The sequence below is a fragment of the Diorhabda sublineata genome, chromosome 3, assembly GCF_026230105.1.
Source record: "Diorhabda sublineata isolate icDioSubl1.1 chromosome 3, icDioSubl1.1, whole genome shotgun sequence".
Taxonomy (NCBI): Eukaryota; Metazoa; Arthropoda; class Insecta; order Coleoptera; family Chrysomelidae; genus Diorhabda; species Diorhabda sublineata.
Window position 1 is genome coordinate 987011 of NC_079476.1, and position 72089 is coordinate 1059099.

A 72089-nucleotide genomic window follows, 5' to 3' on the forward strand; every position below is an offset into this window, starting at 1 on the left:
AAGTAAAATTCAAAATCAGTGATCAATCTGCTTCAAATTATGCTACAAACTTATCTCTTGGGAAAACAAAAAATACAGTATACAAGTATGAAATGATAATCATTTTCCACTATTATGAATCATACGAGCACGAAAATAACATCCCATGCGAGTTATACATTATAATTTTTCCACGGTTTTGATAAATTATACCTAAATTATGTAACAAATAACATTTTTTCATCATTCTTTCGTTTAATTTACAATCTGTCCGCAATATAGCAATAAGTGAATATTGAGATGAATGGAATAGACCCAGTTTTCCTATTGAGCTATAGTTACAAGGCAACTACTTAAGTACTAGCGAAGTTTTTACAGGCTAAAAGAATAGAACTTTTGATAAAATGTCTATAAGCGAAAGGCATGAGATTTAAAGTTCAAAAATTTAAACATTAAATTCTCTACTTTAGAAACTATTAAGTCTACATCTTACTACTAGGTTTTTAGCAAATCTGTTTTCATGCCTTTCTAAGTCTAGATTTTTATTTTTCAACCGAATTAACATTCAAATTACCAGCGATTAGCTTTATTAGGCACAAACCAAGAAGCATCGTTGATTACTCAAAGAGTTTTTGCTTGAAACCATCGATAATTTCTATATTCGAGTTTGATTCCCAGCCCCAGAGTTGCATGACCAGATTGGTTTGAGAATAACTTTGTTCTAGTAGAGTTTATGCAGCTGGAGGCTAAGTTGTTTCCTTCTAGAGTAGTCTTCGATACAAGGAAAGTCCAAGGTATTTTACGTTTTCTCGTTGCCGTTCAGACTCGCGAGTGGGAAATTTCTTCTTCTATTTGTAAATGTTATATATACCGATTTTGTATCATTGACTTTTATTCCTTACAATTTTAACCATACTTTTAGACTAATCGGGTTTGATTGTGAAAGTTGGGATGATGTTTGAGAATCTTATCAGAATATAAAACAGCAGTAGGCAAGTCCAAAGTGTCTAGTATGTGAAAAAGAGGACCCGGTGCATTTCCTTGTGGAACTTTAGCTTTTTATGGGATGGAATTTCGAGTGTTCATGCTGGTATTTAACAAGGAATTGGCAGGCGATTAAATAGGATTTAAGGATGAGGAAAAGGTTAAAGGCAAAGAGCATCTCAATCTTATACAACAGTCCAATGAGCCAGACTTTGTCAAAAGCCTGGCTCACATACAAGAATACAGCAGAGCTGTAGACATCGCATTATTTTGTTAATGATCCGTGTACCTGTCCAATAATGACGTGTTCCTCTTGAAAACCACTTTTCATTGGATCGGAGAGTGCCCAAGCCTTGAAATTGAATTATAAATAGCTGTTATCAACTGGGGTATCAACAAAGCACACTGGGGTAATTCGATGACGACTTTGGCGTTAATCAAGTCATAATCTGGTGATTTCTTGGGACTGAGATCTTTGATTTCTTCCAGGACTTAGTTTCTAGATATTTTTGCTAGTGGTACGGAAGACCGATTGATTGTTTTAGTTCTTTTCCATGATCATCTGTTGTTGAAGAATTTGATTGGAAGATCTCTTCCAGGTGGCCAGTAAAAGCATTCGCTTTCATGTCCAGTTATCCCGTGGCTTTCTGAAAAGCAGATGAGGTGGACCGAATTGAAAATAACTCAATTCATTATTTTTCAATAGAAAATAAACAAATATTAAAACGCGTATACACTTATCATGTTAATTTTATATTCAGAAAGGTGAATCCAGGTGAATTTATTTTTTTATTGCAACTTTGATTATGATAAATTACTAAAAATATCAGCCAGGTAAAATCTAGGGCGTAAACAAATGAGATTAAGGTCCTCTGGTTTTTCCCTTGTACGCTTTTGGTTGTTTCGCTTACACAAATAAATTAAGGACAGAAGGGGGAGCTCAGTTATACCCGTTAAAGATCTGACTCGAGTCAAGATGGAAATAGATACAAACTACATAACGTGGATAAGAAAGAGTGTAGGTATTCGAACATGTTTTTTAAAAAAATATGAATCATAATTGAGAATGTCGTCGTGAGTTTTGAAATACTAATAGTCTCAGTTTTGCACCCTAGTACTCATAGAAGATGATGTGATTGATAATTCAAAACGATCCAAAGATAAGCTTTGAAAATACTAGTCAATGAAAAAATATTTTTATGTGTTAAAGTTCAAAAGAAAAAACTAAAAGTATTAAGTTTATTGATTCTATTATGAAACAATTCATTAAAAAAAGGTTGATACTTCCATTTTTATTTTGTATCATCAAATATGTTGCTATTTTTCATACTGAAGTGAAAGGGAAATGCTCATGTCTGACAGTTACTCAAAAATCCCAACAAAAAGTTCAACTTATAATGTTATCCAATGCCAATGACTTCTATTATTGATTATAACATTTTTTCTACGACCAAACCATATTATTGTGATGCGAATATCATTGAAGAGTTGTTTCCTTTTTTGTATCGTGAAACGTAGAGGTATATCCAATCTGTTTCATTTGAAAACAAAATTATTCTCCATCGCTATGAGCTTCGAGCCGGAAAGAAACAAAAGGAGCCCACATCAGTTGTCAAGTTGAGTCGATGCTCAGTTTTTTTTGTTTCGTTTTGACATAATGCTTCGTCGGCAGTTTCCAAATCAATTTTAGAATGAAAGATCTGTGAAAATGACATTGTTCGCTGATAAAATTTCTCAATTTCACACAATAAATTTAACGAAAATAGTTCATTTCATGAATTGATATTGAAAATAATTTGAACTTCAATTCATGTCATCCCATGTCACGAAAAAGATCAGCAATAATAAATTTGGCCGATGGATCTATCCAACTATCAGATCCTGAATTTAGATGATTAGCTATTCAAAAAGCAAAAACTGCATTAAAAGAAAACAATTATACGGAAAAAATGATAAATAACATATTCAAGAGAAGAATAAACAGATACTACAATAAATTCAATAGCAATACAGAAACGAAACATCAAAACATAAAACATTTTTCCTTATCATATGTACAAGGAATTTTCCAACAACTATCGAATTATTGCAATAGATATATCAAGGATAAAGTACTGCATGACATCAAGGCACTAGATTTATTCTCCATAGGTTACGATTCTGTTCTATCAGTTTCTAGAAAAATAGAATCTACGTCACGATCTGGTTCTGTTGAATTAGAAAATGAAGGAAATAAACGGAAATCGAGGTCACGTTTTGGATCCCCAGAAGCTAGAGCTGAATCTGCTAAAGTAGCCTCAAGATCTAGATCCCGTTCTGGATCTGCCAAAGTGGTTTCAAGAACTAGATCAGGTTCAGGATCATGGAAGTCTAGATAGCGTTCTAGGTCAGCCAAAGCTGCATCTAGATATAGATCACGTTCGAGTTCTAGAAAATCTCATTCAGGTTCGATACGGTCGAGATCACATTCTGGATCAGCCAAAGCTGCATCAAGTTCCAGATCTCGTTCAGGTTCAAGGAAATCGGTTTCAATCTTTCCTCTTGACAAATTCATTTCTCGACATCTTTTCAGTAGGCCCCAACCATAGGATTAGGCTTCTATATATCTAGTTATTGATGAGTATTAATACAAATCCTTCAGTCGTTAGCTTCTCTTCTACAATGTCTCTTAAGATTTTTCTATTTCTTTATTATTTGCTTCCTCCACGAGATCCTTATTTTCTATTTTCTCCCCAATATCTTCTTCATGTCCTTATTCTTCCTGTTGTCCATTCAATACTTTTTCAAAGTATTGAGCCAATCCTTCAGCTTTTTCATGTGGATCTATTAACAATTATCCCTAATATAGGACCTCTTAGTAAAAACTTCTTGATTTTCTGTTTCCAAAGTGTTTTTCAATATTTTGGATATTCAAAGCTGAAATTTCAATTTTATGTTTATCTTCTTTATGTTTTACGTATTGTTCTTGTTAGTCATGATTGTGTTCCATCCCTAGGTCATATTTTTCTTGTTGATCTTCCAGTTTTCTTCCGCCTCCCCCTTCACATTAAACTTGGATTGATGGAAAACTTTGCGAAGGCTATGGACGAAGAGGATGATGGATTCAAATACCTTAGAGGAGTCTTTCCCCAGTTGAGTGATGCCAAATTAACGGAAGGTATTTTTATTGGGCCACAAATAAGAAAATTGCTGGACGATGGCAATTCTGCGAAAAAGTTCACCAAACAGGAACTTTGAGCATGGAAGGTATTTGTTATTGTAGTGTGGGGATTTTTGGGCAACAATATGGACCCAAACTACCAACAGTTAGTTGATCAACTTCTATACGCCTACAAATCCCTTGGTGCTCGAATGCCATTGAAAATTCATTTCCTCCATTCTAATCTAGAATTTTTTCCCAACAACTTAGAAGCTCTCAGTGATGAGCCAAGATATTGGAACAATAAAAATTCGGACTATGGGGTTCGGCCATGTGGGTTTTTAAAAAAAGAAAGTACAACCCCTAATAAAGGGAGGAAGTAGAGCTATTTGATATTTAAAGTGATTTTTTTGTGTTTAATAGATGTGGGGCATATTTATCAGATGTTAACTATAAATATTGTCAATATATATTATTTAAAAAATCTGAAATTATTTTTTTGAAGAATATTAAATATTTTATCAATTAATATGGTTCTATGAATGTATTCTATTCATTTTTATGTTGCTACGAAATGTTTTTTTTTGTCGACCATTGTAATTTACGCAAGAATCAGTGTACAGACTGTTGCTTTTAAGATCTGCTGCATTAAGAGAGAAAATAGTTGTCTTTAAACGCAATTTTCAAATAATCATATATTCTATTTTTGAAATATTCATGAATAACAGTCATGCTCCTGAATTAATCTCGGAAAAGTTGATTTTTCCATTTTGATTTGAAATATGGAAGAGTTTTGTGTAATGTAAACCAAACATTAATGTTAATTATGAGATAATAATTCACGATGACAACGCATTCCCAGCTTTACAACTAGTTTCGTCCAATACACAATACGAATAAGTGGTTGCAAACAATCCAATCTAGCCGCAGTTAACTTTATTGCACAATATTAAAACTAGAAAACCGCAAACCCGGAACATATGCCATAAGAGTAATTTTATCTGTGCAAGGCATGAATCATATCAAATGCGAAATAATTTGGCTTTAATTAAGTGATATACGAGAATATAACATTGTTCATGATGTAATAAATATCGTATGAAAAATTTAGTTGTCGTTAAAGTGAGAATTTGATGATATTAATTAATGGGACGTGTCTTTATTCAACCCAATACGGATTTTTGAAACGATAATAATGATAGGGTTAATGATTAACTATCGAAACCGGCTATTCACGTAGAGGGTATAACTTTTTAGAATTAAATCAGGAAGCTTAATTACTAATATCACTAAACTTTATTTCAACGCAAATATTAATCGTTAATTTTATATCTTTTGTTAACATAAAAAAAGCTGTGAGCAGCAGAGCTCCATCACGAAAGTCGAATTTTTCGTCGAATGAAGAATTTAACTAATACACAAACAAATCTTTCCACAAAATGAATTTCTTGGAAATGATATAAATTCTCAATCTTATTTCTTTATATGGAAAATTTGCTATTCCTCAATAACTTTTCATTTCACAAGTTAACTCTCCCTCTCTCGAATGAAAATTCATCATTTCAATAGACCCGGTGGTCTCGAACCCTCTTGTTCAATTCCAATTGACAACAAAGAAAAAATTGTCATAATGACAAGAAATTTCGAAAATGGGAAGTAAAAAAAATCAACCTAGCAACGATCATACTCGTATTATTTATTCATTAAATAGGAGGCGGTCCAGTTCAACAATTACAACGATCAAAATGATTTCGGGCGTTTTGTGCTAGAAAAACTTTGAACTTGAGAAAGACAATTCTTCAACATCACCCCTACTTGCATGCGAAGTTAGAACCCTCTAGTTAAACTTTTTCTGGTCAAAAAATAAGAAAATATAACAAAAATGACCATAAAATGGAGAGGGGTGGAGATGGAAAGTTTCGACCTTAGACAGGAAATCATCTCGCAACTAATTGATCCTACATGTGAAATTTCATTTTTCAGTGGCTTTTCGTTTGACCTGCAGAGGTGAGTAAAGGTCAAAAACCACTTTTTTTGTACTGCGACCCCTCGAAATATTCATTTATTTTCAACCAAACTCTAATAACATCAATCCGGCGCCAAAAAAGCCATTTATGCTAATTTTGAACCAAATCGGACCCATAGCTCGAGAGACGAAAATAAGAAGGTGTTCAGGAGGTCTCAAAACATGGGAAAAATGGTCGAATTTTTCGAAGAAATAATGGTAACGAAAATGGTAACTAAGATTAATCTTCGTTTGCAGGAAATTCAGTTGAAACTTTTTTCGGAAAATATTATGAGTTGATTCCAATTCTGTAACCCATGAAAATACGAGACAAAAGATGTCTTCGTCTTCAGGATAGGTAAAGAACGAAAATTTGATAATAAATTTTCGCGGCTCTTTCTATACACAACATGAAAGGCGGCAGAAAAACAAAAATATAAACACATTTTTGACGATTTTTCCTAAACTACATTGGCAACATCGTGATGAAATTTCATACAAATATGTTTCGAAAGATTCATATTGATATTTTCATGATTAAATTTGTCAATCAAAATTCACAACTTAAAGATATTTTTAGTAAAACTCATTACTAATTACTATGTTGCATTTTAGGAATATTTTGATTTGAAAATTGTAAATAAAAAGTAATGATGAATTATTCCCATCAATTATATCTAAATTTCATATATGCCCGTCATGGAAAAATGTTATTTATTGATAGTTATGACGTTAAACAATAATCAGAAGTGAAATACACCGACAATTATCTAAGGCTACTGTTCAGAAAACTCTAGTTCAGCTGTTACGCTCATAGTATTAGGTCCTTCTTGATCGATCTTAGAAATTGACGAGATCAAAATTGGAGACTCGTTTTGAACAGAAATGTTCTTGCCACTTTGAATCTCTTCATTAATTCTACTTTCCTAGTGAACGTTTCCAATGCGCGATTCTCTAGCTCTACTTTTAGTTCCGTCACTTTCAGATCACCAAGTCTCTTAACCATGTTTAAATCAATATTTATCTACATCTAACACCAATGGAAAGTTTTTCTTATTTATTTAAACACTTTTTAGACGGTTGGGTGAATTTATACACAAGAAGTAGCTTACTTACATAATTTATTCATACTTACACTGAATACACTAAACTATTCACTAAATTATACACCAACATTTTGACTAAATTCATTTTTCGATTTACTTGTCTATCCCGATATGTTCGGGATGTTATGAGATTATTTACTTACTACTAAGACCGTGAAAGACTTGTTTATATACACTTTAATGATATCGAGGATATTCGCAATCTTAGAAAAAGATTGTATGAAAACGGTTACAACATACTATGAATCAAATATAGAAGCAACATAAGGAAATTGTTGTCATACATAAAAACATATTATAAATGAGAATTGTACCGGGCGCTGGTATAATTTCGAAATTTAATATTTCGAAAATGTTCTTCAAAGGAGAAAACAACTACTTTCCTGGCTAATGCCTCGACGAATATTGAATTACATCTTATTGAATATCGTGATGTCAATCGGCCTTTTTTTCGATATTAACATCTCTAATATAGATACAAGGATCATTATATTATTATGTTGTTATATTCTAATGGTACGTGTGGTTTTATTGGGTCGAAATGAAAGTTTATTGATTTATTGTGGCTCACAGTTTACCTTACTGTTGTTAACCTTCTCGTTTATCCACCATCACAAACAATTAAATTCTGTTCTATATTTCAGTTGTCCTAGCAGAACATACAGAGAATTATTTATTCAAAACAGCTTGAAACATAAATAATTCAATCACCATAATTTTTTTTTTTTTAAATTACCTGACAATTTTGAAACTAGTTTTATATTCTTCGGTGATGAAATTCGAAAATAACAATAATTGTAATGCCTTGTTTCCTTACTATTCGTGTCTTCGGCACTAATACTATAATATACAGGGTGTCCCACGACAAGTTAAAACTATCTGTATATGGCAAAATACTCTTAGTAAAATCATAAAAGTTTCTACGTTTAGGTTTACGAATATGATCTATCCAACTAAACGATTTTCAAAGATGGCCGATTTCCGGTTCTACCGGAAGCTCGCTACAAATTTTCATTTTAAAACAAACACCCCATATAATAATACATTTTTGAAATAAACATGAACTTTTGGTATACTTTTGTATGGTATACTATTTTCCGAAAAATTCATACTTTTTGAGACCCTTATAAATTATTTTTTTACAAAGATGCCCTCAAAGATATGAAAATGGTTTGTGTTCGGTTACTTTTAGCAAGCTCAGACATATTTGAATCTATGTTGAAATGTTTTTAATTTTATACAGGATGTGTACAAAAAATGTTCAAAATTTAACTTCATAAATATCACCCGATCAAAATAAAATTTTTTTTAGGTATAGGATAATATACATGAATTTACCTTATTTTCTACCTCTGGATGCATTGAAATAGAAAAAAATGGGTGGTTCTATTTAGAGAAATTAAGAAATTTGATTTATGAAGTTAAACTTTGCACACTTTTCATACACACCCTGTATAAAATGAAAAATTTTCGACAGATTCACATACTTTTGACGTTGATGAAAGCAACCGAGCAGAAACAATTTTCATATCTTCAAGGGTGTCTTCGTAAAAAAATAATTAATGAGGGTCTGGAAGGGTCAAATTTACAAAAAAATTAATATGTCAAAAAGTATGCATTTTTTTAAAAAAGTTCTTTGACAAAATTATACTAAAATAAATTCCACGTTATACATTCAAAAAATAAAGTGTTTCATTTAAAATCACAAAGTTGACTTCTGGTAGAACCCCCCATGCTTAAAAATATTTCAGTTGAAAAGATCGTATCCGAAAACCCAAACGTAGATATTTTTATGGTTTTTGCCATATGCAGATAGTTTTAACTCGTCGTGGGACACACTGTATACAATATACTGTTCTTATTGCCAAAAAATTCAGTTTACATGCTTTCCAATGGCATTATCTGAACTCCAATATAATTCAAATCGTATTTGAGTACCTATTGATAGCAGAAATTGTATTATAGAATAATAATATTCAGATTTACTTCGCGTTATTCAATTGAAATGAATCGGTTGAATATCAAAATGAAAAAATATTTCCATTAATGAATATCAAGATCTCTTCAACATGTAACCTCTCAAATCAACTTGTGAATTCACTGATGGAATTTAATGAAAAAAAAAAAAGAATTTATGTGTTTCAATTTTTTATTCGGCTACGTTAACGAGACAGCAGTTTAACAACGAAATGTAATTTGACAATTAGCCAGCGGCTATCAAAATGGAATAGAGGGAGGGTACTTTTTATATTTTAAATTTTACACCGTGTTCCGAGGCTTGATGCAAAAAATTCAGGAGTAGGTAGACGACATGAAAATAATTATGTGACATAAAAAAATCTCCAATACGACCTCTCGTTTCTGGGTATAGGCCTTTGAAGCTGCGAAATATTTATAAAAGTATTATTAAGATTTATACATTCAAACGTTATGAATTTTCAACGGATGATTTCGTATATCCATGTTGTTTATCTAAAATCCAGAGGGACTCATTCCCAATAATTAACAAACCAAAAGTTCTACAAAGACAACCTCTACAATAGAAGGATAGCAAAAATGGAATTCCGTTTGTACTCGATAGGAGGTAAGCAGATTTCTACTGTACATGCCAAAAACCATTCGCTATAAAGAGACATTCTGAAAAAAATTATCATAAATTGTCATTATTCATAGAAAATACTCGCTGGAGATGCTACGTCGTATTCAATTAAAAATTGCAAGCGACTTAATTTGTTATTGAATCACATATGGTAGAAATCCTTTAAACATTCGCAGAGAATTGTAATTCATGCATGATGGAGCTCATGGTTTCATTTTCAAAATGATGTGAAAAAATTATCTTAAATACATTTTTGCTAATAGGTGGATTGGTCGAGAAAGGGGGTCCATTTCCATAGGAATTAAATACAATGGACTCATTTTTTTGAGGATATCTTAGGTTAGATTAGGCTAACCAACTGAATTTTTCTGCATTTAAGTTTTTTTCCTTATGTTAGTTACACGATGATCGACCGTATGCAGTTCAATTAGAAATGTTTTAATACCTTGTGTAAGTAAGTTCTGGGTTAGTCGTATGAGAAAATTTCTTCATGTCGCAGCATTATTTTTCACGTCATCTATCCACCGAATTTTTTAGTATCAAGTTCCAAAACACTCTGTATTATGCAGATTAATAATCATATTTATTGAAATCAGCTAACTTAACTGAAATATTAATATAATATAATCAATTTAATCGTTCATTGTACTACATTCGCTGCTTTAACATAAGAAACTCTTTTTGTTACTTCATATTCGGTTTATCTAGTTTTGCAATAAAACTATGGGGGTCCTCTAAATATAAATTACATACAATTTGCATAATTTCCTACAAGTTATTTGTAGTAATTAAATTCTCACTAGATGGTGTCAAGTTTGAAGATATCGAAACTTTCATTAGAATTCCCAATATGAACGAGCTTTTGATAAGCAATTTTACAATTTTCAGTTCCGGTCTACTTTATAATATTCATAAATATTTTATTAACTTTGGAAAGTTTTAAAACATTCCCATGGAAATTATGGTAACCAAAACATTATTTTGACTAACCAATCACTTGGAAATGCATTTTACTTTCATGTAAAGAACGTTTCTCGGCCTGTGCCATCAGATTATAACTGAGAAGTTATTTTGAGGATGAAATGGTGATGGAAGTCCTAGTTACTTTTCTGGTAACTTCTAATTGACGTTATTTATTAGTGACAATTACTGTGGCCCTTAATTGGATGTTAATGTATTTTTATAACCACTTAATGAATTAAAATTACTTTGAAATTTAAACATCACTGTTTTTGCATTCATATTTTATAACTTCGATCAAGTTTTGATCACTTCATTTACATTAACTGACGCGCGTTTCGATGTCCAAGTTAGTCTTCCGAGACTGTCACTGATGATGATAACTTGGTTATCGAAACGCGCATCACACAGTGTAATTATGAGTATTGGTGTGGTGGTAAATAGTGTATTCGGTATAGTTATTTATGTATCAAGGTATTCAAGATGTCATATACTTTGTCACGTGGCCGGGGATCACTACTAACAAGACGAGTACATGAAAATGGTACATACTTTTGAGGCTTGTTTTTTCCATTAAATTCAATTAATTTCCTTTTGGCTACAACAATGAAATGAAACAGTGATAATTCTCAATCAGAATGCACAATTAAGTGATATGTGTTTGCGAATTTATTAACTGATTAAGCTTGAATTTCTGGGTATTCATACTGATATTCCCTCTTTGATGACAATAAATTTGTTATTGACACGCGTGTTGTTGTAGTTGTAGCAGTGAACAGTGTGTTCAATATTAGCTTTTAACATTTCAAATGGTCTAGGAGATTAATTCCTCGAACAGTAATTCTGTTTGTACTATGACCAGAATTATTCTGTTTGAAAATATAGAATCATCAGAATTTTGCAATAATGTGAGAAGTAAATTAAGTTCTTTTGGTGTCATTCTCCAATCATTCAATCGGTAAATATTATATCATAGTTTCGTTTTTCCTTGCAGTAGATAGTGTTCTATTTAAATGTATAAAATTTGATTATCTTCCTGCTTGATATTAAACCAGAACAATAAATTCAAGTGTGTTCGCGACTAAAACAGATTGAACTTTACCTTTGAACGAGTACGAGAACTTTTGAAACGGTAGATCTCTCAGCCCTCTTCAAATGTGTAGGTATCAATTTTTTCCTGTCTCAACTTTACAAATTATATAAAAAAAATATTGTTAATGGTTAACGAAGCTGTTTTGAAGACTGGATAAGATCTAAAATGAATGAATCTCCATTAGTTATCAGTCTGTTTCTATATTTAAAGTTACTTTTGGTATTTTGTTAATCAAAACCCGATTTCAAGTATATTTTTGGGTGAATTGTACAACTATCATCACTTAGAGATCCAAATTGATACTGTTGTGTCAATTGGATCCAGCCCTAGCTCGTGGAAAACGATATCAGTTTGCGCAGTGCAATACGGCGGATCGGAGAGTGAACTAACTGCTTTTATAACTTTATTCTTTGTTGATTGACATTTTTAGGTTTCAGTGAGTATTATAGGTCCGTGGTTTAGAGCGCAAATACGAACTCAATTCCATGCGACCGTAGAGGTAACATCAACAGAATCAAATGATTCCAGCAATGCTTTACTGTCTATTTGCAATAATAAGTGGTTTCAGTTAATGAAATTTTTCAAAATGGAAAGCTGTATAAATGAGAAGACAAGTTATATGACCACTTTTTTTTATCACAGTTCTGTAGACAAAGATTACAAAAATGCTTGTAGTTTCTACCTGAAAAAACATTTATTAGCACACATTGTATGAATTCTCTGTTCATAAATCGAGCAAATTAATGATTTATCTTGAATGTATGTTTACGCAAGCTGCAATTTCAAAATTCGCCACGATTCTTTCCAAAGTGTTCTGAAATGAGAACAGGATATTACATAACAGCGTCGTGAAAATTTTAAGCGTATATTTCAGGATAATATATGACGGACCGGAATTGGTTGTATAAATTATGGAGAAACATGTTCCAAAGAGTCTGATGTTTTCATCGAGCGAGTTCGAGGCTGGTTGGAGTTTTACGTGGGAAAGATCGTACATCATGCGGGGATTCATGAGGCGATATTGAATTTGGCTTTATTTGGAAGCTTTCTTTTTCAATTGGTGGTAGAAAAATAATTTTGAATATACAATGATATAAAATGTTGATGGATCCATTTAACTGAGTTTGAAAATTGATTACAACATTCTTATGGAGGACAAGGAGGTAATTGATTTATATTGATAGTAACCTTGACCAGTTGATCGTGTTTATAGTGAGTCTGGTCGAAAATTTTTATCTCGCGTCAAGATGTTATCCTTTTTTGAGGAATAATTTGGTTAAAGTTGTTTTTATATCTTCTATTGGCTATTTCAAGTTTTGAAAGTCTCAGCAAAATAAAGTCATAGAGTGTTGGAAAGGATATGATGTAATTTTTGGCACAATCCGACAATATAATATATTTGTTTCCTCCAACATCGAACTTCCTGAATCTGTGAGCAAATCTTTTTTGTTGAGTAGTAGGCAGACATTGTCGTGGTGGAGGACTAGTCGTCTTCTGCGATTGGTTTCCCTCCTTTTCTTTGAACGCTTCTGGCAATCAAATGATAGTATATCATTCGGAATGAACCATTTTACGTTGCTCTAATGAAATCATGGTTAAATGTTCAGTTATTTCGAGAAACAAACAAATTGCTTTCAAATTGCTTCGTACTCAAACAACTTTTGTCGGATTTGGTATCTAACGCGATCAAATGTTTTCGACAGCTAAATGTTCATGAAATATTGAATGTATTCGAGTGGAAATTATACCCAAGTGACCTCAATATCACAGTGTGCAATATCAGTTTACGCACATCATCGATGTTTTCTGGCACAACAGCCGATCTTGGACTACTTTGGCGAAGTTCATTCTGTAGTTAAGTGCGACCATGATTGAATTCGAAGAAACAGAGGAAAATGTGGGTTCAAAATGATACTCAATCACCAACGGTCGAAGTGAGTTCATCGGCAATCTGTTGTTGGTGATATCCTAGTCGAAATCAAAGAAATTCCTCGCGCCAAAATATGAGAATGAAGGTTTTAAGTATATGTAAACATCTCAAATAGGACTGTTCTGAGCACTTTCTTTATTAAAAATACTAAGCTTTATGATGGCAGTGTCAAATTTGACATATTCACATCAGTATTGCAATATTTCAAAACTTAAGTAGCAGTTTTCGTATTAGAATACTGATAGTCATATTTTTTCTGAAAACTCTTATAAAATTTAAGTTTTCCATCTTCGTTGATTATATATTCAATTCTCTGAAGATGTGGTGATCATTTGGAATTTGATAAATGTTAATGTTACAAATAATTGATGCAATTGGAAACTCACTTTGCCAGAAATAGTATTATTAGAAAAAGGAAATATATTTAAAACTTGATAATCTCTGTTAATGGAGGTTTGCTGGTAAATTGAGAATTTGAGTCAAACAGAATAAAAGACTAATTTTGACAGATCAAAACAATGGGCAATGTAGCAGTAAATATCAGCTTTTAACATTTCAAATGGTCTAGGAGATTAATTCCTCGAACAGTAATTCTGTTTGTACTATGACCAGAATTATTCTGTTTGAAAATATAGAATCATCAAAATTTTGCAATAATGTGAGAAGTAAAATTAGTTCTTCTGGTGTCATTCTCCAATCATTCAATCGATAAATATTATATCATAGTTTCGTTTTTCAGTCCAGTAGCTTTAGCTTTGAACGAGTACGAAATCTTTTGAAACGGAATAATCTGGTAGATCTCTCAGCTCTCTTCCAATGTGTAGGTATCAATTTCTTCCTGTCTCAAGTTTTCAAATTATATAAAAAAAATATTGTTAATGGTTAACGAAGCTGTTTTGAAGACTGGATAAGATCTTAGACGAATAAATCTTCATTCGTTATCAGTCTGTTTTTATATTCAAAGTTAATTTTGGTTTGCTAGTAAATTTAGACATTGAGTCAAATAAGTTGAAAAAAATAGAAGACTAATTTTGACAGATTAAACCGATGGGCAATGAGAAAGATTTTGAGAACTGAGAACTTCACTATTCGTAAAATATTTTTCAATTTAAAAAAATATGGAATATAATGAGTATTGGACACAAATTTTTGAGTTGACTGCGAGGTTCCAATACACCCATTGTATAGCTTGGATGTTAAACCATCTGCCAATGATTTGTTGATTATTTTACAAAACTTTTTTGATGTAAAAAATGTTCTCAATAGAAGAGATGTGGAAAGTCATGACGATTAATTTTTTTTTACCAAACCACAGAAGTTTTCCTCATCCCATTTCCAAAATTAATACCATTCATGGAAGAAAATGGTATATGGTATACTTAAATATCATCATTTGTGTCTTTTTGTTTTGTGACTTCATTAATTATGTTTACAAATGTTATTCCATTCATAAAACTATTATAATTTAAATATATGTCTTAATATAGAGGGAGGTTTGGTATATTGGACTTTTCACCATCGAAAAATAGTCAAGTAGTTAATTGATTTCATAATTGGCAACACCAAACGACTATCAACTAACTTCGGGTAGCGTGGCTAGTTCTAATAAACGAAAAATGAAATTAATTGTTTTTTAGAAAAAGTAAGCTGTACATATTAATATTCTCAATTGAAATTCGTTATTTATTCACAATTAACTTGGATAGATTATGTTCTTGTTAAATTTTTTTTTAACAATTTGCTGAAATGAACCACAAATTTCGTTTCTATAACTGGAACCCAACAACCCTAGTCATTGTCTGAATTTTTTCAAAATTTCGACTATCTTTCGCGTCAAAGTAAAATTTTCTATCGTTGTTGTTTGTAGTAGAAGATATATTTTTTTCTTAAAAATGTTTAGTTTTATTACCAACCGCGTGATCAATTAGTTCTACTAGTTGGTTAAATTGAAACAAATATCTGATCTCATTAAATGATAATTATCCTAAATGCTGCTAGAATTATGTTGATTTTCATCAATTATAATGTGGAGCCGATTAATATAGTTCCATTTAATACACATATTGTCTGCATATTTTCAAAGAAGCTTTTCAAAAATGGTTCAAAATAACAGACTTTCCTCTATATGTCCCAATAGAATTCTCCCATTGGAGCCGTCATTAATTCCTAAGCTGGAATCCAACCAATCGCGTGAAGGACAGCTCGGGATTTTATATAAACTTTTCAGAGTAAAAGCTCTGAGATCAGTTGCTTTCTTAGAGCGCTTCGAGAAGGTCGCAAGTACGGATTCAAGGACTGCTGTATAATCGGTCACTGTTTTATTTTAGAAAACACACCGGTAAACGCAGGGTCGCCTACTGCGATTAAAAATTCTCGCTGACAAAGAAACTCGTATTATTAGTGTATACCATTGCAAAAAATGCCCCTTTCGGGGCTTTGTTGCTCTACCTACCTGCCCTTTTCGGGGCTTTTTTTATAATGAAATAAACCCTTTCGGGGGCAAGTGTTTCAAGAACCAACGTGAGTCCTAGGATCAGCCAGTTTCAGGTGAATATTATTTTCATTTTTATAAAACACTAACAGGCAATCAAAAGGGTCAGGAATTCTTTAACCGGGGAGGAAACTCCCTCCGGCAGTGAGTCCGCTGTCGGCTTTGATAGCCAACTCTTGTTAGGTACTAACAAAGGATTTCAATTTTCGAAATCCTTATTTCTTATCCTCACTTGATCTGACTCTATCGATCTTTTCATTCCACCCATTTCACTTTTGAAAATGCCCCGAGTACCCCGTTCCCTCATTCAAACTCGAAGTAAACCTGTTTCCACCATCGATGAATTCCCACCACTCCCTACCAACCCCAATTCTCCTTCTGAGGAGGAAACCTTTGCAGAATTGGTCGCAGAATACTCGCGGTACAGTCCAAATCAAATCGCCCAAATGCGCGATTTCATTAATTATAAACTGAAATCACTCGAGAATAATAGAAGCCCCTCACCATCACCATCTGCAGATTCCTATGCATCTAGGGTCTCGCAGAAATCGTCCAACTCTAAATCCCAGCGGGTTGATTGTACCCAACAAGGCGCGATCCCCAAAACCAATATTCCCCCTCTAAGTTCCAAGTCAATCTCAGTACTTCAAAAGCCAAAAAAAAAATAGTCAAAATACCACTAAACCCCAAGCACCCACTCGAACCCAGAGCCCCAGAACCCACCAACAACCCCAGACCCCCAAAACCCACCAACAATCCCAGTCCCCCCGAATCCACCAACAATCCCAGACCCCCAGAACCCACCAACAACCTCAATCTCGCACCTCCACTCAAGGTCCTCCAATTCAAACACTCAATCTGAGAACCCTCCCAACAAAATATACCTCACAGAGAGAGCTGTACAATCTCCTCAACACGCAAGAGCTGTTGAGGGGACAAATGAGCTTTCTCAAAGCTAACCCCAATGGAACCGCCCTCCTCAAAATTCCTTCCACGTTTCATCACGAAACGTTGGCAAGGAAAATTCGTTACGCCATAGGCGACGAGAAAATCGTCGTAATCCCGATAAACCCTCCCCAAAGAGCCCAAAAACCCCTCACCACTAAAACCAAAAAAACCACCTTTTCTCTGGTCTGCAAGAATGTAGACCAATCTTACACCGAAGAAGAGTTCCTGGAGATCCTCTCTATCCTGAAATTCCCTGTCCTTAAAACTTGGAGCATTATAGCTCCTATAGATCCACGAATAAACCCACATCCATGTTCCGAATTATTACAGATTCCGAAACCGCCTACCATCACGCCCTAACCAAGGGTATAAACTTCCACGGGCTTCCGCACTACTGCGAAGCCTCAAATTCAAACACCATACCCGCAGTCCCCAAATACTGCAACCGTTGCTCATCTACCGGCCACTCCGCAGACACCGGCAATGCCAAACCTATTTGTCCAACCTGTGGTGCTTCTGGTCACAAGCCAGAAAAATGCCCAAAAGCTAACTCCCCTACCTGTAAAAATTGCGGCGGACCTCACCCCGCCTTCCACCCCCGCTGTCCGAAAAGGATTGAAACTCCGAAAGCCCCCCAGGATACAGCCCCAGTCACCCTAGAAAAACCTCAAACCCCTTACGACCTGTCTACTGACACTAAAATCCTAATCGAAATCCTGGCAACAACAATAATGAACGCCATCCCTACTTCTCGGGCGCTAGTAGCCGAAACGCTACAACGCCTCATTCCCCCTTTTTACGGTTATAATTGTACCGTAACCAGCGGCGTGGGTAACCGCATTTATTTCGCTTTCACCCAAAAACCAAACACGTCCCACTGAAAAAGTGTAGGTTTAGCCCTAGCAACGCCATTTATGTCAATACTGACATAACCCCCATTCCAAGCCGCCTAAATGACCTCCAAGCCCCTTCTAATTGATTCGATCCATAGAATCAAGAATTCCGTTGCGAAAGGGACCCTCCTCATCCTTCCTCAATTTCCTCAATAATAGCTCCCATATCAATCAGATAAATTCCTACCCCCAACACCCACCCTCATTTTCATCCATCGTCGGAGTTGCAGGTTTTCTGCGGTTTCCCTGCAACCTGGAGAACCGATTCTCCAGACAAATGTCCGACGATAGGGAATAATACAGCCGCAGCTGTACCCGCCCACCCCCAATTAGATTAAGAAAAAACAAAAAATAAATAAAAAAAAATATATAAAAAAAACCCCCCAAAAAAATATAAAAAAGAAAAAAAAAACTTGAACATGGCAAAAAAATGTAACTGCACCGCTAGAAGCAGCCGAGCAAACACTTCCCAACTAAATATCCCCACACCCAGCCCTGCAGAGGAAAAAATTCCTATATCAGGGCCTAATGCAAATCATAACCAAATTACCAAAAAAAAAAAAAACCTTCCTTCCTAATTTTGCACAACGAATCTCTCTCTCTTTTTAGCTCTGAGATTCTTAAAATAAATAAAAAAATGTGCGGATGAGAAGAAACGCAGAGAAAAGATGAGGTGAAACGTGTCGAGAAAGGAAGCTATTGATGAGAGGTTGTGTAAAAAATAACTCTTTACATCTCATAACTAACTTCATTTCCTTGTTGTTTTATGTGTTATCAAACAATCCACTTTTCACTCGTTCGCACCATTTATCAGAAATAATGTTCCTATATTTGAATTAAATAATACATTTTCGCGAAAAGTTTTAACGTTAAGAAAACATTAATATTTCTAATGCCCATAGAGTTGTCACAAAACAAATCTAATATAAAATTTATTGCCGTGTTAAAGAAAAGTTGGAAAAACAAATTACATTAGGCCATTCCAAGAATCCGAAATAAGGAAGAGAAAATGAGATGAACATATCTGTTAGAATAGGACGGGGCATATTTGGGGCAAATTACTGTGAGATAATCTCAATGTTTCGGATCACATGAAAAGTTTTTTGACTAATAAGATTTTAGAAGTTTAATAATGAAAAAACACTTGTGTGTCATAAAGTTAACCCACACCGTGAGCGTTCGTTAAAGAAACAATAGATTAAAATAAGAAAATGATAAACACTGAATTCAAACAAAACTGTTTTCACTATTTATAAATACATTGAGGATGAAGTCAATCATAATTACTAAACTTTTGGATAAAAATAATTGTTCAGAGGATGATATTGAAGTGTCATATAAAAATCTAGATTTAGATTCGGAGGTTTATCATATATGCGATGGAGAACTACAAGAAAAGCCATTGCAGGAATTGAAAAAATTGGGAGAACTGCTGCATGAAAGATGTCGAGCATTTATGAATGAGCGAGTTAAAGAAAATACAGATTCAAATAGTCTAGAAGAACCCAAAGGCCGCAGTTTAGAGGTCCATCATCTAAACTAGGAGGTGTCTCAGTTAATGCTAAAACTATGATGGAATGTGAAGAAGCGCTGGAACCGCTCGAACTAATTCCATCAAATCCAGATAAAAGTTTAAGGTGGACATTTGAAGAAAAAACCAAATCTGCCCATTTTGATGTTGAGTGTATGTAAGAAAACACAAAATTGTTAAAAGGTATTTATTAGTTTGGCCTCGGATCATGGGAGCGGATTAAGTTGGATCCTTTTCTAGGAATTGGAGATAAAATATTTCTTAACAGTGAAAAAAAAAACCTCAAGCAAAACGTCTTTAATTTAGAGCTGAGTATTTATTGAAAATTATGAAGAAACAGCTAGATTTGAAGAAGGGTGTACAAAGACCAAAAAGACAAAGGAAAAAGGAAACGAAGTTTCTTACTAAAGAATTAATAGAAGGTGGAGAAAGTTCTAGTGATGGCTGTTCAGTACCTTCAGTTGCTCCAATAAATATCACCAACATCTCCAATGATAAAAAGGTGAAGAGAGAATTTTGTTTATGTGTAAGCCACCACGTGTGCAATGAAAACACGTCCAAATCATTCTCCATTTTTTTTGCTTTCCATTGTTTTCATTAAGATTGATTCTACACAGTTGTGCTTAGCTATCAACAACGGGTTTATCATGGTGTAATCCACTTCATGCTGTGGATTATAAATCTAGTAAAGATTCAACAACAGAAAATGGCCACAAAAAATTATAGTTCAACCAAAAAAACACGTTTTTAGCGATGATAAAACTAAAAAGAAAAAATAATTCTTGGTATAATAATAAATTTCCTGATAAGAAAATGTCATTATGATAAAAAGTTGGGGTGCTTTGTATGACATTTATAAACTAAATTTACAAACAAAAAATCACGTTATTAGCCGTTTTCCCAGTCACATACAGCGCTCAGAATGGTCTAAATTTAGATCTGAATGTTGATTTTCATGGTTTTTTACTGGTTTAATTTTGAAAAACCGACGTTTTTTTAAAGACAAGATTGATTAAGCTTTTTTAAAATATAGTTTTTTCCACTTTTGAATATAACTAACTTTAAAAATCTGATTCTCTAGCTGCAACCAAGTGCGCCCAATAGTTTTATTTTTCTTACCCTAATGCGAATGATATAAGTCCTGGCAAACTTTAATCGCAGAGTATGAAAAGATATTATTCCATTATCCTTATTCCTTGATATAATATTTACATCTGGTCGCTCAAAAAAGTGCAAAGTCGAAACCAAAAAAAAAAACAGTTAAAAACGTATTAAAAGTTGGAGACGAATTTTTAAAATATTAACCTAATGGTGATTTAAATTAATCATATGATCGAACCTGATACTGGTTGCTTCTTAACGTATAAGATAATTATTACTTGAGTTTAGAGATATGGCAACGATGTGAAAACATCGATGCTCTGCCTAAACTGATATTATAGGATCGTTATGTGACATAAAATGAGATTTAGAAATACTTCGACAGAAATTCCACTCGTATACATTCAATACTGCATGAACTGCATGAATTTGGCTGTCAAAAAAATTTGTTCGCATTGGGTGTAATTTGACAATCGCTTGTGATAAAGAAAGCTTTTGTTTGTGTTTCCAAATGTACTTGATTTTAGGTCTCTTCTGTTTTAAAAGATAGATAAAAATTGACGTTTCAACTAATTTTAAGTCTTAATCAAAATATACCAAAAACATACACCTTTCGTTATCAACTAACTGAATCTACTTGGTAATTGAGTGAAAATAGGGTATTTGCACCGTTTGAGAAGAAAATACTTCTGGATAGTTTACATACAACTGTTATTATGATTTTTTTCTAATTCTTTGATGAATATTATCAGAAATTCAAAAATTTTTCAGGTAGTTTCAACATTTCAGTTATTCTCCCGGTTATTCTAAAATTAGCATTATTATTAAACTTTAATTAATCTGAAAAATGGTATATAAATCGCGTTTTATTTCTTGATGTAAAAAGACCACGACTAAGACACTTGATAGAGTTTTTATGAAATTGGAATATACAACAAAAATGATTTTAAAGTGTTTTGTCTTGACGATCCTGCGCGATGTAATTTTTTCAGTTGCCAGGATCATTTCAATGTAAGTAAGATTCAAATTTGAAGTGTTTTAACAATTTTTATCATGATTATGTAATAATATAAAAACTTAACCTATAAAAAGTTTATGCATTTCATTCTCACATGAAAAAAAAATGTTCTATTTATACGTAACTAATAAATAAAGCCTGTATTATAATAAAACAGCACACGCTAAGTTGCCGGGAACGATAACCTCGTGATCATCAAGCAGACAACTCCTCAATGTTTTCATTAAACCTATGATAAAAATTTGGATTTTTGCAATTTTCAATTAAATATTTAGATATTATTTTTTCACTTTCAACGAAAGTACCCACTTAAGTAGTAATAGATGATGTTCAATAGATCGTGAATACATTTCAGAAGTCACAAAATTCATTCAAATTCACATATGAAAACAAACTGAATGTTTCTAGAAAAATCTATTAGTACTTAGCTTGGACACAGTTAACTGAAAAAAATTCCGATGGAATTGATGTTTTTATTGTTACTCGAAATAACATAGTGTGTTGACTAGTTCAGAGTATCAGATCTTCCGCAGAATCAATGAATAAAAACATAAATTTTCAACTATTCTGTCAACAAACAAGTTAATACGGATACGTTAAACATAAAATTCAACGGGATATTTGAACCTTGTTGGTATAGCGTTGTATATCTTCGATATTAGTTTGGATCGGTCTATAAAACGATATGAAAACTCATCCAATATTCGAACGACGTGGTCTTGAAAAGCAAACAAGGTTCATGAAATTAATCGCTGGTATATGACTTGGAGGAATAATTTGGTAAAGAGAAAATCGTTTTCACAACATCGTGTGTATATATAATTTATAGATGTTTGTACATATTGGCCCCTCACTAACAGAAGCATTATAAAAATAATTGAAAGTATAAAAATATTTTTCATGAACAATGGGATGTAAATTGATTTGATTATTGAAATTCATAAGAAATATGAATATATATTAAAAAACTACCATATATGTATATGTTTATATAGATTTGGGGTCTCTTATACATTGAGACCCAAAGGATCTCTTCGTGCTGCGATACTGATTCACCAATCCAACTGTATTTGAAAAATCTTGAATGTGGAAAGGTTTCTATTACCAGAAATCTTCCTCTTCTTTTTAAGCGCTTCCAGGTGTAGTGCTCTGGAGTTCCTTAGACTGTATTATTGTTGTACGATGCAACATCTCGAGGCATGTCCCATAGTTGGTTATTATCAAGGAACGCGTCGTCTATGATGATTCCCTGATCATTCTAAGTGATGTTTCCTCTGCCACGCTTTCTAGTACTACATGAAAAAGTGGAAGATCTAGAATAACTCTTAGTACAGCTGTTGAGCAAGATTTTTTGGCCCCAGCTACACATAAACAAGCTAGTCTTTGTGTCTTTGAAAGATTATTCTTCGTGGTATTCAGACTGGTTCTAGTAGCCCCAACTCCTATCCCATATATGATATGATTATCTTATAGCGATAACTGGTAGCATTTTTTAACCCTCAGAAGAGCTTTGAGGTAGGCTTTTATCAGGTAATATCAATTTTTGAGCTAAAACAATGAATTTAATCAGTGGAAAATCAAGGTATATAAGTGAAATCAATAAAACTTATAGTATATATTATTTGTCAGATGTAAAACGCTTAATATAAAGTTTTTTGTGTATATTTTGTCAAAAAATCGATTGGAAAGTGAATTTTAACTATCTTTAGTTGTCTTTGTAAAAGTTACGGATTGTTAACCATTGGGCACGAGCCGCTCCTGGTCTTCATATAGTAGTTTAGAATTATCTATGCAGTTAAATACTCTACGTGGTTATACGAAATCATTAATTGAAAATTCTTTATTTATAATCAAAGTTAAATTGTTCTGATTTGGCAAATCGAAGGCCAGAAACGAGGGGTCGTATTAGAAAATTTTTCCCATATCACACCATTATTTTCAAGTCATCTTTTTACTCCTGAATTCTCGGAACACCCTGCATACCGTCCCCTCAAACCCGCTATAAATTACATATCCCTAAATAATTCTTGACACATCGACATAAATCCATTGAAGTTTAAACGTACCGTAGAAATTCGGCAACTTTCCAAGCCAGAAGTGGCTTCACCTAAAGCAATCATGCTAGACAATGAATGCGAGTTAGTGAACTACAAGCTGGCAGACAATAGGAAATGGAGCAAATAAGCAAACGGAGATCGAGAAATTTCGTTTCTACTACAGACGCGTCTTAAGCTATGGCAAACAAAGCGGCAAAAACAGTCTCAACCGTACACGAAATAGGAGGGGTAATTATTTAATTATTACAATTCGCTAACTTGACTTGCTCTCAATGTTTTTGTCTTCCTCAGAAACCGCATAATGGTCCGATTAGTATTTCTTACTTGGGTCCCTCTTTATTGGGTAGCGATCGTTCGCATTCAAGTACAAAACGCAAATAACGATTTTGTTTATATATTGTACAATTGTCTCCAAGGTTTATTTATTTAGATATATCGCTATATTTCTGGATACAAATTATTCTATGGATAAATTATGTCCATAGTCATGTGTCTAAACGATACTTCATACTGATGATAATGATACTTCATCTGAAACTTTTACTTCAGGGAAAGAAAAGCAATTGGATGGTAAGGAGGAAAATATTAACAAGGAAGATATATGAAGTTTAACAAGCAATCCTAGAATAAGTAGAAAATAAGAAAGATTTCATAAAACAACCGTGAGTAATGAGGAATTACATGAAATTAGCAAATTTTTTTTCTTTCGAATGGAGTTTAAATTGTGGAAATAGAAATAAGTCTAAAGGATTGAGATCTGGTGAATATGGTGGTCAATTTTCATCTATTACCAGGAACTATATGCTATCTCAATGTTTTCATGATTGATTGAATTCGAAAGTTTTATCAGAAACCCTCAATTTCATGGACATTACTTGATTTTCATCAACATGTACCACCATGGGATCAAAATCTTTCAGTATCCTATTTAAACGAAAATTCTTAATTCATCTTTTATTTTTTTATATCGTTGTTTTTAGATCGAAACCAATACACTAAACCAAACAACGATTGCAGTAGTTAGTTCATTCGCACAATGTTGTCTCATCAATTTTTCAGTGTGTTTATTACAATTTGTTATTTGTATGTATTCAATTTCGTTTGATGGTATGAGGATGTTTCAAGTTGAAAATGTTATGGATTCTACATTCCTCAAAACAAATTTATAATCTAGATTTACCTAGAAAAAAAGGTAGAAATTTCGACTTTTATGATGAGTAATCAAATAATTTTAGGCCAGGAACCAGCGGTAAAAAAACGTGAAATTTTGCTAATAAACGTCGATTTTTGTGAAAATATGGATTCAAGATCTATTTGCCCCCTTATATTTACCCCCCATTCAAAATCTACTCTGTGCCGAAAGGTGCACATCATTTTTTAGGAGAAAAACTACCCCTTATCGTGAAAAATTTGAAAATCTTCGATTTTGGCACATATTTTCGGTAAAATACAGGTGAAACGAATTATTCGTTGATTGTTAACTTTCTCAAACAAGTTTATGATTAATCGGACTCATGCCACCCCTCCAAAAATCATCTTCTACGGGCAGTAATATTGAAAGTCTTTTTCATCTCAATTTCCATGAAAATTTGCATTCAAAACCCACTTAATTTCTTTTACGAAGTCTTCCCTGTACCGAACAGGGCTTTTTTATTTTGTGGAGTGTGAACTACCCTTTATTGCAAAAAAAATTCAAAATATCAGATCTTAAGCATATTTCGGCTAGAATGAAGTTTAAACGTATTATTCGTAAATCTGTTGACACTCTAAAACAAGTTTATGATTAATCAGATTCATTCGACCCCTCAAAATCATCCCCTAATCATATGAAAAGTTCAAAAATAAAGACAACGATAATTTTTCTTCAATTTCTCATTTCTTAGACCCTTTGAGATGTTCATGCTTCTAAATATTCTTGATTTTAGATCTCTTCTGTTTTTGAATTAGTTTATCCAAAAATCGCTCAATTTGCAAACTGGCAAAATTTTTGAAAAATAATTTTGTAAGGGATTTGAAGTACTTCAACGTCATATCTATTAAAACTCCTGGTTTTGAAAAGAGTACAAGGGGGTTGCATTTGGTACGCGGATGCATTTTGAGAGTTTATTTGAGAAAAATTACGGAAATACTGTGTTCAATTTAATCAATTACTTTATCTAAAATAAGCATTGAGAATCGGTCAAATGACATGAATCATATCAATAATGCATGAATAAAATTATTTTCAAGTGGATTACGATTAATTTTGATTAGAGTGGTAATGGCGAGGGTATAAAGAAAAAGAAAAAAGAAGAAACCTTATTTTTGTTACAAATCAGTCAACTGTTATACAAAATACTGTGTTCATTTTAAGGGTTTAAAGTTTTTTCCAAAAAATTTTATAATTTCAAGCTATTTGGGGTTAAAAGTGTTCAATTACGGGGTTCCTCAAGAATAGCCATCTTTCAACAAGTTATTGAATCTACAGAGATCCTTAAACAACGATTTTTTCAATTATTCTCATTTTTGTTCTTATTGATTTTGCTGATAAAATAAAAACTAGTAAAATCTATCCAAACTAACCATAGTGTTAGTTTTTAGTTGAAATAGTTCAATTGAAGATTTCACAAATAAAACAAAGTTATGTTAGTATTTACAAACGAAGCGGAACTGATATTCTAAGCTAGATTCGTATTGGTTCTCAGCAAATTAAAAAAACTCATGTGGATATTACACATTCTAGTTTCCGAAAATTAGGAACTAAAGGTAATTGAAATATAATTCAAAGGAGACAACCAAGCACCTCTTCAGTTAAGAATCTTGCTTTGTATGAATCCAAAAATAACCCTCAACCTGCAATATTGCAATATTCCTGAGGTACTTATCAAATGACTTTAAGGAGAAGGAAAAGCTTCTAGATCTTTTGACTCTGGAAGATACTAATCGTAGCTGGGGAATTGAATAAGTTCCCGATTGCGAGGTACTGCTTATCAATAAGATACTGACGGAGTACCTTTTATGACATGTGAAACACGAAGCTTTATCAGGGTTTTAATTGTTTTATATAATTTCCTGATTTCTTTCCTATGAATTATATTTATCACAGGGGTATTTAACAAAGAAAAATTTCAAATATCATGAAGTGATATATATATATTGTTTAACATTTGTCCACTACATTTGACCAGGTACTTAAACACACTGGTAGGTCAAGTCGACTTTAATAACAATCTTAACATTGATTGGTTAAATGATTATCGATATGCAGCGGTCTTAGAAATCTTTCCAACTGCTGAATCCAATAGAAAAGTTATACTTGACGACCCACAGTGGTTATTAGATTTGTTTGTCTTCATGGATATTGTTCTATATATACAAAAATTGGAAAGTAAAAAGGAAAATGATTCTTGTGTCGTTCAACGTATGCCGAGAAGATCTGGATCATTTCAAATGTGTGAATAAAACAGAATTTTGTATAATGTCAAACTTCGTTGACAGATTTCGATGATTCTTGTGATATTAACTGATTAACAATTCTAGATTTCTGCTAATCTTTTCACTAAATTTTATAGTTTTATATTGAATAATATTATTTATATCACATATCAAATAACTGACGACAAGTATTTACAAACAGAAAAGGAAGCCGCTAGACATCCACTAGGAATCCATTTACAACTTTTTCCATTAACGGAAGAAGTAATTTAGAAATCCAACAAAACTTTATCAATGTGTTTCTCTCTCAACTCTTGAACGTTATGTTACATATCATAAGAAAAAAGTTGAAAAACCGTAAATAGTCGGCTTTTATTGAGATTACTTCTAAAAGCAATTTCGACCGGTCCAAAAGAGATTGTGAAACGAAAGTTCTAACTAATAATTAGATGTTGTTAAAACCGCAATATCTGCAGTTATTTCGATCATATTTGTTATATTACACAAAATAACAATTTAACATAACATTATGTGATTTTATCTCATAATCAAAAGTCCTCGAACGAGCAGTGAAAACCCAGAATAATAATCTTCTTCCCGTGCATCAGTTAGGGTTTGATATGCTGGCTCTAGATCTTCTTTATGCAAAGCTAAAATATCTGGGATATGAAGTGAATTTTTTGAGTCCTTCTTAAAAGGAAGGAGGCAGAGAGTTAGCACGTGATCAGATTGCTGATGACACTCAGATTCAACACTACTTCGATTCTTCAGATCCATATGCAACAGCTACACACTTAAATAGAGATATTTTAAGCATCCTTGAATAGTCCATTGAACAAAATCTAAAACTACATGCAAATAAGACTTCAGTTTTGCTGTTTTCTTCTCAGAGATGTAGAGAAAATTTAAAATTGGAGCAGGTCAGTGAGACATTTGTAATAAAACAATCTGCCAAGAGCTTAGGACTATTTCTTGATGAAGGATTTGAGGCTTAAATTAAATTCGGAGATAGTTTTCCAGGAATGCTATGCTAAGATAAAACTCTTGTATTTTAAGATGAGGAAATGTTGTTTACCATTCTTGTTGTGACATGGCATAGAAAGACTATGGAGATTTATGTTTAAGCTAAGAAAGTATGATCATATTTCTGCCAAAATTAATTGGTTGAAAATGTCGAATGTTGCGAACCTCCATTTTATATGTCTTCTTAAGAAAGACATTCGACACCTGTTTATTTAAAAAAAAAATAGTTTTTCGTGTAAAAATACATGATGTACATGTGAGATATGAAAATCTGTTAACTATACCTTGAATTACGTAGTACAAATTCATCTAAATCTAAGTACAGAGCAATTTTGTTCAATAAACTAATAACTAACTTTATTTTTCTTGGGTTTTTGTAATTATTCAATAAATTTATAGTTAAGATTATATGAAGTTCCTTTGCATAGATAAACTAGCCAAACTATTTCACCAATTGGTGGGTTATGTTTAACTGGAGGAAAAGGGATAAAGCGGATCTCCTCGGACACAAACATCATTACAGGCATGGTAATTGAGGTACCTACCTGTATTTGAGGGATAACTGACATTAGGGACTTAGATCTAAGGGTAGCAGATAAAGCTGCTAAACAGAGTTAAGAACAACTTTGAAGATACAATTGTTTTGATAAGAGGAAACTTTGGATACAAACAGCTGAGCACATTGTGCTAAGTGCAGTAAAAATTTTGGTAATAGCACTATAGTGAGAAGCCATGTCTTATAATCATTATTTCAATTTCCAAATACTGTTTCAGGACTATTTTGTTTATTACGTTTGACAGCGGCTCAGAACTGGAGGCAGAAGTTTGGACCATCCAATACGATGATATCTGACGCTTCGAAATGTTTGTTTTTTCTGGAAATTGTCGATGGAATTTTTTACATCCTTTACCGTGTTACATACCTATTGCGTAAGGATTGTCATCATTGCATGTACGGAAGAATTCTTTGAATTTAAGGTAAAACTAGCAACGTTTAAATTAGCTAGCTATCGAAGGAAAGACCGAAAAAGTTAAGAACTATTGTAATCAAACAGTGAAGTACCTGGGACGTATGCTTAATAATAAATTGAAATTTTGGACTCACATTTAAGGACAACAGATCTACGATAAATATTGAAGGTTCAATAGGAGATTTTTGATGTGAAATGTGAGGTAACTTATACTGGAAGATGAGCTTCTAAGAATTTTATGTAGTTGAAATGAAATTCGTTTCCACCATGATTGGCAATATGAAAAATTAAAAAAGACACAACTTCCTGGAATATTTGAAATCGGATTACATTAGAATAGAAGTTAAGAAGGGATCAGAAAGTTGAAACCATAGATCTAGATCATCTTCACCACGTACTCAACTCAAGTTCTCACACTAAAGGATATGGATATACAGTTAGTGACATAGAGCTATAAGTTTTTTTAGCAATATGAGTATTACGAAAATAGGATGTTTGAAGAGAAGACCCACGCTTTTCTTTATGTTTTTCATGTTCGATTATTGATTTTTATGGAAAAATTCTGTATAAAATTTCACGGTAAAGCGAACTTAACTATATCAATTTCGAAAGAAATTCTGATTCATCAAGTTGAGATTTTTTTTGATGATACATTTTATTGGAAATGCTCAAACCAATATAATTCTTATGAAACGTTGCAACATTAATTTATTTTTCTTTGTGATGATTTCTGATATCCCGATATTTATTAATCCCTTTGTTTCGAACAAGCAAAATTCCGTATCCGGCTATCAGATCATGAATTATTTCTTAGAACATCCGTTTTCTCACATATCCTCCCTTCTGTTCCATTCCGTACAGTTTTTTCCTACAGCGTTCGTAATGATTGATTGCTGTACTTCTTCACACGCCTCATTGGTTCACATAAATTACAATTCAATCATAATGGGAAACCGCAGGACGTATTAATCTCTGTGTTATTAGACAAAAGAAAGGGACTTTTTACTCAAATAATTTTTCTGGGTACGCTGTGATTTATAAAAAGTAATGACTTATAGGAAATGCAATTATACTTGAAAAACAAAGTTAAACTAACCTCAATAAGTCGTGTGACCAACCAAAGAAACATCGATTTTAATCATCAATGTCTATGAAGAATTTGTCTTTCTTCATTTGAGCAAAATTCCTTACTAGCGTGCTTTTGTTTGTGATCAGCGAATAGACAATAGTCACAGGGAGCCAGATCTGGATTATACAGTGGATGAGAAACCAATTGGTTCAATTTAACCATCGTTGTCATCGACTTGTGAATGGGTACATTGTCTTGATGAAACAGGGTTTTTTCTTCGACATGTGATGCCGATTTTCCTTGATTCTTGCATTCAAACAATCGAACAATTCTATTTAATGATTGTGCCTTTTGAAGATAGTCCATGAACAATATTTCATACGCATCTCAAAGTACTGAAGCTACAACATTCCCAGCGATTGTTCGTTTTGATACTGCTCTGAATCATCAACACGTTGTTGTTTTTGATCGACTGTGTGTTTATGTACAATCGTGAACACAACACTGCCTTCTGATAACTTTATGGCTTCAGTTATCTCACGCAGATTCAATTTACGATTAGATTTAACCAATTTGAGGACTTTTTTGATGTTTTCTGGAGTAATCACCTCAATTGAAAACATTCACCTTCATCACTGTCTGTACGACCACGCTTAAATTCAGCCAACCAATAACAAATTGCTTTTTTTTAGATTGAACAGAATCCAGATCCAGAAACCATATCTAAGCTTGTAACATATTTCTTTTCATCAAGATGAAATGATAAATGAGCCCACGAAATTGTTTTTGAAATAAAACTAGCTTAACTTAAATGGCTGCCACTTTTTGCTGCCTAATCGAAATGTCATGAATTTCAAACATAGTCTTTTGAAAGTTGGTACTTCACCAACGTCATATGGTTTTGACAATGACAACGCCATCTGCGTATCCGTCACGTGATTTATGGAGTCTATTGGCTCCATCTAATTGTTCTATAACGCATAAATTACTCAGACACATTGATATAGTTCGATAAATATTAGAAATACTTCTCAGAAAATGTAATACAACACTCAGATTTCCATTTCATAATTTTGGTGATGACGTCTTTGCTCTGACGTGAATGACGTCAAAAATAGAAAGGTATTGTCACGAATAGTCTGCTGAAGAATAGAAATCAACAGGTTTTGGTATTTTTCCTTTCATTGGCACCAGGGATCCTACAGCTTGATTTGCTATATCTTGCATTTCGTACAACACACGTTTCTATCTATTCACTCGTTTTCTTCGATAGCTCTGTCTTTCATGATATGTTCCATTCCTTCCTTCCAGTGCCTTGAAGGTTTTCCTCGTCAACTCCTTTTCTGTGGTTGATGCATTGAAGTTTTCTTCGATCAGTTGCTTTGCTCCATCCTCATAACATGTCGGTACCAGAGCAGCTGCTAGATATCCTGCACGATCTTCTCAAATAGTCCTTTTCTACAGCCTATATTGTTTTCGGTTGTCTATCTGTCGAGTGCTAACACTCACGTCGATACGTTAAAATGGGCTTCACTATGATGAATTTTATTTTTAGGTTGATTTCTTCTGACCAAGACGTTGAGTTCAAAATCTGTGTTGCATTCTATTTCTTAAATTTTCATTTGTTATTTCGTTTTCCGAAATGATGTTTTCCAGTTATTTGAACAATGAACAATTTCCTCTGACCTTTCGGTGTTTTTCGGTTTTATAATTCATCTTGTGTTGTAAAAATAGAATTTCACTCAAATTGGCAGGATTCAGTTGAGCGTACAATGCGGTTTTCCATTTTCATACCCCGTTGTCAAGGTCCCAATAGTCAATTCAAACGTGAAAAATCAACCAATTTGTATGTGGATTCTATAAAGAATGCATAAAACGAAGGATACAATTTGCTCTATTCCCTTACCAGAATATTACATGCAAAATTAAAGCGGGGCAAGTGAAAGCTTGTTGTTATTTTAAAGTCATTTTCCAGAAGCCGGGTTGAATACAACAAAATATTGTTGGCGCACATCCATGGAATTTAGAAATGCAAATGATTATATGTTAATATTTGAGTGGACTGGAAATTTTGCTGCCGTTGAATCATTTTGTGATGTTATTTAAACCCGCGTATGTAGATTTTCAAATATGCCGGAGGATACGGTGTCGTATAAATATCATTCTTAAGGAATTATGCATTTTCTGAAGTACAAGTGCAGTTTGATATAAACTATTTAAAATTGATAACCGCATACATAGTGTCTGATTTAAATATAAATTATCCAAAACAGCGTGTTGAAAATTGGTAGTATAAACTCAATTCGAATCTTTCTTGAGCGGAAAAATCTTCTGTAGCTAATGTGTGATATTTTTCTGAGAAAAATATCCAAAAATACTGAATAATATTTATTGTTATAGATTTATATGAATAGTGAGTGTCAACGTCTCAGATTAAATATTACTTATGTTTATTTTACTAAATCTTCATATACATATCACAAAATGTCCGCAATTCTCGTTTATTATCTCAAGATACAACTAGAGCTCCTTCTCAAAAAGATGTCATGCTCCAGATAGTATAGTTCACATGAGTAGAAGTCGATCCCAGTTATCACCAACGAAGACAATAGATTTTGATACTAAAATCAGTTGTTGAGAATCTGAGCTCGAGCAACAGAAAAATTGCCAACGTATAATCAAATTCAGTTTTGAAATGGTCTAGTCATAATTAAAACTGGGATGGCACTGAAAATAAAGCTATTTTCCTGTGCTGTGGACCGTCCCTTGATAGACGAAATTTTCTCTTAAGCATATTTTCATACCAGAGGAGACATGTGGCTTTGGTTCGATGAAGCACCAGCGTAAAATTAATTTCCTGTCTGAAATCGTCTAAACATGAAATTATAAGGCATTATAATGAAAAAATTTTATAATTTCATAACTGCTAGAGATAGGTACAACCCTTGTATGTATGTATGTATGTAGAAATTGGGGTGACATACACACTGCCACCCTAAATGATCTATTGTGTCCCGCTTTGTTACTGCGTCACTCGGGATCCCAGTTTTTACAGCTATTCTATCAATTCCTCGCCTTTGAGAAAGTCCATACTGTGGGATCGCTGTAACTACGAGAGATATTCGTTTTCTTTTATGTGCTCTCAAGTGTAGTGATCTGGGGTTTCGCGGTTTCGTCCTGCACAGCGCATAATCCGCTTAGTCTATCTAGCGTCTTCAGGTGTTTATTGAGGCGACAGTACCCCAATAGAACTGTTAGAGTGTTGATACTTAGGTTTATACATTCAGCAGATATTCTCTGGTTATAGTTGTCCAAGTCTTAACTTGTTTCAGCCTCTATAAGATATCTCAATGATTGTTTTGACTCTTATCTACCTTCCTCTTCAGTGCTTCTTCCATTTTACAGCCGCATGAATTTTTGCTTAAAAAATGCTTGATGTGTTGCCCAAGTTTTCCGTGTGTTTGGTTCTAGCCCCTATTCCAGCTCCATTTGCTAGATCATCCCTTATAGCGTTTAAAGGCATTTTTGTTCATTTTCTATATGGTGCTATGATTCCATTAACTTTCATAGCTTAGTTTTGAGGTAAAGTTTTTTTTCAGAACTAAACTGTTTCGATGCATCATCCTGAGGCATGACTCAGATTTGGTCATTATTTAGGGACGGTTCTTCTTTGGAGGTTCCGTCTCTAAACTTCTTTAGTGATGTTTTTTCAGCCACGTCTTGTAGTATCATATGAAGAGAAAGGATGTCTAGAATCACTTTTTGTATAGGTGAGTTCTCTTTGAACTATGTTGATTGTATTTTCAAATCATCCTCTTGTGGATGACTATGTCGTCTGCAAATCCTTGACAGAAGTTCATTCAGCTCACGTAAAAGTTCGTTTACTACTAAGCTTCATATACTTGTGGATGAGACGTATGTATGTGGAAATCTCAAATGAGCAGTAATTGAAATGGTGTCTGGCTCTACTTTCATTTCTGCTGTTTTGGAGTTTGTCCTATCTACTCCTCTGGTGTACAATACTCTTTTGACATCTTCGTGTTGTCAAATGAGCCTTCTGTGTCTAAGAAGACACATAATACATTTCTTTGATCGTCAGAGCGTTAATTGTACCAACACAGCCTATTTGGTATGCAAATTAACTTTGATGGAGAGGTTTCTATTTCAGAATCTCAAAATTATTGTTATATTGAAAAGGATTAGATAGATCGAGGGATAATCTGGGAAAGAATGGTTCCTAACTATATTGTTAACGAACTTTATATAAATAATGGTGTAGTTTTGGTTTCTCTGTTCACTTCAAGATTTCTTTCAAATTAACTGCAATAGAAATTCACTTTTCATTATTAGTCTTAGATAGAAGTTCTAGTTGATTAAGTTGAAGAACTATTTTTATCAGTTATTTCTTTTGTCCAAACTTTTGCATAATATTCAAATTCGATTATATTTGAGACTAGCGCTCCCAGACTAACTATAAAAAACCACTTTACCTTCGCATACAAGCTTTGAATTTGTAAACGTTATTCTAACTTCAAGTCCCTTTAAAGATTTTTCTCGAATCCGAAGCAGCCAAATCCGTCACCAATTCCACAGCATGTCAATCTCAATGAGATTGTTCTTTGCAAAGTATTAAGGTAAAATAATAAAAACTTTTTAAATATAAAACTATAAAGTTAAGTGATTCAACACGAAAAAGCTAACTTGACGAAGTTGGTTGCCATAAATATTAATAAGAAAACTGCAAAGTCAGTCATATTCTGAAAAGGGACAGTCCCTACGGTAGGAGGAGCGGTAAACGAAATGTTTCCAGAATATGAAAGTTTGTGAAACAAGTGTAAAATTGATAGGACCCCAGTTTGTTTAGAAGTTTTTGACATAAATAAAATGAAAGGTATAAAACTTCGACAAATTAAGTTTTTTTCCAGCAGAATGAATATTTTTTAATTAAATTGATTTCCATAGGAAAACAATACATAAGCGAAGAAAATTTTCTGATTTCATAACGTAATGAGAAACGAGGAAAGAAAAATGTATCAATTGACTACGAATTAAGACTATCGAAGGGCTGAATATCTTTTCATTGGATGCAGATCTAGTTTTGGAGAAGGAAACCAGCAATTTCTGCTCAACTTTCTAGTTTTTTGCATCGATAATACACTGAGATGGTATGTACAGGGTGTCAAACATAAGGTGATTCATATACTTTTCTTAAAACCTGTTTCATGAGACCGACCTATTTGGTTCTCGCACGGGAAATATTTAAACTTATAGTATAATATTTGGAAGTACTTTTTTTTCTAAATCATGGTTCTCTTGTTGTATTGTTTTAAATGAAAATGGGTCTTACCATTAGAGAACAACTGAGAGCAAATAAGAACTATGGACTTGAAATCATTGAGGACTTGTAACCGTCGAACCCAAGTTTTCGGCTGACGCCGTTGAAGTTTGATATCAGTAATACTTCGATTTGTTATCTGCTTAGAGTCGTAGGTGGATTTCGTACCAAATACGAGTCGACCAAGATATCCATGCCAGATTTGCGTATTGTGAACAAATCCATATTTATTGAACAATGTGTGCTTCTTATTCGAAATTCACATCTACTTAGATGTTTAAAATACTAAACAAACAAATCGTTTCCCCGATTTTGTTTTGCCGAGATTATTATCTAAAAGCAGTGTGCAGTGTCAGCTCATATTATGTTTTTCATTGAGGATTATGATGGAAGAACGTTCTACAAACATGGTATCCACATTCTTTTGTTTTTCCACTATTATGTACCCACTTATAGTGTCTTCAGTGTTAGAGACTTACTCAGAACACGTCTTTCGATGGCCCAGATTTTGGACGACACTTACAATATGGCGGGATGCTAGCTTAACTGGAGATTGGGTACTTATTCAGCAAATATGAATGAAATCTTTGGAGATGAATTATTATGATATAGATGATGATCGACATTCACTGAATAAAACAGAACTGTTTGTAGTGCTTACTAATACGATGGGGGTGATCCTTAGCTAGTACCACCAAATATCATAAATAGATCGTTCAATAATCTTATAATCACAATTATATAAACGACATAAATAACTTAGTAAAAAAATGTGATAATTAATAAATTTTCAGTTCATTATTTAATGGGATTGCTAGCATCAGTTTCACTAAAGGCCGCTTGACATGATGCAAGACAACGTGTAATGCAATGCAATAATTCTTGAGCAAGCGGATGAATTCAGCTTATTGTTTCATGCAGTTACAATATTATCGGTTTGGTTCTATTTTTATTACATATAAGTCAGGTTTCTAGAAAAAAATGAGTTTCTGGTTTGCTGATATTGCGTTTTCCGCTAATGATTTTCCAGTTATCTTATGTTTCATTTTCATAAAGAGTTTTTCAAATGTTTTTTCGTCCATTTTCCAATAATTTTTGTATGTTTTTTCATCTAATTCCAGTGCTTGCTCCACCATCGCCAAGTTACTAACTTAGCTTTGTTATTTTAATTTTTAAACCGATCATAAAATATTGAATAATATTGACTGAGGTTAGAAAATTTTACTTATAGGATTGGAGGCGATGGCAAAGAACTTGCATAATGTCAAGTGACTTGCAATATTCGTCCAATGAATTGATCTTGCATGCAATTATCTTGCATCATGTGAAGCGGCCTTAATACATAGGATGTTTTATCAGTTACACAATCAGTAGCGTAGATGCAACCAAATTCAAGCGGGTACGTGCAATATTGATCGGCAAGGTTCGTTTAAATATTTTTAAAGCAGACAGGTGATGATTCAGTTTCGAAAAACGTTTTCTCCTTACTTGTTGTGGCAATCATAAAAATCTTGAATAGCTAGAATGCTTAAGTTCCTTCCCGTTGCTGCGCATCAAGTATTTTCCTCATACCACTCTACCTTCAACCAAATCTACCAGCATCATTAAATATTAATGTAAAAAAAATAATCTCAGTTATATGACGCACCAAATTCATCAGAAAAGCATTTGCAAAATTCTGAATTGAGATTTTGGTTGCTTAAACTCAGGAAACGTATGCGAAAAATAAATTCCAATCATTAAATAATTTTCACCTCGAAAAGTGTCTCTAAAAAGCGTCTCAGTTTCGAAAATATGCAGCAACCTATGGTATATTTTTGACTTTAATACTGTATTCAATATTCATCTATGTAAATACCTAATATAGTCTCGATATATTCGTTGTCTTACTCTTATTTTGAATTGAATTGTATCATATTTACATCACATAATCATCAATGTCATGTTTATTTAGTTATCTGCGTTCTTAATATCCAACAACGACTGTAAACAATTTATCTTATCGAATCAAATACCGTTTACAATCACAAATGTGACTGCTGAATTAAATCGATTACCTCCTGGTGTTAGTTCGATAATACTGCTTTCATGCTGTCGCACGAATCTTGAATAATGTATGTTTTAATTAGTTTAAAATATGTCTTCCGCTAAAGTTACTTGTTATCTGATTTGCAGGAGCAGCTTTTTGACCCTTCGTCTATGCTGTTTACTATTTGTATAGATTATCTGAGCGATACGTTTGAGAGATGCTACATTGAGAAATAAATTGAAGTTCATTTGTTTCTCGGTGTAACGGATTCTGACAAGGGGTGCTTGAAAGACATAGAATAAACGAGTGTATGAGATCTGAGATTAATCTTTTTACTTGGAATAATGTTTCTTGACATTAATATTGAGTTAACAAATTGGAATTCAGTCTAGTATTTTCATTCTTTAAATGATGTTTTATGAATGAATATACTGTCAAATTAGGCAAAAGCGGAATAAGGATAAGGGTTACAGTAAAGTCTTCCGGGTACTGGTAGAGCTACACCAGCTTGCCTACAATCGAAAAATGAGAAAAGAAAAGAGCTTCAGATTGTGCGAGGATATTGCTTCTACACCTGCGGCTTCAAGACTTCATAAGGTATTGACGAAGGGTATTGTCAATACAGCCACGACACTAATAAAACCGGATGGCAATTCTACGGAAGGTGACAGCTTCGTGTTGTCTTCTATATCGACAGAACGTTCTGAATTCCAGTTGTCTCCAACACAGTCTCCGACGATTTAGTTCACTAATTGATACGGATTAAGAGGTTTCCACTTCATAATCTCTGCTCTAATATACTTGTTGGTAGCTTTTTAATCCTTGTGAGACTGTTTGGTTTCAAGGATTTGGAATATGTGATATCTTTTTTTCCTGCTTTTGGTGTGAAGGTTACTTTGCCCCTTCTTCAAGGCTTCTCCAGCTCTAAACTGCTTCTACTGAGGTGAATGAAGTGTAGCAGGCCACTCAAATGGTTGAAAGTTGCTTAAAGACCATTCTATTTTCTGCTATATCTTACCATTTTATTTTCTGTAGCTGGACCGCTACTTCCCGGAAAGTCTTGAGCAAAGTTGTGCTCTATCCTCCCAACCCTCAGGTTTCCACAGTGCTATGGTTGTATTGACTTTGCTCTTTGCTCAAGAACTCATACAAGTTTTGAAGCTGCAGGTTTAGAGCCAATATCCTCACAAAATTTTCTGAAACTTTTCTTTTCAAATTTATTTATTGTAGGAAATTTTCTGGTGTAACTCTGCCAGTCCCCGGAACACTTCTCAACAGTTCTCAACTTGAACTGATCAAGTATGGCCTCATATAGTTCTTTGAGATCTTGTACCAGATTCGGTTGGTGTCTAGTTTTTCTAGTCTGGATATGCAACTAGTCATGCTGTAAATTGGTGTTGTATGTTTCCCAATCAGTTCTTGTTGTATTGCTGGTCTGTAGAATCGGTCTCAAGTCTGAACATGATTATTCTATCATCAGAAAGAGACAGCTGCATGATTGTTGACTGCGAACCAGCATCACACAAGAAAATTTTCGACGCTTATTCTTTTTGGAGAACCGTATAATGAATGTTCTGAAAATCTTCACCGAACTCGCCATGGGTATTGGTATTTTCGAGTAAAGATTCATGCGGTTAAAGTATCATCTAATTAGCGGCGTTCAATTGCTGCACCATGTCTAAACTTATTCAATTGGTCAAAGAATAGAAGTGATATGATAACATTTTTTTCAATATCAAAGCAACTGTCTTATCCTTCTCTAATATATTTATCCATGTTAACAGTTTTTGATAAATCTATCCACTGACTAAAATGTACCGTGTTTCAATTACTAATCAACCTTTTTTTTACACCCTGTAGATTCTACATTTGTTGAATTTAAACAAATAGACACGAATTGTCAACCTGAGCATTGAAAGTTACCTAAATCGATACAAACAATTCGCTATTTATATTCGAAATCAATTATCGTAAGCGTAAGTTAACTATATATGTTTATCTATAATAAATACATGAATGAAGCTCCTGTCTGGTATTACTGCCAAGGGAATAATAATTCGAAGTTTGTACCCGAAAGACGTTTAACTAAGTTATTGAGTGGAGGTTTGACTAAGTTTCCGTTAAAGCCAAAGTACACAGGATTATTCTATGTAAGCTTATGCATACTTCATTACTTAAAATTAAGCTCCATCAAACATAGGATTTATTGGTAGAATTTCGGACATAATGTTAAGTGGATATATACGAATCATCAATTCAAATTGGCTTATGGAATATCTATTCTCACACGTCAGTCTCAATGAAAAAAAATTAGGCACTCACGTACGAAAAGTTGGAGCTTAATCAACTTCTAAATGGTAAAATTATTTGCATGTGATGTATCAGTTGAATTACTGTCAACTTTTCATTGAATTTTCCATTCCAAACTGACATTTGTTTTTATTTTATTATGGAAATAACAAGAATAATAAAATGTAATCACCAGCATCAACTTTTTTGCTCGTTTCTTTTTAAATTTGAGAGACTACGATGGTTTTGCAAATATTTGTCAGCAATGCACGCAATAATTTGTTGAAAATCACTTGAAATAAATTGAACACCGTCTAATTTTACAAGGATTATCTAGAAGATCATCATTTGGTTGGAATGTTCGATTTCCTGAATTAATAGCTTTATTCAACATTGCAACATCAGTCAATGTAAATCGAGTGATATTCGGCTTCTAAAAATACCTACAAAACATTCAGCGATTCATTAGACTTAAGAAATGTATTAACCAATGGTACATATTTCCATTGAGTGAAAAAGTATTAATACCATCAATGTTTGTGGATTCAATTCATGGGAATATCACATTGAGAGTATCGAAATATCCATGGAGATGAAAGAATATTCAGTTGTTGGTTCCACAAAACATGGAGGCCAGAATTGTCTTCCATCATTATATTTCAACTCATCCTCTACAGGACAAAAGTTTTCCGTAATTGAATCCATTTATGTGGGTTAGGTTAGGTTAGGTAAGGTTAACTTAAATCGTTGGATAATTACGTTGGTGGATGTCTCCTACTAGGGTGTGTCTCTTAACGAGTTCTTTTTTTACCAGTGTCCATCCCCAAACGTAGCTACGTAGTCAGCTAAGATTTATTGAAGTTGATACTTGGCTCAAATGCGTCATTCACCGCAGTTGGTCTTTCAGAACTTTTTAATTTTTCTAATGTCTCCAATCTCTTAGCCTTGGTAATTTTATATTTTCGCGGTCCCCTCGTCTTTGGGCTCTAGAAAATCGAAGCATCATCTGATTTCGATGAATATTTTTCCAAAATCTTCATTTTTACGGCGGATTTATGAGAAAAAATATGGGTGATATCTCATCTGGAGATTTCATATAATTTTATGACTTTAAATGTGTCATAAATCCACTTCTTGAGATATAATCGTTCATAAATTTTTTACAAAGTATCAAACGCAGTTTATATATTTTTGTTGATAATCTACAAAAAAAAAACGAACATTTTGGAGAAAAATAAATTGGGAAATGTTTTTTTGTTCAATTTTTATCTCACTTAAGAATTTCATATAGTTTTTTGACTTTGAATTTTACCATAAACGGTCTAGAAAATCGGAAAATAATCCGATTTTGACGATTTTTTGGAAACATCTTCGTTTTTACGGCAAATATATGCGGAAAAATATAGAAAATATGTCACTTGAAGATTTTATATGCTTTAATTACTTTAAATGTGTCATAAATGCACTTCTTGAGATATAATCGTTCATAACTTTTTTACAAAGTATCAAACGCAGTTTATATATTTTTGTTGCTAATCTACAAAAAAAAACGAACATTTTGGAGAAAAATTAATTGGGAAATGTATTTTTTTTTAATTTTTATCTCACTTAAAAATTTCATATAGTTTTTTGACTTTGAATTTTATCATAAACGGTCTAGAAAATCGGAAAATAATCCGATTTTGATGATTTTTTGGAAAAATCTTCGTTTTTACGGCAAATATATGCGGAAAAATATAGAAAATATGTCACTTGAAGATTTTATATGGTTTAGTTACTTTAAATGTGTCATAAATGCACTTCTTGAGATATAATCGTTCATAACTTTTTTACAAAGTATCAAACGCAGTTTATATATTTTTGTTGCTAATCTACAAAAAAAAACGAACATTTTGGAGAAAAATTAATTGGGAAATGTATTTTTTTTTAATTTTTATCTCACTTAAAAATTTCATATAGTTTTTTGACTTTGAATTTTATCATAAACGGTCTAGAAAATCGGAAAATAATCCGATTTTGATGATTTTTTGGAAAAATCTTCGTTTTTACGGCAAATATATGCGGAAAAATATAGAAAATATGTCACTTGAAGATTTTATATGGTTTAGTTACTTTAAATGTGTCATAAATGCACTTCTTGAGATATAATCGTTCATAACTTTTTTACAAAGTATCAAACGCAGTTTATATATTTTTGTTGATAATCTACAAAAAAACGAAAATTTTGGAAAAAAATTAATTGGGAAATGTTTTTTTGTTCAATTTTTATCTCACTTAAAAATTTCATATAGTTTTTTGACTTTGAATTTTATCATAAACGGTCTAGAAAATCGGAAAATAAACCGATTTTGATGATTTTTTGGAAAAATCTTCGTTTTTACGGCAAATATATGCGAAAAATATAGAAAATATGTCACTTGAAGATTTTATATGCTTTAATTACTTTAAATGTGTCATAAATGCACTTCTTGAGATATAATCGTTCATAACTTTTTTACAAAGTATCAAACGCAGTTTATATATTTTTGTTGATAATCTACAAAAAAAAAACGAACATTTTGGAGAAAAATTAATTGGGAAATGTATTTTTTTTTTTAATTTTTATCTCACTTAAAAATTTCATATAGTTTTTTGACTTTGAATTTTATCATAAACGGTCTAGAAAATCGGAAAATAATCCGATTTTGATGATTTTTTGAAAAAATCTTCGTTTTTACGGCAAATATATGCGGAAAAATATAGAAAATATGTCACTTGAAGATTTTATATGGTTTAGTTACTTTAAATGTGTCATAAATGCACTTCTTGAGATATAATCGTTCATAACTTTTTTACAAAGTATCAAACGCAGTTTATATATTTTTGTTGATAATCTACAAAAAAAACGAACATTTTGGAAAAAAATTAATTGGGAAATGTTTTTTTTTTTAATTTTTATCTCACTTAAAAATTTCATATAGTTTTTTGACTTTGAATTTTATCATAAACGGTCTAGAAAATCGGGAAATAATCCGATTTTGATGATTTTTCGGAAAAATCTTCGTTTTTACGGCAAATATATGCGGAAAAATATAGAAAATATGTCACTTGAAGATTTTATATGGTTTAGTTACTTTAAATGTGTCATAAATGCACTTCTTGAGATATAATCGTTCATAACTTTTTTACAAAGTATCAAACGCAGTTTATATATTTTTGTTGATAATCTACAAAAAAAACGAACATTTTGGAAAAAAATTAATTGGGAAATGTTTTTTTTTTTAATTTTTATCTCACTTAAAAATTTCATATAGTTTTTTGACTTTGAATTTTATCATAAACGGTCTAGAAAATCGGGAAATAATCCGATTTTGATGATTTTTCGGAAAAATCTTCGTTTTTACGGCAAATATATGCGGAAAAATATAGAAAATATGTCACTTGAAGATTTTATATGGTTTAGTTACTTTAAATGTGTCATAAATGCACTTCTTGAGATATAATCGTTCATAACTTTTTTACAAAGTATCAAACGCAGTTTATATATTTTTGTTGATAATCTACAAAAAAAACGAACATTTTGGAAAAAAATTAATTGGGAAATGTTTTTTTTTTTAATTTTTATCTCACTTAAAAATTTCATATAGTTTTTTGATTTTGAATTTTATCATAAACGGTCTAGAAAATCGGAAAATAATACGATTTTGATGATTTTTTGGAAAAATCTTCGTTTTTACGGCAAATATATGCGGAAAAATATAGAAAATATGTCACTTGAAGATTTTATATGGTTTAGTTACTTTAAATGTGTCATAAATGCACTTCTTGAGATATAATCGTTCATAACTTTTTTACAAAGTATCAAACGCAGTTTATATATTTTTGTTGCTAATCTACAAAAAAAAACGAACAATTTGGAGAAAAATTAATTGGGAAATGTTTTTTTTTTAATTTTTATCTCACTTAAAAATTTCATATAGTTTTTTGACTTTGAATTTTATCATAAACGGTCTAGAAAATCGGAAAATAATCCGATTTTGATGATTTTTTGGAAAAATCTTCGTTTTTACGGCAAATATATGCGGAAAAATATAGAAAATATGTCACTTGAAGATTTTATATGGTTTAGTTACTTTAAATGTGTCATAAATGCACTTCTTGAGATATAATCGTTCATAACTTTTTTACAAAGTATCAAACGCAGTTTATATATTTTTGTTGATAATCTACAAAAAAAAACGAACATTTTGGAAAAAAATTAATTGGGAAATGTTTTTTTTTTAATTTTTATCTCACTTAAAAATTTCATATAGTTTTTTGACTTTGAATTTTATCATAAACGGTCTAGAAAATCGGAAAATAATCCGATTTTGATGATTTTTCGGAAAAATCTTCGTTTTTACGGCAAATATATGCGGAAAAATATAGAAAATATGTCACTTGAAGATTTTATATGGTTTAGTTACTTTAAATGTGTCATAAATGCACTTCTTGAGATATAATCGTTCATAACTTTTTTACAAAGTATCAAACGCAGTTTATATATTTTTGTTGCTAATCTACAAAAAAAAACGAACAATTTGGAGAAAAATTAATTGGGAAATGTTTTTTTTTTAATTTTTATCTCACTTAAAAATTTCATATAGTTTTTTGACTTTGAATTTTATCATAAACGGTCTAGAAAATCGGAAAATAATCCGATTTTGATGATTTTTTGGAAAAATCTTCGTTTTTTACGGCAAATATATGCGGAAAAATATAGAAAATATGTCACTTGAAGATTTTATATGGTTTAGTTACTTTAAATGTGTCATAAATGCACTTCTTGAGATATAATCGTTCATAACTTTTTTACAAAGTATCAAACGCAGTTTATATATTTTTGTTGATAATCTACAAAAAAAACGAAAATTTTGGAAAAAAATTAATTGGGAAATGTTTTTTTGTTCAATTTTTATCTCACTTAAAAATTTCATATAGTTTTTTGACTTTGAATTTTATCATAAACGGTCTAGAAAATCGGAAAATAAACCGATTTTGATGATTTTTTGGAAAAATCTTCGTTTTTACGGCAAATATATGCGGAAAAATATAGAAAATATGTCACTTGAAGATTTTATATGGTTTAGTTACTTTAAATGTGTCATAAATGCACTTCTTGAGATATAATCGTTCATAACTTTTTTACAAAGTATCAAACGCAGTTTATATATTTTTGTTGATAATCTACAAAAAAACGAAAATTTTGGAAAAAAATTAATTGGGAAATGTTTTTTTGTTCAATTTTTATCTCACTTAAAAATTTCATATAGTTTTTTGACTTTGAATTTTATCATAAACGGTCTAGAAAATCGGAAAATAAACCGATTTTGATGATTTTTTGGAAAAATCTTCGTTTTTACGGCAAATATATGCGGAAAAATATAGAAAATATGTCACTTGAAGATTTTATATGGTTTAGTTACTTTAAATGTGTCATAAATGCACTTCTTGAGATATAATCGTTCATAACTTTTTTACAAAGTATCAAACGCAGTTTATATATTTTTGTTGATAATCTACAAAAAAACGAAAATTTTGGAAAAAAATTAATTGGGAAATGTTTTTTTGTTCAATTTTTATCTCACTTAAAAATTTCATATAGTTTTTTGACTTTGAATTTTATCATAAACGGTCTAGAAAATCGGAAAATAAACCGATTTTGATGATTTTTTGGAAAAATCTTCGTTTTTACGGCAAATATATGCGAAAAATATAGAAAATATGTCACTTGAAGATTTTATATGCTTTAATTACTTTAAATGTGTCATAAATGCACTTCTTGAGATATAATCGTTCATAACTTTTTTACAAAGTATCAAACGCAGTTTATATATTTTTGTTGCTAATCTACAAAAAAAAACGAACATTTTGGAGAAAAATTAATTGGGAAATGTATTTTTTTTTAATTTTTATCTCACTTAAAAATATCATATAGTTTTTTGACTTTGAATTTTATCATAAACGGTCTAGAAAATCGGAAAATAATCCGATTTTGATGATTTTTTGGAAAAATCTTCGTTTTTACGGCAAATATATGCGGAAAAATATAGAAAATATGTCACTTGAAGATTTTATATGGTTTAGTTACTTTAAATGTGTCATAAATGCACTTCTTGAGATATAATCGTTCATAACTTTTTTACAAAGTATCAAACGCAGTTTATATATTTTTGTTGATAATCTACAAAAAAACGAAAATTTTGGAAAAAAATTAATTGGGAAATGTTTTTTTGTTCAATTTTTATCTCACTTAAAAATTTCATATAGTTTTTTGACTTTGAATTTTATCATAAACGGTCTAGAAAATCGGAAAATAAACCGATTTTGATGATTTTTTGGAAAAATCTTCGTTTTTACGGCAAATATATGCGGAAAAATATAGAAAATATGTCACTTGAAGATTTTATATGGTTTAGTTACTTTAAATGTGTCATAAATGCACTTCTTGAGATATAATCGTTCATAACTTTTTTACAAAGTATCAAACGCAGTTTATATATTTTTGTTGATAATCTACAAAAAAACGAAAATTTTGGAAAAAAATTAATTGGGAAATGTTTTTTTGTTCAATTTTTATCTCACTTAAAAATTTCATATAGTTTTTTGACTTTGAATTTTATCATAAACGGTCTAGAAAATCGGAAAATAAACCGATTTTGATGATTTTTTGGAAAAATCTTCGTTTTTACGGCAAATATATGCGAAAAATATAGAAAATATGTCACTTGAAGATTTTATATGCTTTAATTACTTTAAATGTGTCATAAATGCACTTCTTGAGATATAATCGTTCATAACTTTTTTACAAAGTATCAAACGCAGTTTATATATTTTTGTTGATAATCTACAAAAAAAAACGAACATTTTGGAGAAAAATTAATTGGGAAATGTATTTTTTTTTTTAATTTTTATCTCACTTAAAAATTTCATATAGTTTTTTGACTTTGAATTTTATCATAAACGGTCTAGAAAATCGGAAAATAATCCGATTTTGATGATTTTTTGAAAAAATCTTCGTTTTTACGGCAAATATATGCGGAAAAATATAGAAAATATGTCACTTGAAGATTTTATATGGTTTAGTTACTTTAAATGTGTCATAAATGCACTTCTTGAGATATAATCGTTCATAACTTTTTTACAAAGTATCAAACGCAGTTTATATATTTTTGTTGATAATCTACAAAAAAAACGAACATTTTGGAAAAAAATTAATTGGGAAATGTTTTTTTTTTTAATTTTTATCTCACTTAAAAATTTCATATAGTTTTTTGATTTTGAATTTTATCATAAACGGTCTAGAAAATCGGAAAATAATACGATTTTGATGATTTTTTGGAAAAATCTTCGTTTTTACGGCAAATATATGCGGAAAAATATAGAAAATATGTCACTTGAAGATTTTATATGGTTTAGTTACTTTAAATGTGTCATAAATGCACTTCTTGAGATATAATCGTTCATAACTTTTTTACAAAGTATCAAACGCAGTTTATATATTTTTGTTGATAATCTACAAAAAAAACGAACAATTTGGAGAAAAATTAATTGGGAAATGTTTTTTTTTTAATTTTTATCTCACTTAAAAATTTCATATAGTTTTTTGACTTTGAATTTTATCATAAACGGTCTAGAAAATCGGAAAATAATCCGATTTTGATGATTTTTCGGAAAAATCTTCGTTTTTACGGCAAATATATGCGGAAAAATATAGAAAATATGTCACTTGAAGATTTTATATGGTTTAGTTAGTATAAATGTGTCATAAATGCACTTCTTGAGATATAATCGTTCATAACTTTTTTACAAAGTATCAAACGCAGTTTATATATTTTTGTTGATAATCTACAAAAAAAACGAACATTTTGGAAAAAAATTAATTGGGAAATGTTTTTTTTTTTAATTTTTATCTCACTTAAAAATTTCATATAGTTTTTTGATTTTGAATTTTATCATAAACGGTCTAGAAAATCGGAAAATAATCCGATTTTGATGATTTTTTGGAAAAATCTTCGTTTTTTACGGCAAATATATGCGGAAAAATATAGAAAATATGTCACTTGAAGATTTTATATGGTTTAGTTACTTTAAATGTGTCATAAATGCACTTCTTGAGATATAATCGTTCATAACTTTTTTACAAAGTATCAAACGCAGTTTATATATTTTTGTTGATAATCTACAAAAAAAACGAACATTTTGGAAAAAAATTAATTGGGAAATGTTTTTTTTTTAATTTTTATCTCACTTAAAAATTTCATATAGTTTTTTGACTTTGAATTTTATCATAAACGGTCTAGAAAATCGGAAAATAATCCGATTTTGATGATTTTTCGGAAAAATCTTCGTTTTTACGGCAAATATATGCGGAAAAATATAGAAAATATGTCACTTGAAGATTTTATATGGTTTAGTTACTTTAAATGTGTCATAAATGCACTTCTTGAGATATAATCGTTCATAACTTTTTTACAAAGTATCAAACGCAGTTTATATATTTTTGTTGCTAATCTACAAAAAAAAACGAACAATTTGGAGAAAAATTAATTGGGAAATGTTTTTTTTTTAATTTTTATCTCACTTAAAAATTTCATATAGTTTTTTGACTTTGAATTTTATCATAAACGGTCTAGAAAATCGGAAAATAATCCGATTTTGATGATTTTTTGGAAAAATCTTCGTTTTTTACGGCAAATATATGCGGAAAAATATAGAAAATATGTCACTTGAAGATTTTATATGGTTTAGTTACTTTAAATGTGTCATAAATGCACTTCTTGAGATATAATCGTTCATAACTTTTTTACAAAGTATCAAACGCAGTTTATATATTTTTGTTGCTAATCTACAAAAAAAAACGAACAATTTGGAGAAAAATTAATTGGGAAATGTTTTTTTTTTAATTTTTATCTCACTTAAAAATTTCATATAGTTTTTTGACTTTGAATTTTATCATAAACGGTCTAGAAAATCGGAAAATAATCCGATTTTGATGATTTTTTGGAAAAATCTTCGTTTTTACGGCAAATATATGCGGAAAAATATAGAAAATATGTCACTTGAAGATTTTATATGGTTTAGTTACTTTAAATGTGTCATAAATGCACTTCTTGAGATATAATCGTTCATAACTTTTTTACAAAGTATCAAACGCAGTTTATATATTTTTGTTGCTAATCTACAAAAAAAAACGAACAATTTGGAGAAAAATTAATTGGGAAATGTTTTTTTTTTAATTTTTATCTCACTTAAAAATTTCATATAGTTTTTTGACTTTGAATTTTATCATAAACGGTCTAGAAAATCGGAAAATAATCCGATTTTGATGATTTTTTGGAAAAATCTTCGTTTTTACGGCAAATATATGCGGAAAAATATAGAAAATATGTCACTTGAAGATTTTATATGGTTTAGTTACTTTAAATGTGTCATAAATGCACTTCTTGAGATATAATCGTTCATAACTTTTTTACAAAGTATCAAACGCAGTTTATATATTTTTGTTGCTAATCTACAAAAAAAAACGAACAATTTGGAGAAAAATTAATTGGGAAATGTTTTTTTTTTAATTTTTATCTCACTTAAAAATTTCATATAGTTTTTTGACTTTGAATTTTATCATAAACGGTCTAGAAAATCGGAAAATAATCCGATTTTGATGATTTTTCGGAAAAATCTTCGTTTTTTACGGCAAATATATGCGGAAAAATATAGAAAATATGTCACTTGAAGATTTTATATGGTTTAGTTACTTTAAATGTGTCATAAATGCACTTCTTGAGATATAATCGTTCATAACTTTTTTACAAAGTATCAAACGCAGTTTATATATTTTTGTTGCTAATCTACAAAAAAAAAACGAACAATTTGGAGAAAAATTAATTGGGAAATGTTTTTTTTTTAATTTTTATCTCACTTAAAAATTTCATATAGTTTTTTGACTTTGAATTTTATCATAAACGGTCTAGAAAATCGGAAAATAATCCGATTTTGATGATTTTTCGGAAAAATCTTCGTTTTTACGGCAAATATATGCGGAAAAATATAGAAAATATGTCACTTGAAGATTTTATATGGTTTAGTTACTTTAAATGTGTCATAAATGCACTTCTTGAGATATAATCGTTCATAACTTTTTTACAAAGTATCAAACGCAGTTTATATATTTTTGTTGCTAATCTACAAAAAAAAACGAACATTTTGGAGAAAAATTAATTGGGAAATGTTTTTTTTTTAATTTTTATCTCACTTAAAAATTTCATATAGTTTTTTGACTTTGAATTTTATCATAAACGGTCTAGAAAATCGGAAAATAATCCGATTTTGATGATTTTTTGGAAAAATCTTCGTTTTTTACGGCAAATATATGCGGAAAAATATAGAAAATATGTCACTTGAAGATTTTATATGGTTTAGTTACTTTAAATGTGTCATAAATGCACTTCTTGAGATATAATCGTTCATAACTTTTTTACAAAGTATCAAACGCAGTTTATATATTTTTGTTGATAATCTACAAAAAAAAACGAACATTTTGGAAAAAAATTAATTGGGGAATGTTTTTTTTTTAATTTTTATCTCACTTAAAAATTTCATATAGTTTTTTGACTTTGAATTTTACCATAAACGGTCTAGAATATCGGAAAATAATCCGATTTTGATGATTTTTTGGAAAAATCTTCGTTTTTACGGCAAATATATGCGGAAAAATATAGAAAATATGTCACTTGAAGATTTTATATGGTTTAATTACTTTAAATGTGTCATAAATGCACTTCTTGAGATATAATCGTTCATAACTTTTTTACAAAGTATCAAACGCAGTTTATATATTTTTGTTGATAATCTACAAAAAAAAAACGAACATTTTGGAAAAAAATTAATTGGGAAATGTTTTTTTTTTAATTTTTATCTCACTTAAAAATTTCATATAGTTTTTTGACTTTGAATTTTATCATAAACGGTCTAGAAAATCGGAAAATAATCCGATTTTGATGATTTTTCGGAAAAATCTTCGTTTTTACGGCAAATATATGCGGAAAAATATAGAAAATATGTCACTTGAAGATTTTATATGGTTTACTTACTTTAAATGTGTCATAAATGCACTTCTTGAGATATAATCGTTCATAACTTTTTTACAAAGTATCAAACGCAGTTTATATATTTTTGTTGATAATCTACAAAAAAAAACGAACATTTTGGAAAAAAATTAATTGGGAAATGTTTTTTTTTTAATTTTTATCTCACTTAAAAATTTCATATAGTTTTTTGACTTTGAATTTTACCATAAACGGTCTAGAATATCGGAAAATAATCCGATTTTGATGATTTTTTGGAAAAATCTTCGTTTTTACGGCAAATATATGCGGAAAAATATAGAAAATATGTCACTTGAAGATTTTATATGGTTTAATTACTTTAAATGTGTCATAAATGCACTTCTTGAGATATAATCGTTCATAACTTTTTTACAAAGTATCAAATGCAATTTATATATTTTTGTTAATAATCTACAAAAAAAAAAACGATCATTTTGGAAAAAAATTAATTGGGAAATGTTTTTTTGTTCAATTTTTATCTCACTTAAAACTTTCATATAGTTTTTTGACTTTGAATTTTATCATAAACGGTCTAGAAAATCGGAAAATAATCCGATTTTGATGATTTTTGGAAAAATCTTCGTTTTTACGGCAAATATATGCGGAAAAATATAGAAAATATGTCACTTGGAGATTTTATATGGTTTAATTACTTTAAATGTGTCATAAATGCACTTCTTGAGATATAATCGTTCATAACTTTTTTACAAAGTATCAAACGCAGTTAATATATTTTTGTTGATAATCTACAAAAAAAAACGAACATTTTGGAAAGAAATTAATTGGGAAATGTATTTTTTTTTAATTTTTATCTCACTTAAAAATTTCATATAGTTTTTTGACTTTGAATTTTATCATAAACGGTCTAGAAAATCGGAAAATAATCCGATTTTGATGATTTTTTGGAAAAATCTTCGTTTTTACGGCAAATATATGCGGAAAAATATAGAAAATATGTCACTTGAAGATTTTATATGGTTTGATTACTTTAAATGTGTCATAAATCCACTTCTTGAGATATAATCGTTCATAACTTTTTTACAAAGTATCAAACGCAGTTTATATATTTTTGTTGATAATCTACAAAAAAAAAAACGATCATTTTGGAAAAAAATTAATTGGGAAATGTTTTTTTTTTTAATTTTTATCTCACTTAAAAATTTCATATAGTTTTTTGACTTTGAATTTTATCATAAACGGTCTAGAAAATCGGAAAATAATCCGATTTTTATGATCTTTTGGGAAACTCTTCGTTTTTACGGCAAATATATGCGGAAAAATATAGAAAATATGTCACTTGAAGATTTTATATGGTTTGATTACTTTAAATGTGTCATAAATCCACTTCTTGAGATATAATCGTTCATAACTTTTTTACAAAGTATCAAACGCAGTTTATATATTTTTGTTGATAATCTACAAAAAAAAACGAACATTTTGGAAAAAAATTAATTGGGAAATGTTTTTTTTTTAATTTTTATCTCACTTAAAAATTTCATATAGTTTTTTGACTTTGAATTTTATCATAAACGGTCTAGAAAATCGGAAAATAATCCGATTTTGATGATTTTTTGGAAAAATCTTCGTTTTTACGGCAAATATATGCGGAAAAATATAGAAAATATTTCACTTGAAGATTTTATATGGTTTAATTACTTTAAATGTGTCATAAATGCACTTCTTGAGATATAATCGTTCATAACTTTTTTACAAAGTATCAAACGCAATTTATATATTTTTGTTAATAATCTACAAAAAAAAAAACGATCATTTTGGAAAAAAATTAATTGGGAAATGTTTTTTTGTTCAATTTTTATCTCACTTAAAACTTTCATATAGTTTTTTGACTTTGAATTTTATCATAAACGGTCTAGAAAATCGGAAAATAATCCGATTTTGATGATTTTTGGAAAAATCTTCGTTTTTACGGCAAATATATGCGGAAAAATATAGAAAATATGTCACTTGGAGATTTTATATGGTTTAATTACTTTAAATGTGTCATAAATGCACTTCTTGAGATATAATCGTTCATAACTTTTTTACAAAGTATCAAACGCAGTTTATATATTTTTGTTGATAATCTACAAAAAAAACGAACATTTTGGAAAAAAATTAATTGGGAAATGTTTTTTTGTTCAATTTTTATCTCACTTAAAAATTTCATATAGTTTTTTGACTTTGAATTTTACCATAAACGGTCTAGAAAATCGGAAAATAATTCGATTTTGATGATTTTTTGGAAAAATCTTCGTTTTTACGGCAAATATATGCGGAAAAATATAGAAAATATGTCACTTGAAGATTTTATATCGTTTAATTACTTTAAATGTGTCATAAATGCACTTCTTGAGATATAATCGTTCATAACTTTTTTACAAAGTATCAAACGCAGTTTATATATTTTTGTTGATAATCTACAAAAAAAAACGAACATTTTGGAAAAAAATTAATTGGGAAATGTTTTTTTTTTAATTTTTATCTCACTTAAAAATTTCATATAGTTTTTTGACTTTGAATTTTATCATAAACGGTCTAGAAAATCGGAAAATAATCCGATTTTGATGATTTTTTGGAAAAATCTTCGTTTTTACGGCAAATATATGCGGAAAAATATAGAAAATATTTCACTTGAAGATTTTATATGGTTTAATTACTTTAAATGTTTCATAAATCCACTTCTTGAGATATAATCGTTCATAACTTTTTTACAAAGTATCAAACGCAGTTCATATATTTTTGTTGATAATCTACAAAAAAAGCGAACATTTTGGAAAAAAATTAATTGGGAAATGTTTTTTTGTTCAATTTTTATCTCACTTAAAAATTTCATATAGTTTTTTGACTTTGAATTTTATCATAAACGGTCTAGAAAATCGGACAATAATCCGATTTTTATGATCTTTTGGGAAACTCTTCGTTTTTACGGCAAATATATGCGGAAAAATATAGAAAATATGTCACTTGAAGATTTTATATGGTTTGATTACTTTAAATGTGTCATAAATGCACTTCTTGAGATATAATCGTTCATAACTTTTTTACAAAGTATCAAACGCAGTTTATATATTTTTGTTGATAATCTACAAAAAAACGATCATTTTGGAAATAAAATTAAATGGGAAATGTTTTTTTGTTCAATTTTTATCTCACTTAAAAATTTCATATAGTTTTTTGACTTTGAATTTTATCATAAACGGTCTAGGAAGTCGGAAAATAATCCGATTTTGATGATTTTTTGAGAAAATCTTCGTTTTTACGGCAAATATATGCGGAAAAATATAGAAAATATGTCACTTGAAGATTTTATATGGTTTGATTATTTTAAATGTGTCATAAATCCACTTCTTGAGATATAATCGTTCATAACTTTTTTACAAAGTATCAAACGCAGTTTATATATTTTTGTTGATAATCTACAAAAAAAAACGAACATTTTGGAAAAAAATTAATTGGGAAATGTTTTTTTTTTTCAATTTTTATCTCACTTAAAAATTTCATATAGTTTTTTGACTTTGAATTTTATCATAAACGGTCTAGAAAATCGGAAAATAATCCGATTTTGATGATTTTTTGAAAAATCTTCGTTTTTACGGCAAATATATGCGGAAAAATATAGAAAATATGTCACTTGAAGATTTTATATGGTTTGATTATTTTAAATGTGTCATAAATCCACTTCTTGAGATATAATCGTTCATAACTTTTTTACAAAGTATCAAACGCAGTTTATATATTTTTGTTGATAATCTACAAAAAAAAACGAACATTTTGGAAAAAAATTAATTGGGAAATGTTTTTTTTTTTCAATTTTTATCTCACTTAAAAATTTCATATAGTTTTTTGACTTTGAATTTTATCATAAACGGTCTAGAAAATCGGAAAATAATCCGATTTTGATGATTTTTTGAAAAATCTTCGTTTTTACGGCAAATATATGCGGAAAAATATAGAAAATATGTCACTTGAAGATTTTATATGGTTTGATTATTTTAAATGTGTCATAAATCCACTTCTTGAGATATAATCGTTCATAACTTTTTTACAAAGTATCAAACGCAGTTTATATATTTTTGTTGATAATCTACAAAAAAAAACGAACATTTTGGAAAAAAATTAATTGGGAAATGTTTTTTTTTTCAATTTTTATCTCACTTAAAAATTTCATATAGTTTTTTGACTTTGAATTTTATCATAAACGGTCTAGAAAATCGGAAAAATAATCCGATTTTGATGATTTTTTGAAAAATCTTCGTTTTTTACGGCAAATATATGCGGAAAAATATAGAAAATATGTCACTTGAAGATTTTATATGGTTTAATTACTTTAAATTTGTCATAAATGCACTTCTTGAGATATAATCGTTCATAACTTTTTTACAAAGTATCAAACGCAGTTTATATATTTTTGTTGATAATCTACAAAAAAACGATCATTTTGGAAATAAAATTAAATGGGAACTGTTTTTTTGTTCAATTTTTATCTCACTTAAAAATTTCATATAGTTTTTTGACTTTGAATTTTATCATAAACGGTCTAGAAAGTCGGAAAATAATCCGATTTTGATGATTTTTTGAGAAAATCTTCGTTTTTACGGCAAATATATGCGGAAAAATATAGAAAATATGTCACTTGAAGATTTTATATGGTTTGATTACTTTAAATGTGTCATAAATCCACTTCTTGAGATATAATCGTTCATAACTTTTTTACAAAGTATCAAACGCAGTTTATATATTTTTGTTGATAATCTACAAAAAAAAACGAACATTTTGGAAAAAAATTAATTGGGAAATGTTTTTTTTTTTCAATTTTTATCTCACTTAAAAATTTCATATAGTTTTTTGACTTTGAATTTTATCATAAACGGTCTAGAAAGTCGGAAAATAATCCGATTTTGATGATTTTTTGAGAAAATCTTCGTTTTTACGGCAAATATATGCGGAAAAATATAGAAAATATGTCACTTGAAGATTTTATATGGTTTGATTACTTTAAATGTGTCATAAATCCACTTCTTGAGATATAATCGTTCATAACTTTTTTACAAAGTATCAAACGCAGTTTATATATTTTTGTTGATAATCTACAAAAAAAAACGAACATTTTGGAAAAAAATTAATTGGGAAATGTTTTTTTTTCAATTTTTATCTCACTTAAAAATTTCATATAGTTTTTTGACTTTGAATTTTATCATAAACGGTCTAGAAAATCGGAAAATAATCCGATTTTGATGATTTTTTGAAAAATCTTCGTTTTTACGGCAAATATATGCGGAAAAATATAGAAAATATGTCACTTGAAGATTTTATATGGTTTAATTACTTTAAATTTGTCATAAATGCACTTCTTGAGATATAATCGTTCATAACTTTTTTACAAAGTATCAAACGCAGTTTATATATTTTTGTTGATAATCTACAGAAAAACGATCATTTTGGAAATAAAATTAATTGGGAAATGTTTTTTGTTCAATTTTTATCTCACTTAAAAATTTCATATAGTTTTTTGACTTTGAATTTATCATAAACGGTCTAGAAAATCGGAAAATAATCCGATTTTGATGATTTTTTGAAAAATCTTCGTTTTTACGGCAAATATATGCGGAAAAATATACAAAATATGTCACTTGAAGATTTTATATGGTTTGATTACTTTAAATGTGTCATAAATCCACTTCTTGAGATATAATCGTTCATAACTTTTTTACAAAGTATCAAACGCAGTTTATATATTTTTGTTGATAATCTACAAAAAAAAACGATCATTTTGGAAAAAAATTAATTGGGAAATGTTTTTTTGTTCAATTTTCATCTCACTTAAAAATTTCATATAGTTTTTTGACTTTGAATTTTATCATAAACGGTCTAGAAAATCGGAAAATAATCCGATTTTGATGATTTTTTGGGAAAATCTCCGTTTTTACGGCAAATATATGCGGAAAAATATAGAAAATATTTCACTTGAAGATTTTATATGGTTTGATTACTTTAAATGTGTCATAAATCCACTTCTTGAGATATAATCGTTCATAATTTTTTTACAAAGTATCAAACGCAGTTTATATATTTTTGTTGATAATCTACAAAAAAAAACGATCATTTTGGAAAAAAATTAATTGGGAAATGTTTTTTTGTTCAATTTTTATCTCACTTAAAAATTTCATATAGTTTTTTGACTTTGAATTTTATCATAAACGGTCTAGAAAATCGGAAAATAATCCGATTTTTATGATCTTTTGGGAAAATCTTCGTTTTTACGGCAAATATATGCGGAAAAATATAGAAAATATGTCACTTGAAGATTTTATATGGTTTGATTACTTTAAATGTGTCATAAATCCACTTCTTGAGATATAATCGTTCATAACTTTTTTACAAAGTATCAAACGCAGTTTATATATTTTTGTTGATAATCTACAAAAAAAAACGAACATTTTGGGAAAAAATTAATTGGGAAATGTTTTTTTGTTCAATTTTTATCTCACTTAAAAATTTCATATAGTTTTTTGACTTTGAATTTTATCATAAACGGTCTAGAAAATCGGAAAATAAACCGATTTTGATGATTTTTTGGAAAAATCTTCGTTTTTACGGCAAATATATGCGGAAAAATATAGAAAATATGTCACTTGAAGATTTTATATGGTTTGATTACTTTAAATGTGTCATAAATCCACTTCTTGAGATATAATCGTTCATAACTTTTTTACAAAGTATCAAACGCAGTTTATATATTTTTGTTGATAATCTACAAAAAAAAACGAACATTTTGGGAAAAAATTAATTGGGAAATGTTTTTTTGTTCAATTTTTATCTCACTTAAAAATTTCATATAGTTTTTTGACTTTGAATTTTATCATAAACGGTCTAGAAAATCGGAAAATAAACCGATTTTGATGATTTTTTGGAAAAATCTTCGTTTTTACGGCAAATATATGCGGAAAAATATAGAAAATATGTCACTTGAAGATTTTATATGGTTTAATTACTTTAAATTTTTCATAAATGCACTTCTTGAGATATAATCGTTCATAACTTTTTTACAAAGTATCCAACGCAGTTTATATATTTTTGTTGATAATCTACAGAAAAACGATCATTTTGGAAATAAAATTAAATGGGAAATGTTTTTTTGTTCAATTTTTATCTCACTTAAAAATTTCATATAGTTTTTTGACTTTGAATTTATCATAAACGGTCTAGAAAATCGGAAAATAATCCGATTTTGATGATTTTTTGAAAAATCTTCGTTTTTACGGCAAATATATGCGGAAAAATATACAAAATATGTCACTTGAAGATTTTATATGGTTTGATTACTTTAAATGTGTCATAAATCCACTTCTTGAGATATAATCGTTCATAACTTTTTTACAAAGTATCAAACGCAGTTTATATATTTTTGTTGATAATCTACAAAAAAAAACGATCATTTTGGAAAAAAATTAATTGGGAAATGTTTTTTTGTTCAATTTTTATCTCACTTAAAAATTTCATATAGTTTTTTGACTTTGAATTTATCATAAACGGTCTAGAAAATCGGAAAATAATCCGATTTTGATGATTTTTTGAAAAATCTTCGTTTTTACGGCAAATATATGCGGAAAAATATACAAAATATGTCACTTGAAGATTTTATATGGTTTGATTACTTTAAATGTGTCATAAATCCACTTCTTGAGATATAATCGTTCATAACTTTTTTACAAAGTATCAAACGCAGTTTATATATTTTTGTTGATAATCTACAAAAAAAAACGATCATTTTGGAAAAAAATTAATTGGGAAATGTTTTTTTGTTCAATTTTTATCTCACTTAAAAATTTCATATAGTTTTTTGACTTTGAATTTTATCATAAACGGTCTAGAAAATCGGAAAATAATCCGATTTTGATGATTTTTTGGGAAAATCTCCGTTTTTACGGCAAATATATGCGGAAAAATATAGAAAATATTTCACTTGAAGATTTTATATGGTTTGATTACTTTAAATGTGTCATAAATCCACTTCTTGAGATATAATCTTTCATAACTTTTATGCCAAGCATCAAACGAAGTTCATATTTTTTGTGAAACTACAAAAAGAAACGAATATTCTGAAAAATAAAAATCACACAATAATGTTCATGTTTTATCGTTAATAACGGTACATAAAATTTTTGTAATATAATCAAATTATACATATTTCTTTGGTCTTCATAAAAAAATAAATATTCACAAAAAAATTATGTACAACTGATGATTCTCAAATTTTATATAACTTAAAATAATATTTATGACTTAAAAATATGATATTTCCATGTTTAATGGCATAAAAATATAATTTGTTTGTATTTTAAACAGAAAATTGCGTATAAATAAATGGATGACTCATATTATATTCGAAAAAAATCTTGTAACAAAATGCAATCTTTGACAGTGATTGCTATATCTTAATCTAAACCTAAATTCTGCAATATATATCCTAGCATATTCTCTTGCCTGCATCCGAATTTTGGAATACTGGCTCGCGCTGTTCTCCAAATTCTCTAAATATGTTGAGTATGAGCCAAACTATCCAGGTTAACAAAATCATGAGTGTAGTTCACTGTTGAATGTTTGAACCTCAAAATATTTATAAACAAGTTTATGAACAAGATTATGAAAAAAAATATAAGAACTACATTTGTTCATTCAGAAAAAAGTCATCAACAGTTGTACGTAAATGAGTGCAATTTTAAGAAAATAATTTCTGGATATCGGACGATTTTTCGATTTTCTAGAGTCCAGAAAGGAAGGGACCGCGAAAGTATAGAATTACCCTCTATAGTTCGTCCCTTGTCTTCTTTCAATTTCTATTCGTTCACATCAATGCAAATTTTTGTGAAAATCTACTCACAATTATTGTTTACCCACTAATGGAGGAGACATTAATCACTGTGGCATAATCCCGTGATAAATTTGAGTTTTTAAAGAGCCTTCCTCATATTCCTCACTTCGGCTTCTGAGGCTATAAAATTAATTTCAACAATTTTTTCTACTATTTCAGGTAGTTGTAAATCATTTTAAAGACAACTTTTTTTCAATTCAAACAATCATATGCTTGCTGAGAAAACATGAAAAATTGATGTAGTTTCATGTTTCCTCCAAAAAAGTCCAAGAAATTCCTGATGTGAAAATCCTAATCAATCGTAGATAATATTTTGAAGATATGGTTATAAATCATTCAAAATTGTGATGAAAGCTATTAAAAAACAATTTATAAATAGGAAGTTATTTATAGTGAACGTTTCCAAAGAATTTGTAAACGTGGAACAAATTGGTCAACTTTATGTGATGAAAACGGAAACTTTTATTAAATAGGCCTAAACCCAAACAATGTAGAAGCAGTTTTATAACCATGTATGGACGTCGGTGCATCACTCCACATTCAAAATAAAAGAACAATCAAAACAATTGACTGAAAAGGGAGAACTGACTCCAAAGAAGACAAAGACTGTTCTATCTGCAGACAAGGTGATGACGACGTCGTTTTTTTGGGATGTGCGTGGGATAGTTTTCATTGACTGTCTTGAAAAATGAGAAACTATCAGCGAGGAGTATTATGCGAACTTTTTACAACTTTTAAGCAAAGAAATCAATCAAAAAAAGCTTCATTTGGCAAAGAAAATAACGCTCTTTCACCAAGGTAATGCTCCAGCTCATACATCTCTTATTGCAATGGCCAAAATTAATGAATAAAACTTTGAATTGCTACCTCATGCACCCTATGTACTATATTTAGCCCCCTTCGGTTCCCGGTCTTAGCTTGGTGGTCAAAGATTCTCCAACAATGAAGACGTGATGTTGGCAGTTGCTATTTTGAGTGGCTTATTATATTCTTATCATAAAAAAGGTATCGAACTTATTAAACATAACTGGGAAAAGTGTGTGGAGCTAAAAGTAGATTACTTTAACAAATAAATATATATTTTTCAAAATTCAAGCATACGATTGGCCGTTGCTTTCTTTTGTTATTTTGATTGACATTTTCTAAGTTATACAGTCATTAACTAGTTTATATTCATATCGATTAAAAATTAAATTCAATGTTCACGATTTTTCCAATACTCCCTTGTATACTAAGATATTATTTCATACTATCTATATCTTCTCAAGGTAAATAATCGATTTCAGCATTTGTGAGGAATAAATCCTCAAGATGTTTCCAGTTTACCCGTTAATAATCCTTTAAGCTTCTTTTGTCGATAAAATTTTATGGTTGACTTGATTTTGGATGGATTTTTTATATAACCCAAGATTATCCTCTCAAGAATAATTTGTAAACTATAATGCAAACAATTGTTTCCTTCAACCGTTGAAATTCTTGAATTTGGGAGTGTACAATATTGATCGAGGTCCAGGTTTGTGCTGCCCCAGAATCGTCAGCGGTAGTTAAAAGAACTTCTCTATTCTAGTTTGAAGCGGATGGATTCAAACATCATGAATATCCCATTGAAGAGAAATCTACGAGGTGTAAGCTTGATTTTATAAATGACGCATATTATTTATCAATGAGAATAAATCAAATGACGGTGCTAATGCTGGATGGTTTCCCAAAAAACATACAGAGCCTAAAACTCTTTCTTCTCAACTAAGTATATTCCGCTATTTGTATTTATATTAAGCTAAAAAGCTCCTTCATATTCTTAGCTATCACTATTACTAAAGTAGCAATTTGTTGATCACAAAAAAGCCATTTAGATGCTTATAAATACATCTACGGGGTATTTCAGGACTTGACCCAAAATATTTATGATATTACAACTTTGAAGGCCTTTAACTCAGAAACGACGGGTCGTATGAGAATTTTTTTCATGTATTCTCCATTGGCATGACAAAAATTATTGTATTTAACGTTTTTCAAATAATGAGAGATAGAGAGAGAGACAGAGAAATGATTCATTGCCAAAAAATTGTTAACAATTTGTGAACAAATGCGTGTGAAAAACTAAGAAACAAACACAAATATAACTAAGCGAAGACATACTATAGAAAATATAAGTATGAAGTTTCCATTAAAAAGAGCACTGATTAACGATAAAGCTGTAAAATGTGATAATTTGTATTTAAAATCAATAGCAACATTGAATCAGTGTGTGGTATGCTCCAAACTAAATATTTTGCTGTTGATATACCTTAAAAATCTCGCGAAATGCAAAAAATAATTTGATTTCCATTGACAAATGATTGTGCGTTTTTTTCGCATTGTACAGTATTGAGCTCTCAACTAATTCTGAATGTTGCGTTGGTAGGAAAAGGTCGTGCTCCGCGTTCCTAAGAGGGTAGCCGTACAACGACCTTTCTGAAGTTAGAAAAGCGTTCTTAAGGATTAGTCATGGAATATTCTTGTCAATTATATCAGATTAAGTGATATCTTTATGATACCCTTCGGTTGCCTTCGCACTAGCTCATTAAAACTCCGTAGGATTTCAGAATACTTACTGGCTATGGAACAAGGCTTCTACATAAGTTCAAATCCTATGATCTTCATTCATGTGCCAATAATACCTTGGAAATTGCAGATAATCGAAGCTTCCTCTTTTATTCCATGGAACCGATAGGCCCTTGTATGTCTTTTCATTATATTTACTAGGGTCTTCACTTTCCCTATACTTATGTTATAAGGAGTATACCACCCATGAAGGCTTTGGCCTGTATTTTTGCTTTTCCGCTTTGCCACAGCTTAAGTTGTTTCTTCATCCTCTAGTGAATGCTTTGCAAAACAGTTTCGAGTCTTGCTAGTAATAGATTAGCTGCAAGCCTGCCCAAATCGTCAGTAATTTAAAATAATTTGAATATTGATATCAATTAATGTGTGAGTTTGATAAATCGAGAAATGCTGATATTATGGAAAAATTTCGTGATTAAAATATCGTTTCAATGTTAAGTAACCGTATTTTCCTCCAATTCCCACAGTTCAATTGCTGATATAGTGTCGATTTGTGATGAATGGAGAATTTTCTTCAAATAATTTTTGCCCAACGCGTTACATCGTATGCTCGACGGTGTTATGTAATATCTTACTTCGAAGCTGTTGCCCATGTTGGGCTTTCCAACATTTTCCTACTCAATATCACACAAAACCTTGGATTGGGCGAGCCTGCAAAACCTTTGAGGTGTATGGTGAGCCCAAATATCATTTCGTTATTGAGATAATCAATCAATTTTGGAAGACATCATCTCTTAGTTTCCCGAGAAAAGTACGTGAAATGTCTGCTAGCATACCGGATCAAAACTTCATCCTCAATTTTTTTTGGATCCATATTTTACATCATGGGATTACTTTCTATGTATTTCTTATGAAATCCATCATGGCCCTTAATTTCTGGATGTGATAAAGTGAAATATATGATCACAATTCTGTAAAGTGACGTCTTTTTAATGCAAGGCAGTATATCGGAATCTGCGTAACTGATCTTCAGTATATTTTGGACATTTCTTCTTTTCGCGATGTTGAACTGGTTTCTCTTCTCTTCTATGAACCTTCGAGGTTGACGTTCCTGATTTGTCTTTTGCACATTAGTGAAAGCTATAAGCCGCTTTTTGGGAAGTTCGAACAAAATATGGCTTGCTCAGATTCACATATTGTTTTGTCAATAAGTCAAATTGTTGTTCTCTGACAATAAATATATTGAAAATGTCAGTTTTTGACAACCGTACAACTAAATTGTATATGCGTCCTACGTCCTGCGTTCTACGACCACTTATGAAAATGATAGATTGCACACCTACGAAAGTAGCTTATTTCACTATATGTACTAAAAAATAACAAAACATGTCTTGAAATACTTCTTTTTTATGTTATATATGGTCTCGAATGATAGAGAAAATGCGCGAATACAATATGAAACTAGCTGTGTGCCCAAAGGCAAAAGGCCAAATTCAAGAAGACTGGAGAAGTAGACAATATGCTTTTTTGAGGTTATATCAGTGATTACAATAAAAATTAAAAGTTTACTAGATAATTACTATTTACTAATTACAAAGTAGAGAATATTTTGCAGGATTTTTTAACTTTTCAGTACATGTATTTATATACTTTTCAACACATATGTGATATTTTCTAATTAACTTTCTTTCTCAAAAAATACGTTTTTTTAAAGATTTTTCTATGTAGTCGTAAGAAAAATAGTCTACACAACTCGTTGGAAAGTGTATTTCGCACTCATTACATGCGAAAAGTAACGCCATAACTCAGTTAAAATTAGACAAAAATTGAAATGTGTTATTTAGAATTAAAATTGGAGCAACGAATTTTTTTCTAAATTTATTTCACATGCGCTCTTCCAATCCAAATCATTTATCATACAATTGTACCAAAATATATATCGAATATTTTTTTATAAATTTTCTTATCCAATTCTAACATATTTCAATCAACTGTTCCCTTGTGAAAATTACCACTTTTTTGTGTATCAAGTAGAATTCTGTTAATCAGTTATAATAAAATTGATTATTGGAACACTTGAAGGACGACTATATTTTCTAAGTTTCATTATAAACTCTTTCTTTCCATAGATTTAGCAAAGAAATATAAATTTCTCGAAATTAGACTTGGATCGTTCTAATCGCGAACTTATACAATGCAATGGAAATTTGGTAATGCGTATAAATTAGGAAATTATCCAGTCTGAAAAGGACCAAAAGGAATGAACAAAAACCTAGATTGGTTCGTAATTCGGATAAATTTACGAGGTAATTTTGTTTTTGATGCACCAGTTCTGAGGATCCAATTGTATGTTTATTCTGTAATGAAATTTATAAATTATCGAACTAAGTCGACACAATGTGGAAATAGCTTCTCCTTTATGTTATCTAGAATAGAATTCCGAACAATGAAGGTACCTGGTAATTGAATTTCGCTTTTGTTTCCTTTTATAATGGAAATAAAACAAATTTTTGGAAGTTCCGAACGCAAACTAATCTGCTCGTAAACGTTTTTTTAACAAAAGAAAATTTTGTATGCTTTCCAATTTTATTTGGAAAGAAAATTCGTCGATTAACGTTGATCATAAAAAAATGATTTCCATTTATTCAGTACCTCGATTAGTTGAACTAACATCGAATTGAATATCTAACTATTAAGTTTTTATTATTAGTCAAATTTATTATAGTTACGGTTGTCATCTTGTTGTATAAGCTGTAGAAATAATTCAGATCAAAAAATCAAAATAAATGTCATTAAATGCTTTACGTACAAATCTAAAGCAACAGACTGGATTGGAATAGAAGTTTACATGCTCAGAATCAAGCATATTTCAAGCAAAAATTCATACTAGAGAGGATAGTCAAGCAGCTATTGGAACTTCAAGCTCCAATATCATAAAATCCGAATCCGTTTTGGATTGTCTAGACAAAATGAAATAGCTTACGTAATTTTGGCTTTGCACCTTAGTGGTTCCCTGGAGACCATTGCTTGAACATGTTCACCAAATGGCTTCAAATGTGAACAATAGACTAAATTCCTAAATTCCAAAGGCAGTAAGTTGTTTGTATCTTCTTCCCTTCCAAAACAATAAGAAACTGCTTCATTGTCTGTGGTTTTTCTGTACAAATGCAAGTGGAGAATGAAATAAGTGTATGCCGCTTGAAAAATGGAATAAGTCTCACGTCTAAATTCCTTTCTAAGGATTCGTCACATGTAGCCATGATGAAGTAGCCATAGCAAGGACGTTAACAGAAGAAAATTCATAGTGCTGAGATTTTGATAAATATCCAGAAGATTCACCATGATTATATTTATTAGCGGAACAAGGAAAGCTGTAAACACCTTACGATTTTTTGTAGAGCAATTCAGTGATATAGAGGATGACGTTTTATCTTCTTTATACAAGGTTAAAAATAAAATTGATATAAAAAGTTTGTGATACAAAAAATTACCGACTTTTTCATGTAAAATGGAATAAAATTCTCTGTTCTCGTGAACTTAAAGATTTCAAACTCATTTGCATTCAACCTAGCTTGTTTATCTTTATAAGTCATAAATAAAGGCCATAATCGAACCTTTGTAAATAAAAATATGAACCAATAAAAACTCCTCAATTTAAACCCTCTATAACTCAAAATTATTCAATTTTCTGTATCTTATCGAGGTAAGATGTAGTTGACTACATCTTCGATGTCCGTGTCTGGGCCCTTATATTCAGCCCTATTTGGTTTCGAGTTAAAATTCTAAAAATTGACATTTAGTATTACTTGAATTGAATTCAGAAATAACTCTATGAAAAAAAAAATTTGTTTACATTGAGATCATAAATAAAACATAAATTATCGAAACTATCTTTTATTCTATTTATTTATTCATATTTTTCGGTTTTCCCAAATATTAATTATTTTGAAAGAAATATTTTTATATATTACATGTTAAAATATTATAATAAAAATAAAAGATGTTTTATTAAAAGTTGTTGTGAGTTTTATTTTCCTAAAATATGAAAAAAGTTATGTTTCAGAGGGGGAGCAGGGAGACAGAAGCTCACAAATAAATCAAAGTTTTAAATCAAAAATTGTTTTAATTTTAAAACGAAAATATTTCATTTACGAAGAAAATTTCCATAAGGTTAATGAACCTTTGAATGGATCAATTAATGTCCTGCCGCTGTGGATACTGACTCAAACCTATTGATTGGAAATTAATCAATTTTCAGCACCCCAAAAAAAAAATCTAAACTCAGGAAAGAAAACGAGGCCGATTGACCTCGTGTAGCTAGTTACTGTTCGGCGTTAATGAACCTCGCGACGCACTTGTGGATAGTTACTGCTCGGGATTAATTAACCTCGTGTCGCACTTGTAGATAGTTACTGCTCGGGGTTAATCAACCTCGCGACGCACTTGTAGATAGTTACTGCTCGGGGTTAATCAACCTCGCGACGCACTTGTAGATAGTTACTGCTCGGGGTTAATCAACCTCGCGACGCACTTGTAGATAGTTACTGCTCGGGGTTAATCAACCTCGCGACGCACTTGTGGATAGTTACTGCTCGGGATTAATTAACCTCGTGTCGCACTTGTAGATAGTTACTGCTCGGGGTTAATCAACCTCGCGACGCACTTGTGGATAGTTACTGCTCGGGGTTAATCAACCTTGCGACGCACTTGTGGATAGTTACTGCTCGGGGTTAATCAACCTCGTGTCGCACTTGTAGATAGTTACTGCTCGGGGTTAATCAACCTCGCGACGCACTTGTAGATAGTTACTGCTCGGGGTTAATCAACCTCGCGACGCACTTGTAGATAGTTACTGCTCGGGGTTAATCAACCTCGCGACGCACTTGTAGATAGTTACTGCTCGGGGTTAATCAACCTCGCGACGCACTTGTGGATAGTTACTGCTCGGGATTAATTAACCTCGTGTCGCACTTGTAGATAGTTACTGCTCGGGGTTAATCAACCTCGCGACGCACTTGTGGATAGTTACTGCTCGGGGTTAATCAACCTTGCGACGCACTTGTGGATAGTTACTGCTCGGGGTTAATCAACCTCGTGTCGCACTTGTAGATAGTTACTGCTCGGGGTAAATCAACCTCGCGACGCACTTGTGGATAGTTACTGCTCGGGATTAATTAACCTCGTGTCGCACTTGTAGATAGTTACTGCTCGGGGTTAATCAACCTCGCAACGCACTTGTGGATAGTTACTGCTCGGGATTAATTAACCTCGTGTCGCACTTGTAGATAGTTACTGCTCGGGGTTAATCAACCTCGCGACGCACTTGTGGATAGTTACTGCTCGGGATTAATTAACCTCGTGTCGCACTTGTAGATAGTTACTGCTCGGGGTTAATCAACCTTGCGACGCACTTGTGGATAGTTACTGCTCGGGGTTAATCAACCTCGTGTCGCACTTGTAGATAGTTACTGCTCGGGGTAAATCAACCTCGCGACGCACTTGTGGATAGTTACTGCTCGGGATTAATTAACCTCGTGTCGCACTTGTAGATAGTTACTGCTCGGGGTTAATCAACCTCGCAACGCACTTGTGGATAGTTACTGCTCGGGATTAATTAACCTCGTGTCGCACTTGTAGATAGTTACTGCTCGGGGTTAATCAACCTCGCGACGCACTTGTGGATAGTTACTGCTCGGGATTAATTAACCTCGTGTCGCACTTGTAGATAGTTACTGCTCGGGGTTAATCAACCTTGCGACGCACTTGTGGATAGTTACTGCTCGGGGTTAATCAACCTCGCGACGCACTTGTGGATAGTTACTGCTCGGGATTAATTAACCTCTTGTCGCACTTGTAGATAGTTACTGCTCGGGGTTAATCAACCTCGCGACGCACTTGTGGATAGTTACTGCTCGGGGTTAATCAACCTTGCGACGCACTTGTGGATAGTTACTGCTCGGGGTTAATCAACCTCGTGTCGCACTTGTAGATAGTTACTGCTCGGGATTAATTAACCTCGTGATGCACTTGTCGATAGTAACAGCTCGGGGTTAATTGACTTCGTGATGCATTTGTGGATAGTTAATGCTCGGGGTTAATCAACGTCGCGACGTACTTGTGGATAGTTACTGCTCGAGATTAATTAACCCCGTGTCGCACTTGTGGATTATTATGGATTTTTCCATTAGCACTGAAAGTGTTAACGACGATTGAAGAGTATTCATATGAACGCGGACTATAACGTTTGTTGAATATAATATGAACTTCGTAACCAAATAATTCCAAAAAGTTTGAGGTTGAGTTCCTGTTAAACTTCTGGGAGAAATAATAGTTTGGTGATAAGTTAAATGTATCTTGAACAAACCAAGTAACCCTCAAGTAATTTTACCAAGTTCTTGTAACCTGTTAAAGTTATTTAATATACTATAAATTTCAGGAATATGAATTATAATGAGAAATTAATAGCAAAAGCGAAATATGTGTTATGCAAATTAGTGGGTAAGTCGGAAAGTGATATTAATATTAACGCTTATTTATATTTAAGACACACTGTAATTGAAATTCATACCAGCATTTTCGCATACTACGACATAATATAGAGTGCGATTCAGCTCATGAAATTATAGTTACTATATACTTGTTCATTTACAGAGTTCATAAGAGAAATTTAATCCAAACATTCGTATCCTATTTTTAGTAATATGAGAGTTTCTCTAACATTTAAATAACTAAATACCAACATTTCTTGACACGATAACAGAACAGAGTGTTATATCATATAATCATGAAATAATTGTAATATAATATACAGCGCTTAACAGAATAAGAAACAACAAATTTCAAAGTTATTTATGTAAATTTTTACTGTTCGTACATAAAAAGATTATATGAATTAAGATAGTGGCACAATTAAATACATTGTGAGACATAAAATAATATCAAATCGATAACAAACAAACAAACCTTGATATCAAATTTCAATACATCAAACAAATGTATTTTTTACTTGTGAAAAATTAAATAGGAAGTTTTATATTTCTACTCTGAACAACTTTTTTAATATTAATTATAGGTAATTCTATACTTTCGAATAGAATAAAATTTTGAATAGGAAATAGGGTCGTGTGGCACCTTAATGGAAAGAGATTTAGTTCAGCATTATAGAGTTTTCTGATTTGATGAAATCATAACTGGAAAAATCAATTTTTAAGTTGTGAAAATTTGATAATGTCTATCACAAAACCATTCACTTCTTGACTGCTACTGAAGCGATTTTGGAATTCTCGTACAACATTTTGTATGACCTCAAAGGTTATTTTGTTAATTTCTTCCGTTATCCAAACTTTTAAATCAAATAATTTTTGTTTTTTTGAAATATATTTTAGATTTTATATAACGTTATAAAAAGTGATCGAGTCGAATCGGGGGATTTGGCTGGCCATTCGATCGTTCTACGTCTTCCAATCCACCTAGCTCCTTCTCATTGGTAGTAAATAGATCGATAGAAAACTATATTGAAGAACTAATTTTATTGTTAATGATACCAACCCAATCGTATACTTTTTTAAGATATTAATTGAGGATTTTCTCTGCTCCAATATCTACAGTTCTGTTTGTTAACCGTTCCGTTTAAATGAAACGTCGATTCATCAGAAAAAACTATTTTCTCAATCTTCGTTTAATTCCTGAATTAACTGATCTTTGTTAGGGTGGTATTTTTTCCCCATGTTTAACAGGAGAGATACGAAAATACTCGATTATTTCTAAATTATGTTTTAATAAACGAAAACAATTCGGTTATAGTCAAGAAGTGAATGATTCTGTGAAACATCATCTAAATTTCACATTTCAAAAATTATTTCAGTTATGATTGCATCAAATCCAAAAATTTTATATTGCTAAAATTCCTTCCCAACAAAGCGCCGCACGATCCTCTTTTCTTATTAAAAACTTTCAATTGGGTGTATATTTCAGGTTTTTTTTCTCATAGTACATAACGCTAAAATTCAATTTACTCCATACATATGGATTATGATGTATTGTCGAGTTATTCTTACGAAAAATTGACGTTTTAAGAAAAATTATATAAACTATTAAAGCTAAAAAATAACCCTCGCAACTTGGTATAGCTTATCATAAATATATTTGGTTAATTTGATATCCGTCCAACAATATTCATACTATAAAGATAAATTGACTTTTTTGTCCAACAAAATTCTTCTAGCGGTGTGTTCCAAAATAAAATGGTTTTCATTCCGGAAACTCTATTAAAAAGTTTGGAAACATTTTCAATACGTAATACAGAATTTGATTGATAACCTGCTTCATAATTTATCATCCTTTATATCTACAGAAAACAAATTTTATGGCCTGCAAGTATTTAGTCGGCTTGCATCTCAAAGTTTTTCGTACGTAACTTTTTAGGGAGTGTAATATATCATGACGTGATAACTGTGTGTCATATCTCTCAACGAACCGTAAATTCCATTATGATCTCCTTTATCTGCATTTTGCTTTTCAATCAAAACAAAAAAAAAATTCCATAAAATATATTAAATTATTTTATATCATCGATTAATTAGTCATTTGAAGTATAACAATAAATATGTATTTCTCCCCCTTTGGGTAGTACGAGGTCTGGTTATTAAATCACGAGATTGCGCACCTAGAGGGCGTCCTAGACGGGTAGGGTAAAAAACGAATAGTGCGTTGGGTATCTACATATCTTGTCTATGCACGTTCCAGAACACGTTTTCGTCACTATTATAGTATTTGTGCAGTAGCAGTTTGCAACGAACGTGTTTTTTTCTCATGCCGAAAACCAGAATCTTAAATTTCTCGTTAAATTGAAAGAAACTCCGAAAAAGTGCTAGAAATTCTTGCAAAAGGCTTATGGGGACAATTCGCTATCTCGTGCTCGTGTTTTTGAGTGGTGAAAGCGCTTTAGTGATGGCCGAGGGAGCAAATCCAAATTCAAAGCAATGTTGATGGTTTTTTTCGATATTAATGGTATCCAAATTACTGAATGGGTTCCAGATAGTAGGACTGTCAACCTTACTTACTATTAGTCAGTTTTGGCAACAATGCGAGAACTAGTTCGTGAAAACCGGTCCGATTGTGCACCAGGACAACGCACTTGCCCATACCGCGTTTTCTGGGAAGCAGATTTAGCCAGTAAGCGCTTGAACACCTGCCGTACTTAACAGATTTGGTTGGATGCGACTTTTTTTTGTTTCCGAAGATAGAATCTGGTTTGAAAGAGACTCTATTTGAATCGATGGAAGCGGTAAAGCAAAAAACAGCAGAGCTCCTAAAGGAACTCAACAAAGAAGACCTCCAGCACTGCTTCGATCAATGATAAAAACTTCCATCATTTTCAATAGTATTCTAGAAATTTCATAGGGAAATTGAACATCATTGATTGATATTATCAACAAACAAAACGTTCAAAAGAGGCGGTTATACCATATAATACAGAAAAATTCTTGATATAAAATCGGGTTAAATTTAAAAGGGGAGTAAATATCATGAAGCTCTTAACGTGAGCTGAGAAACTTTCTTAGGTTATTATGTGACCATTGACAGAATC